Raw genomic sequence first — 58,117 nt, forward strand, 5'->3', positions numbered from 1 at the left:
TTTAGCATGGGGGGGAAAAAAAAAACATTATGTCAAGCCTATTGGTGAAGCGTGAAGAATGAAGAAATGAGATACAGCATTAGATCAAGCTTGCACCATTTGATTTCAGTAAAATGCAGTGGTACCAGACAGAATCGTCCATAGTGCAGGTTATTCTGAAATATGCACCATTAAGGATGAATAATAGAGGTAAGCGCCATATTTCAGGGTTGCGTCAGTGCTGGTTCTTGACTGCATAGTGCAAGGATGAAAGGAGAACATTTATACCCGAGATCTGAAATAAGATTTGTGAGAATTTATTCCACTTTATCAAATGCATCCGCACAGTATCCCACACGTAAATTATAGAACACGTACATTTCTTTCGACTTCACATTCTGGCACCTGTCAAACCGCAGGGAAGAATCCCAGGTAAAAAGAAAGTATGCATTCATAGACATTTCCGTGATCCGCGGTGTGTGTATGCATGCGTGTGTAGCCATGTATCAATAGGTCATTGGGCTGAGCAGTAGGTGTCACAATGTCGTTGTGTTCAAAGAGCTGAACTGAAACCGCTGTGATTCTGCTGCATGAGCAATCTGCAGATCAAGGCCTACAGAAGAAGCACCAGGGAAAGAATGTACCATTCAAGACAATCATATGGCCATCAGTGTAATGACTGCAGATTGGTCCTGAGCTCAGAAAGGAAGGGAGGCAGAACTGTGAGGAGGGATGATGGGGAAGTGAAAGCGAGAGAGCCAAAAGGTGGGAACATAATGGACGAGATGATACGGAAACCGTATACAGCAAAATTTTCACACTATAAGTCACACCAGTCAAAAAAACGCATCATGAAGAGGAAATAAAAATATGTAAGTCACTCCGGAGTATAGGGCGGTCGTGGGTTCGATCCCGGCTCCGGCCTCCCTGTGTGGGGTTGGCATGTTCTCCCCGTGCATGAGTGGGTTTTCTCCGGGCACTCCGGTTTCCTCCCACATTCCAAAAACATGCATGGTAAGTTGATTGGACTCTCTAAATTGTCCCTAGGTGTGATTGTGAGTGCGGATGTTTGTCTCTGTGTGCCCTGCGATTGGCTGGCAACCACTGCCCCCGCCCACTGCCCAAAAGACAGCTGGGATAGGCTCCAGCACGCCCCGCGACCCTTGTGAGGAGAAGCGGTACAGATAATGGATGGATGGGTGGACTCCGGAGTATAAGTCACATTTTGATAGAAATTTATTTTAGAAAAACTAAGACCAAGAACAGTATATATAGAGCTCAGACTTGCACCCAAAATCCATGTTCCCTAAATGTGGGTGCATTCAGAAAAACGTTCTAAGACCACTGCTTCACTCCGACCATTCAGAAACGTCATGGCCAAATTCACTTAAAGTGGAAGTCAACCCAAATATATATTTTTTTCAAGAACATGTTTTATACAAGCCCACTATTTGAAACAAGGCATTCTGATAAATATTGCATTTGTGGAATAAAAGTTAATCCACTTGTTTTTAGCCATCTCAGGGGGCGGCCATTTTGTCATCTCTGTCGACTGAAAATGACATCACAACTGCTCAGGGCTCAGGTAACGGCCAATCACGGCTGACCTGTTTTCTGAAGCTGAGTCGTGATTGGTTATTACCTGAGCCTTGAGTAGTTGTGATGTCATTTTCAGTCGACAGAGATGACAAAAATGGCCGCCCCCTGAGATGGCTAAAACGGGTGGATTTTGTTCATATTCCACAAAAGCAATTTTAGTCAGAATGCCGTGTTTCAACTAGTGGACCTGCATAGAACATATTCTTGAAAAATATACATTAGGGTTGATTTCCCCCTTTAAGGACTGTGTGGCGTTGCATGGAGCTAACCGGCAAAAATGCAGCAAACAGCGTTTAATTCATAAAACATGCGCAGATGGTCAAACACTTCACTAAAAGCGCTGCCAAGTACAATGTGTCTCGGTGCGCTGGTGGTGTTCGCATATTTAAATGAGGTAATATGCATATATTTGGCTGAGAAATTTCCCACTTCTATGCATGATAAACAACATCTAATTCACTTACACCAGTGTTAATAGCCACACGTAATTTGAGTGAAGCAAATGTCTTGAGAAAGCTGGTTTAAAATTGGCACTCCTCGGTGGAAGCCTGATCATGGCAGCAGTATCACGGAAAAGTCATCATGCCAAATCATTATGCCAGTGCAGAGCCGCCTCTCCCTACACGCAGATCATCCGCCATGGGGCGCCATGTTGCAGAGGCGACACATTGCAACCTGCGACATCTGACTTATGTGAGCAAACGTTACAACATGTGCAAGACATGACGTCCAAATTTCCGTCAATTTCCACACCCCACAGTCGACGAAGTTTTTCAGGGCATGAAATACAGCCGTTAGGGGAGACCCGAAATAAAAGCTTGCATGGGGTCACAATTTGCTGGTGAGTGAATATTTAGAAAGATATGTCTTGCCTGCAGTTCTGAGGAATGGGTAATGTCAGTTAAGGCAAGAAAATTACAACCATTCATTATGAAATTCACATGCACATCTCTACATATGCTCACATCATTCTCTGAAAATATCAAAATGATCACAACAAATCAGATTTTATTGACTTTAATGAATGAACCGTGCCTGCGTGGGTTTTCTCCGGATACTCCGGTTTCCTCCCACATTCCAAAAACATGCATGGTAAGTTGATTGGACTCTCTAAATTGCCCCTAGGTGTGATTGTGAGTGCGGATGTTTGTCTCTGTGTGCCCTGCGATTGGCTGGCAACCAATTCAGGGTGTCCCCCGTCTACTGCCCGAAGACAGCTGGGATAGGCTCCAGCACGACCCTTGTGAGGATAAGCGGTATCGATAATGGATGGATGGATAAATGAATGAATGAATGAATATAACATCATCTTCCTCTCCATAGGCGCTCACAACAGCTTGATGTCACTTAACCCAATAAAGCCTAAAGCACCTCGCTCAAAAGATCCCCAAAACCTAAGGTCGACTTTGGAATTACTCTTGAAAACCTGAAGTTTTCCCAGAAATTCAACACCTACAAAATAATTAATATCTCAAGCCCCTGTAGCAAATAGAAACATCATTCCAAAAGAATTTGAGACCTTAGACATATGGCTTTCACACAGGCCCGAGTTTATTATTATTTACTCTTTCAATCGAAGATGTAAAATAAAGTATCAGTGCAAGAGAAGCACTATTTTCAATTTTCAAAAATCGAGTGGTAATTACCATCCTCTATTCTGTTACAAAGACGTCGATATTGTCATTGTCTACAAACATATCCATCCATCCATCATCTATACCGCTTATCCACACGAGGCTCGCGGGCGTGCTGGAGCCTATCCTAGCTGTCTTCGGGCAGTAGGCCGGGGACACCCTGAATTGGTTGCCAGCCAATCGCAGTGCACACAGAGACAAACAAACATCCGCACTCACAATCACACCTAGGGGCAATTTAAAGATTCCAATCAACTTACCATGCATATTTTTGGAAGGTGGGAGTAAACCGGAATACCCAGAGAAAACCCACGCAGGCACGGGGAGAACATGCAAACTCCACACAGGGAGGCCGGAGCCAGGATCGAACCCATAACCTCTGAACAGTGACGCTGACGTGCTAACCAGTCGACCACCGTGCCGCTCTGCAAACATGTATCTTAACTATATACAGTATCATGTTCGACTGGTTCTAATGGTTCTACTGGTTCAAAGTCCACAAGCAAATCGTTTCTATACACCATCACATGTATATTCTGATGCATTTAATTGGTTAAGAGATCAAGAATTGGATAAAAAAAAAAAAAGAAAATGACGTCTACGCTCTCCCAGCTTTAAGGGTAGAAAGACGCAACAGCACTCCCGGCTCTAGTGATACAAACACAGTTATACGCTCCTGGCCTTGGAGGAAAATGCTTGTGCCCATTAACTCCAAATTATTGAGGTGATGGTTTTGATATTTTCTGAGACTTATGTGCGCATGAGTAGAGATGTGCATGTGAATTTTGGTGACGATTAATAACATTGTTTTGACAATCCCATGCACACCTCCTTGGTCATGACCCAAAGCTCGCGTTCTGAAAAGGTCATCTTTCGCTTCCTAACTGTTGTTCTTTGCGCAAAGCCAGAATTTATAATTTGCCATGTTTGTCTTATGGCAACCAGAGGGAAATCAGGGGCAAACTGCACTCATCTGTCAAACTCTGTGGCCGATTTTGCTCTGATATTATTAGCGCAATATCATTTGTGAAAAGGATGTGAAGATGGAGCAAGCTGCTGGTGCAAATGAAGTGCAGTTGAAGGTGCTACCATCGCCCGAAGTTCATTCTTTGTGAATTCGGCCCTCAGAGCTTTGTTCAAATGTGCTGTTTGGTTATTCAGCGTGCTCCAGCGCATCAGGCATTATAGATGGAAACAGTTTAAGCACGAACTGCAGACTGGTTTATAACATCGTCTGTGTTAGAAAATTATTGGGTGGGGAGCACGCTCTGCTTCTCCGAACACAAACACTCTCAGAGTCGTGTAAGGGCGTCAGAGTGAATTTACGAACGCACCTTGTGTTGACAGCAGCGAACGAGCTCCTGTTGGATTCGAAACTTTCGCTTCGGGATACTGAAAAGTTTTTCTTTTTGGTTAAAAATAGCTAACCTTAACTTGAATCCCACTGCACATTGAGTCCTAAGATAGAATCCTGGTCCATTATTGTGCCTTTGGCTGCTGTAAATAATCAATTTGGCTGTGGTGGAAGCTGCATGCTATACTAGCGAAACGTCAAACATGGGTTGTCATGACTATTTCTTCTTCTTCTTCCGTTCCTTTTTGTATTTTGTTTACTTTACTTTTTGTGCATTTTTGCTAGTCGCCACCTTCCTTAGCATGCTAAAGATTCTACCTTTGGTCACAATGCGACACAGGATTCTTGTTAAAGTAACCAAACCTTTCTGCAGTTAAAAGCGGAAGTTTAAAATCCAACCGGAACTTGTTCGTTGCATGATTCGTCAACACGATTAGCGGATTAGAGTGCGAACACCAGGTCTAATTTGAATATATAGAAGTTGCACCTGAGTATAAGTCACAGAACTAGCCAAACTCTGAAAAAAGTGCAACTAAAATATGGCTAATAGAGCAATAAACTGAGGATCGAGGTAAAAAACGCTTGGCACAAACATGCAATTTTTTACCACAGTGCAATGAAAGCATCAGGTGCTGAATAATAAACAGTGTTTGTCTGCTGGACACACTGAAGCAACAAGCAAGAATTTTATGATGCAGACAATTATACTGTGGGATAAACAAAGGGGGGTAATTAGCAAACAGCAATTTACCTAAATCTTCACTATTCAGCACCAGCAAAATATATTGATCAGTCATGGTGTCTCTAATGGGGGAGTGTTATTAGTTAGCAAAGTCTTGGGATTTAATTAAACTGCCATTGCCATGATTTAGTTCATTAGCAATTCACTCCCATTACGACATCAGTTTTGTCATTTCCACAGCAGTAAAAATCTGGCCTACTGTTTACATTCGAAGCAAGCGAACTTCCAAGAGGTCATTACTCATTTCTGGCATTTGTCTCAGTTCTGGAAAAGGGAGTAATAAATTATATTTCTCAAATATAATCCCAGCACCAAAACTATGTGTCACTTACTTCCTGATCATTCCCGAAACCCTTAACATCACTTCTGTCACGTCCAGCCCAGCGGATCATCTATCAGTGGGCGATCATCCATTTGGATGAGTCCCCTCTGTTATTACCCTCGCCCTCTGTGCCCGTGGCTGAATTACAACTGCAAAGTCAGAGAAGAGCCAGGAAGCTGAAAGGGCTGAGCCAGGGTAACGAGCTTTGCGGTGGGTAATTAATGGTTCCATTTACCCTTTGGCTCTGTTGAGGGGATGCGGGGTCGCATTGATCGTACGGGGTCAGGCCTCAGGGGAGTGGGCGATGGATGGATGGATGGATGGATGGATGGATGGATGGATGGATGGATGGATGGATGGATGGATGGATGGATGGATGGATGGATGGATGGATGGAAAAAGATGACCAAGCTTGTAACTTGAAAAACTTGTAAATTGTGTCAAAGCACCACTGTATTAATCAGTAACCTATGAAAATGCCAGAGCGTTTCAATTCCAAGTATCACTAAAAATATAGTTTATAGTGTACAATATATCAATTACTATAGTGCAAAAGACCAGACAAGAATAAAATCCCACACCAACAATAGTATGTCAAGTGAACAAATGTTAGTTCTCAAATAACCACCACTGAACAACAAAAATAGGAAGGTGGAAGGCCCATTGGTACTATAAAACAACAGAGAACCACAATTCAATTTTGTTTCCCCCAAGGGACTCAGTTGCCCCATTGAAGAGGTAGCAAAGCAATATAAACGAATATGGCCGGCAGTAACGCGGAAGTAAGTTGAGTGACCGTCGCGGCTACCATTGCTCTTATTGCCCTGTCGTTTCCTGACCCCGTCTTTGCTGCCCAGAAGGCAAGGCCAACAGTGCTTGACAATAAAACAAACCGACAGGCACCATTTACACAGTCAGGTGTCATGACAAGGGATAAACACCCGGCTGCCTCGGGCCTCTTGAGTCACAGTCTGCATTAATCGTATGGGCTATCGTCCTCATCCTGGCTATCACCCTCATGATCATCATCATCAAGGGCAGCGATGGCTGCGTTGAATAAAGCCTCTGAGTGCTTGCCGGAAGAACACAGAGCACTGAAACTGAGCAGAAGTCAACTGCTGGTAACTCTTTGCAGAGCAGTCTGCTTTTGTGTCACTGAATTAATCATATCCTAAAAAATGCACAACAAATGTGCACCCTTCCAGCTTGAGGAAGAAAAGAACAGTCTTGAGTGGTGAGATGGCGGCAGTGGCAAGCACGTGGCAGGAATGGCAACAGAGTGGCTGTCATCACAGGGGATGAAAAACAGCGCCTCTCAAATGAGGCGAGGTTGCGGCTGCCTCTTGCGCCAGTGAGGAAGAGGATGCACACAGGGACCACAAATGTAATTACCGGTATGTTCATGCCAGCTTTGTTGTTTGTCAGAACCGTATGCGTTTAAGGACGAGGGTGAGCTGATTAGATGACACCGAGAGAATATTCGGGGTGGACAAGAGGCAGCCAGTTGGGAGTCATTAACTTGGATAAATAGAGTTCTCATTTGTTCTTCCTTCGAGGTAAAGCATCAGTGGGAATAAACAATGGCGGCTGCATCAATCATTGTAGGTTTAAACTTTTCTCTTGGTTTCTTTTTGTGTGATCCACCAATAAATAATACAATATTAGCATTAAATAATACTGCGTGCGTGGGGGTGTGAGTGCGCGTGTGTGTATTTGGGTTGCATCAATATGTTCCTGATTGTGACCTGATTAGCAGAGATGAGCACTTACCCTTTCTTGCCGGACCGTCCTCCTTCTGAGACCTGGGTACCCTACGTCATCGTCCCTCCGCACTTATTCATAAAAATATTCGTCCTCCGACCCCTCCCGTCCTCATCCTTTTAAAGCGCTACCGTCCTTACACTACATTTCCTGCTTTTATTTGTCAATCAAAAAGCTAGTCTTTTTTCATCCCTTTTTTTCAGCTCAAGTTGTCTACAAACAATTTAATTTCTTTTTCAAGCATATGTGCTATAAATCACCGATTGAGGGAGGGTGCCATGTAAAATCTCGCATGGGGCGCCACATTGGACGGGGCCACCTCTGATCCAGCCACAAGTTTTAAGCTTAGCGGAAATGCTGATGGTGTTGATACTAGCACCATTGGCAACCTAAAATGTTGTGCGTCTAATAACTAGCTGCCCAACAATTGTGTATTTCGTTCAGCCGACTTCAGTGCAAGGCAGCGAGGGCTCAGTTTCCACACAGTGACAGTGTGATTGCGAGAGTGAATAGTCCGTCTGTCTCTATATGAGCCCACTGACTGACTGGCCACCAGTCTAGGATAAAGTCAGTTTTTCGCCCGGAGTCAGCTGGGATAGGTGCCAGCTCCCCGCAACCCTGAACAGGATATAAGGCATGGATGGGCGGATGGAGCTAGTGCTGAGATTTTTATGGTGCGTCAAGACAAAGGGAACGGCAATATTGTCCCAACCCCTACTACTTTACACCTCGCCACTATCCCTTAACTCTTGATCTTTATCTTACTCTATCTCTCCTGTCATGGGGTCTCCATGGTCTAGTCTACTCTGTCCCGTAGCACACTAGTGATATTGTTAGGTGTGCCGTGGGAAATTATCTAAATTGTGTGCCTGTGCGGTCTAGCGCTTATCAGCGTAATCATGTCTTTACTACATTGTAGTACTCTTCCATACCAGCAGGTAGTAGCAGCAGCAGCAGGTATCTAATTGTCTTTGTTTAGAGATAAGCAAATTAGTGACGCATGTTTATCCAAACAGGCCCATGTTTCACGCTGAGTAAGTATCAATATGAAACATTATAAAATACTTTTTTCTTTGTGTTTATTTCATTCCTTTTCAAGACGTTATAATATAATGTCATTCTTCAATGTTAAAAAATGCTTATATAAACAATATAACACTTATATTGTTAAAATAAGCTTTTCTTCACAATTTCAGCTGTTGGTGTGCCGTGGGATTTTTTCAATGAAAGAAATGTGCCTTGACTCAAAAATGTTTTAAAAACACTGGTCTAGGTCCTGGTCATTTTTCCCATCTCAGTCTGAGATTTGGAAAAAAATTTATTTAGATTGATGATGTAATGATGTAACAGTAGTTATGATGGTCACAGCAGAATGAATTCTGAAGTCTACAAAATCATTTTGTCTGGCAATTTACAGAAAAATGCATCCAAACTAATTGGGAGAAGCTTCATCATGCAACAAGACAAGGACCCAAAGCACAATACCAATACAACAAAGGACTTTGTTGGGGGAAAAGTGGAAGTTCTTGGACTGGCCAAGTCAATCACCGGCCAAGTGAACCTGTAGAGCATGCATTTTACCTCCTGAAGAGGAGACTTAGGGCGGCACGGTGGTCGACGGGTTAGCACGTCCACCTCACAGTTCAGAGGTCATGGTCGAGGTTGATTCCGGTCCCAACCTTCCTGTGTGGAGTTTGCATGTTCTCCCTGTGCCTGCGTGGGTGTTCTCCGGGTACTCCGGTTCCCTCCCACATTCCAACAACATGCATGGTAAGTTAATTGGACTCTCTAAATTGCCGCTAGGTGTGATTGTGAGTGTGTGAGATTGTTTGTCTCTGTGCGCCCTTCGATTGGCTGGCAACCAATTCAGGGTGTCCACCGCCTACTGCCCGAAGACAGCTGGGATAGGTTCCAGCACGCCCGCGACCCTTTTGAGGATGAGCAGTATAGATAATGGATGGATTGATGGAGGAGACTGAAGGGAGAATCCCCCAGAAACAAACAAGAACTGAAAGAGGCTGCACGAAAGGCCTGGAAAAACAGTTTAAATGAAGAAAGCAACTGTCAATGAAGTCGTTGGGTTGCAGATTTAATGCAGTTTTAGGAAGTACGGGCTAAATATTAAATGTGATACACTTTAAAGCAGAAATCAACTCAAACACGTTTTTTTTTTTCAAGAATATGTTCCCAGCAGGCCCACTAGTTGAAACACGGCATTCTGATTAATATTGTGATTGTGGAATAAGAGTTAAGCAGCAAAATCCACCCCTTTTTAGCCATCTCAGGGGGCGGCCATTTTGTCGCTTCTGTCGACTGAAAATGACATCACAACTGCTCAGGGCTCAGGTACCGACCAATCACGGCTCAGCTTCAGAAAACAGGTCAGCCGTGATTGGTTGTTATCTGAGTCCTGAGTAGTTGTGAGGTCATTTTCAGTCGACAGTAGTGACAAAATAGCACCGCCAAGAGGTGGCTAAAAACGAGTGGATTAACTCCTATTCCACAATATTTATCAGAATGCCTTGTTTCAACTAGTGGGCTTGCATAGAACATATTCTTGAAAAAATATGTTTAGGTTGACTTCATCTTTAAGTTAATTTAATAATGTCTGTTCCAATACTTTTGCTCACCTGAAAAGTGGATGGCTTCAAACAAAAGGTGCTCTGGCCTGAGTTGTTGAGCATACACAGATGTAAATACCAAATAACAAAAGCTGGAATTCAGAACTTTTGTGCGATATTCATCTCTTGATGGGAAACCCAAATTTCTTCAGTATTTAACAAAAAAAGGAGTTGAACTTGCTGTTCCAATACTGCCCATTTTCCTCCTTCGTTTCCACCAGGCAACATCAGGGTGTTCAGAGACCATTTGTGAGACGTAATGGAAGGGTAGTCTAGCTCAGGCTCAGGGTGGGAACGGTTTTACGCACATGGGCCACGAATTTTTAAAATCGACAGATGGGCCTGGTGATGAGGTAAAAAATTTAATAACACATATTAAGTATTTTTATTGTATTTTTTAGAATGGATTTCATCATGTATAACCAATTATTTGATTTTTTTTCTTTTAATGTCGCTTGTAGCCCACCCACGGACACGAGCATTGTAGCACTTTTTTGCCCCCCAGGTAAGACTAATGCCCACCCACACGTGGCATCCTGGTAACACCAATGGATAGATGGATGGATGGATGATAAAATAGTCAGCTGTGTTGGCTGTATATGGCCGGTGGGCCAGTTTGCCCACCCCTGCTCTGGATCCTGACTGTACGTACTGCTTTATTTAAAATATAGAATGAAAAGTGAAAAGTCAATTTGTAGAGTATCTTGAGATAACTTCTGTTGAATTGCCGGTTTATAAATAAAAGCGATTCGACTTTTCTTCCATGACAGAAACTTACAAATGCTTTACTTTGCACAGGCTGCAACAAATGAAATGTGAAAGGTCTGCGCGCTGCCTGAACACACTGCATCTACTTTTATTATTAGTTGGTTGAATCTAGCCCGGGTACACTGAAAACGTTTAAGATGTGCTCTCAAGAAATTGTGGGTAAAATATTAACCTTTAATACTGTCTTTCAGTTGCTTAACAGACAAGGCGGTGTTTCATAACAGGACGACATTTTGGTTAAATCACAATTATTAGGATGTACTGTCGTTTACAGTCTCGTCACCTTCTTGGGGAATATTTTCTCATTTCTTTCTTCATACAGTATCTCTGCTGCAGCTATATTGCCTATGTTCCATTTTACCTCATCTCAACCCAGTTGCGGTCTTACTGATGCTTCGTCATTCTCCCATCATTCCAGTTTACAAATCACAGATGAGCCCCCTCTCATTTCCATATATCGAAAGCCAGTTCTCATCCATCTGTTAACTAGTCACCTGTGAAACTAGTTTTTAACCATGGTTTGATAGGGTTTGGTTTTGGATTTATCTCACCCAGTTTATTCCCAGCCATAAAAATCACCGAAGGGGCACACACTGCCATTGCAGGTCGTTATATTGTAAAACAACTTGGCAGGCTGGGACGGAGTTGTGTATTCATTCTAAGTGTGTGGTGGGTGTGGAATATAAGTATACATCTCCCTTCCAATTAAAATATGTATTTGTGCAATATGAGCGGAGGAGATGAATATTATCATGGGGGGACACAACAACTGAGGGGGGCACAATTACCAAGGCCGGTGCTACGCAATTAAACCGTACTATTTAGACAGTGCAGCTTCTGCTAATAAATGCAGAACATAAAGCCGGGACATAGAAAGCGTTTGTGTACTTCGTTCGCCTAATGGCCACAGATGAGTGCAAACACAAGCAGAAAATAGATGGCACTATACATGTATGTGAACTTGCTCAGTTTACTTCCTCAGAGTCAGACTTAATATCAAGTGGGCAAAAGGTACCATATTGTTGAAAAAAATGCTATACAACTCTAAAATAGAAAGTGGTTACTTTTCATATGGATGTTTAATATCAATACATATACTCTAAACTCCCACACTACAACAAAACGTGATTGAGTCACCTGCCCATTTTTAGTCCCTACTCTATGACAGAACTCACTAGCATACTTGGAAAAGAAAAACAAGCTTTGATTTAATACCGGTAAGTCAATTCATAATTTGAAAAAAAAAAAAAAAAAAAAAAAAAGGGGAAGTCCGCAGTAAATGAGTGGGGTTTTTTTTGTTTTTATTATTATCAACCCAAATGACATGTCATAACTTTTTGAATTTTGGATACAGAAAAATGTGTTTCCCCAACACCTCAGTCCCACCCTGATTATTTAACTTGAAAAATTAAGCCTGATCCTTGTATCTGTTGTGCAGCTGTAGCACGTCATCCTGGGAGACCCTGGTCCAGCCTTCGCTATGGACATGGTAGAGGTTGACCTGCCCACCGCTGTAGGCGTCGCGGTATGTGGCCTGGTAGATCGCGTGGCGGCCTAGATCACAGGCTTCTTCCACGGTCAGATCGTGCCGAAGGCCGCTGTCCATCACACCGTAGGCGTAGCTGGAGCCAGAGCCCAGCGAAAACAGGTCTCCACAAATTCTGCTCCCGTTTGAGTCAACGTAGTAGAGCCCTAAGGAGAAAGCGGGTTGGTCAAAAAGATGTTAAAAGGCAACTTCGTAAGATGTCATCAACAGAATAACGCATTGACAGTTCGAGCTCAAGTGTTAAATTAGTCAACTTTCACTCGGAATTCTAAGTGCGCACACTGCATCCTCCAGTGCTAATATGAGCAGCTGCAACCTTTTCCAAGTAAAGACGAGCTGGCAGACAGAACAGCTGCATCCACTTCAAGTAAAATGAAGCAGACCACGGAACCTGCTGACGATGCGTGGACCACATCGTTTTCCGCCCGGGGGCCCTGCTAAGGGCTTTATTGATCCCAGCAAACCTGCCAAAAATTAGCTATCGACCAGCAGCCCAAGCTGCACAGTGAGACGCACCTTAAACCCGTGGAAGACAAACACTGCGGGCACATCCTGTAGACGTGTGACTTGTCGCTTTTTATTCACTAATATCCATTTTAGTACTTAAGGTGTAATGGTCTCCACATGTGCACTCATGTGAGTGGCATACATGCAGGGCACCACATGGTCAACCAACACTTCATGTCAGTCAAAGGTTCTGCTTTCAACTCTCAGGTTGAACGCTTCCGCTTTGAGTCCTGCTGCGAAGATAAGAAAATTGCAATTAATTGTTGAATAGACAGAAGCTACTGACAAGATGTCCTTGTCCAAGACACTGAACCTCCCCTAGTCTCAACTCGGGGTCATTGTCACTGTTGGTTTTTACACATTATTGACCAATCTAAATTGTTGAAAACAGCTTGCTCTTTTTCATGACGCAATGCTAATGGTTGAATCCATTGCCATTTTGGGGGCTTCCTGAAAAGTGACTGTTTTTGTGGTACAAGGTTTTGGCCCGGCGCCAGCAATATATAGTATGTGCATGGCAAAGTGAACAGCATTTTCGCTTTGAGGATTAACTAGTATTTTTAAAATTGTTGTCTCTCTCTAGCTAGACACAGCGGTACAAGTATTCATACACTTTGAACTTTTCACATTTTGTCACACAATTGCACACGCAAGTGTCTTTTATTGGGATTTCATTATAAAAAATCCAGTCCAATTGCTTTCAGAAATTACCCAGTTAATACAAAGAGTCCACCTATATGTAATGAAATGACAGGGTAATAACAGTTTGTTACTCAGGATATTAGTGAATCATCTGCACTCCACTAAAAAAAGTGGAAAAAAGAACACAATTGTTCATTTTATTTTTTTTTAGTTAAAGTACACCATTTGCAGTTTGCCAAAAGCCACGTTGGGGGAAACGGCACACGTGGAAGAACCTGCTCTGATAAAAGAAACCGAGTTTGAAGTTTTTCACCTAAAAGCTAATGTCGCTGTGTGTGGTGGAAAAAAAATACTGCACATGACCCTGAACACAACATTCCCGCTGTAAAACAGCTGCTTTTCTGGTCTGAGCTGAAGAGGGGATGGAGCCAAATATTATTAGGAAATCTTAAATTAAAACCTTTCAGACTCTGCAAAATACTGGACACCGAATCTGACATTCATCTTTTTCAGGACAACAATCATAAAAATTCAGCCACAATTACAATGGAAGGCTTTATGAAAGCATTATGCATGTGTTAGAATGGCCAGGTCAAGTTCAGAGTTGAATCCTATTGAGAATGTGCTGCACCTTGAGCATTGCCGTTCACAGGTGTTCTCCATCCAATCAGACTGAGCTTTAGATACGTTTCAATCAATTGCTCTATTACTGAGCAATACTAACCATTAATTCATGGATTATTGTGCTTATTAATATTTGCTAGTCTTAATGCCCAAGTAATGTAGAATGAGTTACTCTTACCTAATGCCAGCTCACCCACAAAACTGCAGATGGAAATACGAGTTTATAAAAGAGACATGTGTTTCATGACACTTTCCAAAGCAAAACCGTATGAAATTTATATTCTGCCAAATATTCATTGGTATCGCTCAAAAACAAAAAGCACTTTAAACAAAACACTCCCAGATTGCACATTCACCGCTAAACTAGTGACAGACTATTAAAGCTATGGAGGGCCACTTTTCTCAGGGAAAAAACGCTTACCATTCATTTCATCTGACAAATTGCAGCTTCCTCAGCCTGTCGTTATCTTGCCTTGATATTCATCCGCTGCCTATGCATGGGGTAAAATTGCCACTCTGACACCTGCCTGTTCCAATTGAAAACTGTTAAGGACTTGTTACAAACAATGGTGCAGGCGGACAGTTAGAATGGCATCCTCTTGTGTTGAGCACCACGCATGTTAGAGGATGAGGAGGCCCACAAATAGAATCAGAGTAGCAAAACAAACCAAAAAAAAAAAAAAAAAAAATCACTTCACAGATTCAATCCCCTGCAAACACTTCTGTGGTCTTCATTGTGGTAAAAGCAATACTATAAACTCTATTGGTAATAGAAATGCACATGGATGCATTTTTGTTTAGACTAGGAGGCCACATTAATTTTAAAAGTGGAAAGCAGTAGACGTGTGCTTCAAAGGCAGATGAGACGATCCTTCCATTCAGATTAGGCAACCTGACAGGAGACTGTTTACACAGATTGTGCAGCTGGCTGCATGATTTGGTGACTAGCGGCGTGTGTGAGCTTTAAACATCACCGGTCTCTTTCCACCGAGAAATTACGACTGTGTCAGGGAGTGAACAAGTGCCGATATAAGAGAATCGCGGAGCAACCACTCACACTCACACCTGTGGACAGTTTATAGTAGCCTTCCATTTTGTAGTGTGGTTTAGATTATAGGCAGAGTACAAGAGTCCCCACTTAATCGTGGGTGATTTAATTTACATACCATTTACATGACCCTTCAATCACTGACATTGCAAAGCTCCAATGGCAATTGGACAAATACAAGGATCATTATTTTCTCATTTGAATGCCTGGGACTTTAATGCATCTCATTTACCTCGGATGGCAAACGAGCAAATAGTATCTGTGCACACAGACACCTCTGCTTTCAAAACAAAGCCGACATGCAATCTCACAGTATGTTGCTATGCGTAACGGTTGTATCAGGCCAGGAATCAACATCTATGCTGCCTCTCTCACTGGCCAGCCGACCAAGCTGTATCGATTTGCCATCATTGTGTCACTTCAGATGACTCTCTATGTACACTTTCAGTGATGTAGAGCCTCACTCTGGCATCAAAAGCGGCAGCATTTACCACTTTTAAATGGTAAACGCTCAAAAGGGAAAAAAACAAAGGTTGTAGTGCCATCTTGTGGGTATCTCTGGCAACTACATTTATCACTGATTATTCTGAAGGATGCACGATTTAAAAATCCTATAATCATTGATTTTATAGTTGTCTGTTTGAAGATCACTATTGCACTTGATTGTAGTAATGTGGAATCTCAAGTGGACTAACCATGAAGACGTTTGATTTGTAATCCCAACAGTTTTGGTCAAGCATATGCCTATACGTCAAACAAATTTCCTAATTTAACAAGGTAGCACGATGAATTTAAAATAAGAATATACAATGGAGTCACATCTTAATTATATTCCAAAGGAGATACCAGATCAACCATACTTGTTACCGTATAAATGGGCAGAGTGTTTTGTTTTCCATGTAAGTAAAAGGTCTATTGGTGGCAACCGTATCACCTTGGATCGGATTATGACTATTCCAGCAGGGAACATTTGTTTTAAATCTGAAGAAAATTGGAGGATTATGTTCAATCTCAGAGGTTACTTTATATCAGGTTATCAGTGTCAGTTTGTTAGAAGGTCTAAAGGTCTAGATACACCAATCCGACATCATAGGTCGGGAAACGTCGTGGCGTCTGATTGGTGTAGTGACCACCATCGTAGTGTCGGGCCCCGCTCGGAGCACAAACAGGGAGTGACAAATGCGGATAAACAGTGAGCACGCCTTTGCTGCGTTAATCTTCTTACAAGTACAAGAGCGAGGGTGGACAATGGAAGTATTTCACGATACTGTGTCATGAACGCGAGGGGTTTACTTCGCGTGGGAGTTCATTGTGAGGGAAAAATATAGTTGAATGTTGAATTGTTTACGTTTTTATAAGCCAATAGCTTTCCGGTTGGATTTTTCTAACCACGAGGAATAGTGACTACCGCCGCCGATGGTATGGAAGGGCATTACATCTCACGCATGTGCAGAAGGTACTTTAATGGTCAACGTAGCTGTGTGTCGTTGTGGTGTATTTTTCCAGCGTGACGTGCAGACAGCCGGCCGGACCCCACAGGGGCTAAGCGTAGTTGGCCAACGCCGGATTGGTCTATCTAGGCCTTAACACACCATTAAAAGTAATCATAATACTAGTAACGGGCGGCACGGTGGTCGACTGGTTAGCACGTCCGCCTCACAGTTCAGAGGTCGTGGGTTCGATCCCGGCTCCGGCCTCCCTGTGTGGAGTTTGCATGTTCTCCCCGTGCCTGCGTGGGTTTCCTCCGGGTACTCCGGTTTCCTCCCACATTCCAAAAACATGCATGGTAAGTTGATTGGACTCTCTAAATTGCCCATGGGTGTGATTGTGAGTGCGGATGTTTGTCTCTGTGTGCCCTGCGATTGGCTGGCAACCAATTCAGGGTGTCCCCCGCCTACTGCCCAAAGACAGCTGGGATAGGCTCCAGCACGCCCGTGACCCTTGTGAGGATAAGTGGTATGGATAATGAATGAATGAATAATACTAGTAACATGTAAATATGGTAAATTAAAGGTAAATCACTTCACTAGCCAGATGATCTCCTATGCAAGAACAAATGACAGCCATAACAAGTCTCAAATTCTTGTTGCTGTATAAACATTTTCTTTGGATCTTAAATTCATTCAGTGCAGGTTGTTTGAAGAAAGCTTCTATTATAGGATGAGGCAAAGTCAATACCCACTGAGGTTTGAAAGCTGATGTACTGTAAGATGTTTTTACCTGGACCTCTCTTGTCCCAACCACAGACCATGGTTGCCATGCTGAGTCCCATGCCCTTGTACTGGTACACCATGTTGGCAAGTAACTTGGATGCTGCGGCCACCGAGATGCGCTCTTTGTTGCGGAGCTCGTAGACGCGGCACTGGCGAGCCAGCATACGCTCCCAGAAGCTACAGTCTGCTGCTCCTCCAGCCATGGTGCCCAGCAGGTACGGATTTATCTCAATCACCTTCTTGACTGTCTGTGAGGCGATGTAGGAGCCCGCTGTGGCCCGAGAGTCCACCGCCACAATGACACCATGCTGGAACTGAGACAACAGCAGAGGAAGACCATTTTACTGAGGCAGGTTTGACAAGGTTGAGAGTACCACCATCAACAACATGACAAAGACTGTAAAAAAAATAATCTACCTCAAAATGTCAAGTGCATTACTAATGCGTTACTAATGTAACGAGCGAAAGAGAACACCCGCTCTTTTGAGATTCTCCTTTCACACCCCTACTTTATTGCAGATTTTGAAGCAATTGTTTTTGATGGACTTTTACATTTTGAATGGCTCCTGTTTTTGACCGACAACACGCCGTCCAATTTGGAACGTAAGCAGCCGAAAAGGTACGTTCCAATGTGGCCACACTCAGTTGTGGAGTCAGCCTCGCTGGAACTTTTTGTTCGCTGAACATTGACGCTTGTTCGATGAGGGCTTACCTCACTCTCTGGCGGCTGCAAGCGGTGTCTGACAACGCACGCAACTGCTTGGGAGGCAACCCCGCGACATGAAGATCGATGCAGGCTGGACGCAGAGTAAGGAGCTAATGTTGTTGTGCTAACACCTTTTGTTTTAACGACCTGAAGCTAGTTGTTGCTATTAGCCGCCCTATTATCCTACCTTTAGCCGGGGAGGGATTGGGGGGGCATAAAGCTCCAATCTGCCTGCTGCAAGCCGCCGTCTCCCTCCTGAGAGTTGACACGAGTTTAGCGTAGCTAAATGTCCGAAATGTAACCAGTCCGGGTTCGTGTGTGCATTCATGCTCTTGTCCGCTTCAGCTTATGTAAGTCGAGGAGCAATCACCACGGTATTTTTGATTTTGTGGAGGTGATCATGATGAGATTAAGTTTTGTCAATAAATCCAAACTATTGTGCAGAACACTTTTATACTTTCACAGGTTGAAGTGGACAAGACTACTCTTGTCCACTTCAACCTGCAATGTGCATTTGCATTTTGGTGGTGATCGATCGCCGTTTTAGACAACAGAACTGACAAAGCGAACAATATTACCAGCTTGCCTCCCTCCTGTGACGTAGACCACTGAGACCGAAAACAGAACCTAAGCCACGCCCCAAAAGGGGGCGGCGCAATTGTCATACATCTAATCACAAAAAAAGACCTTAAACCACTACAGTCTTTTGGGTGGGGGCACTTTAGTACTGATGTCATTTTTACATACAAACCTATGACATAAGTGCCAATGTTAAGGTCACCCAAGTGTCCCTTAGAACTTCAAGAAGTATTAGTCATTTCCACAGAGCAGAGAAAACCAGTGACTGTCAGTAGTTGTATGCTCTTTTTGTTTGTTACTGATCAATGTGTGTTTAAATAACTGTTGTTTGAAGGTTTTTAATTACCATTTCTAATAGCCCATCTGCAATGTTTCGCATCTATGTGAGCATTATAACAGCAGACTTTCATGACATGAATTTACAGGGTTTGGTTGAGCATTTAGGTGGTTAAATGTTTTTGTTTGTTTTGTTTTATGTGCCACTTTTACACTTAACTTCAACTGTGAGTGATAAACAGCGCGAAGCAAGCATGCTTCACTTATTAGAGTAACTGAGCAAGCCGAGTGCCTTTTCGTTTCCTCAAACTAATGTTTTATGACAGTCTCACATTACTAGACAGCACGATAGTAAGAACAGGCACTATGGAAAACTTAAAAAGGTGTTTTAATATATTTAAAGAATAAAACTATTTGTTAAATGATTGTCTCTCTACATCTTATATATTTACTTATCGCAAGTGACTTGTGGAACGTATCCCCTCCAAAACAACAGAGGTTCGCTGCACTACATAATGTGCAACAGTAGTTCCAAGTTTGAAATTCTCTTCATGTTACAACCGTCTAATTAATGTCTTCCAATGGCATATTTATTGCATGAACTAGATGCCACTAACTACCTGGCATTGCAGTATGATTGTTGTGCAGTGAATAAAACTTACCACCACCACGTTAAATTGAAAGCTTTTGTCAAGAGTCAAACTATGCCGCCCAATGATAATGAATTACTTTCACTTTCACAACATTAAACATTTATTTTCAATTTACAGTCACCGCACTTGGCACATCAACTGTAATATATATTTTTGAAGTATAAGCTTCAGTGGAACATTCGTAGACATTAACGATGACAGAAGCAGTGATTAAGCGCGTATAAGCATGCTAGCATGCTAACTGAAATGTAGCGTCTGTTATACAATCTTCAATTTGCTTTATCAAACATATCAATAAGCGTGTTACCAAAAAAGACGAATCTTGTTAAAGGCGTTCTTTGTCCCTCAGATATTTCTGAATTCCGGGCCAACTACCGGAGTTGATTACTTACTTTAAACGCCAAGGTAGTGGTCCCATGCAGAAACTCTATTTTCCTCTCGACGCCATCCTCGTCCACAGGACACAGTGGATTTTTGATGGCAAATCTAACGTCATCTCCCGATGCAGTTTCGAGACCCACGCCACTCAGTCCGGGTCCACAATCAAAAGCGGCTGTTTGACGACCGCCAAAGGAAAAACCAGCACAATCACGATTCAACACACTAGCGAGGGCCATCTTTGAAACTGCGCGATGAGCAAGCAACTTCCGAGGTTTCTTATTTGTACATTTTTTTGTGACAGAATGAACTCACACAGCGCCCCCTGTAGTAGCGGGTGTCGTCGCTACTTTTATTTAAAAAATAAAATAAAAAAAATATGGTAATTCAGGAGTGGACAAACGTTTCTGCTGAGGGGGAGCGTTTATAAATTTTGAAAGGGACAGATGTGCTGGGTCATTTGTAGATTCGATTTTTTTTTAATTGTTAAAAATGTGTGTGTGAAATTGTTAGCCGTAACAATAATAACATCAATAATAACATAAAAACTTTTCATCTTATAATTATTTAATCTTAAATTAGTTAAACCATTAATAAATATAATACATATAACGTTGAATATATATGTAAATGTGTTTGGGGGTTTTCCATATTTGTAGTTACAATTAGAAGCAAGTAAATTAATACAGCACAAATGAGCACATATTGATACATAGGACTCTTGATCATGTAATTGCTCATTGGGACGGATTAAAGAACAGTGTGGCCCACCCCTGAGCTAAACGGCCATTCAAATTATGAAAAAACTTTCAACGGTCGATAATATCATAGAGTTACAGTATACCTGAATTTAATACAAAAATATAATATAAAAGCAAATGTAACAAGGCCCAACCTTTGTCAAATTGTTGAGTCGTTGTGTTATTTTGTCTGCCTACCATTTTTGCCCTCTTTCAATCCAGCCTATTATATTTCCTTTGAAGATCCTTACTGTCCTCTTATGTCATGTAGACTAGGTATATGTTGTTTGTTTGCTGAGACAGTGTCTCTAGTGGACTTAAAACTTCTGCAGCAAGGTTATGTGGCCACCAAATCAGAGTGAATTTGCAATACTCTCTGAGCAAAACAACATTCAGCAAGTCCCACCTTGAAAGATAAATCCCAAGGTAGTTGTTGCATGAGTTAGTGAAAAGTGTCTGTGGACTGTCAGAGAATAGATAGATGTTGAGACAGTTAGTGAGACTAATTTGAGGTAAGTGCTGTCATGCAAAATTTCTATAGATTTCCACCTTCCTTTCTGGTTGATTTAGTCTGCATCCAAGGTCGTAATAGTTGATCGATCCAAAGGATCTGGTTTTATCCTTCAAAGTTACAGCAAACCATTTGTGATGTACAGCGGTGTCCTCAAAGCTACAAATATACTGTACCTTCCAAAGCCAAAAGTGTAGTAGAAATAGATGTATTCCTTGTTCAAAAATGTCTAGACAGGCAGGAAAATATCCCCTCCTCAGACAAAGATTTGATTGAATCCAGGAAAATTGGGAATACTCAAAAACTTGCAAATCTCCTCCTCTGTTCAGGGAGATGCTGTCATCTGTTGTCTAGGTCAACTAATCTTGCTGTCTTTTTGTAACTCAACTAACAAACTTAGTCCCAACTCTTTTATAGCTCTTGCAAATATGCCAGCTTGCAGAAAATAATACAATATGGCAATTTCTTAGTTGACAAGAGTAATTTGATCTTGCTTGAAGTGTAAATGATATGGAGTGACTGACGCCTGTTTCTGCAAACCTTTTCACATTTATTTCTATCACTTTCTGTTTGCTAATGAGATCGTACAACGTGTATAAACTAAAATGGCTGCTTGTAAAATATGATCTGGCGGGTAGGGAAATATAAGAGATGGTGACAACTCTCTCGGCTCGAAATGATTTTTTTTTCATCTTTCATTATGATTCAATCATTATATGGCAAGGGTTTATAACTTATATATGAAAACTCCAATCGCTATAAAAGTGACTCCGTACAAATACTTTATTGTACTTTGGTATATTTTTCAGATATTGGTACTTTATTTGATATTTAATTTAAGGATGACTTTTTAATTTTACTCCGACATTGGAACATCTGTACTTTCTACTCCTTACTTTGTAAAAATAGGCTTTTTACTTTTTTCCAACCACCGTGGATGACGTCCCGAGGTATACATAAACAAACAAACAAACAAACAAACAAACAAACAAATAAATAAATAAATAAATAAATAAATAAATAAATAAATGTGGAGCTCTAGATAACGTCAACCAAGTTTGAATCTTGAGTTAATAATTCACTGAGCTCTTTGTGGCTTAATAGAAAAAAACAGGTTATTCCCCATTTGTCTTATTTAAGAGAAATGTTTGGTGTCATGCTTCATAAATTATTTGTGGTGAACACGCCGTCAAATAGCAGCCAAAAACAAACTGTTTCTGGCTTTCAAAAAAATTCTAAGATGCAAAACAAATCGATTAAAATAAGGTGTATTTTTTCAATCGTTATAATTACAGTATCTGATTTTGCATCATTCTTAGTTTTGTTTACATTAACATTAGCAACATTAGCAAAGGTATGGAAACCCATTTTGATTTGATTTGATACCTTGTACAGTGATTCAAAAAATATTTATCATTATGAGCACTATATGCAATAAAAGATGAAAATTATTTAATGTGATAAAAGAGTGTTTTTATTTTGTTTTTATTATTTTCATTTATTTTCATATACATTGTACATTAAATGACAATAAAATCAAGTTTTTACTTTTATGATGCAGTGTATTTTGAAGTCTGTAGGTATTCTTTTTTTTCTGTTTTTAGTTTTACGTAAGGAAGTCAATCAGTACAGTACTGTACTGTACTTCTTTTACCAAATTCTTTTTTTTACAGAAGTATCTGTACGTCTGCATTTTATGCCGCGATATTGCACGAGATGTGAAACTGGAATACCTCCGAAGCCATTTTGACTCTCCCTTCCCTCGGCTGACTAGCATATCACGTCACGCATAGATCCAAAATGGCGTCAATTTTCACCAAACTGGGACCAACGAGGTGGTCCTAGTTCGTACCCTGCATAGTGCATACCAAGTCATGGCCTCCGTTAGTACGGGGAGCAGGGTGTCCTGCGGGAGGGATTTGAATTGTGTGCCAGAAGTAGCCGAGACATTAACGGCGGTCGCCAAACTTGGGTAAGAAGTGCTGCTTAGTGTTGAACCTGGTGGTGGACGCGCAAATTAATGAGTACATGTCAACGATGGATGCTAAGCTAGCCGGCAAATTACCAGCACGTGCCCCATCCCAGTGTTATGTAGTCTGTTGCCAATCGTAATATTTTTATGAAATAGTTTGTCTTTGTCTCTGCTGCGCAGGTTTGACTTCGTATGCATGCCTCTGTTCCACCCGAGGTTCAGGAGGGAATTTGAGTTGGATCCCGCTAAATCTCGACCCGGTGCCCAGACGCGGTCTGACCTGCTGCTCTGTGGAAGAGGTAGAACGTTCTCGTGAAAGTTGGTCACGATTCCGTCCATAAATGTTCACGTCTGCAAAAGAATAAGGCATATATCATTGCCATTTCTGACTAACACCGGTACTTTGTCAACTAAAATCAAGGCGGTCCACTGAATGACCGCATTTGACTGAAAATTACATTTCAGTCAAATTTAAGGATCAGATCAAGCCCTCCGTGCCATTTTATAGATTGTAGGACCTCTGGTCCTTGGGAAGGATTCAGATAACGTTTCTAAATTACCTCCTATAGAAAGCTATATAGATATAATTTCGTGTTTTAAATTGGAGTTTAGAATTTCTAAGTTAATTTTGTATTCAAGTAATTAGTAGGTATATATAATACAGTGATATAAGGTAATTTTGTTGAATATGTCTGCACTAACTTTGCTCAAAAACTACTTTTCATAGATATCACACTTACATGCAATTCATGTTTTTTGTTTTTAAAAAATTCAATTGTTACATTTATTTAAAAAGAAAAACAACAACAAGTTGTTTATTTTATTGCAAGGACCTGTTATTAACAGTTTTGAAGACCAGCCGGCCTAGGCAGTGATTCACTGAAATTTTTCACCCGAAAGTGCATTTTTAGTTTTGGGCCAAAAGACTTTTGTCACTAAAACAACACGGCCAAAACAGGATGTTGTGATGACGCAAGCAAAGAAAATTAATATAAGCAATGGGGGCCGGCGAACTGGTGCAAAACCCGTCTCTTTCGCAATCCCGATGACTGAGATTTTGTAAAGTGGTGATGGAGTAGTACTTTGGGTAATATTAGACTTAGAAAGAAAAAAAGGGGAGATGGGGGCTATGGCCGGAGGTAACAGTGCGTCATCATCCAGTGGACATCCAAGGTGCACCTTGGGTATGCACCAACAGCCCGCTGAGCTGAGTGGAAATGGGTGGTGGTAAAGTGAGCCCAAAATTCACCCCTCCCCCTGCTGCTGCAGCAGCTGGCCATTGGCCCTGGGCGAGAAGGCTGACTGGCTGCCGTGGATTGTCTCTCCAGCGGCAGTGAAAGCGTGCGCACCGCTTGGAAGGAACCAGATGGCTCACACTAAAACAAATATGGCAAAACACCCAAAATTATCCAGCTGAGGATTTTTTGAGGGAAAGGGTTTTACAGTTGGCTATTATAATTTGTTCCAGTGTTTCCGTTTTTGGCCTTGGTTTCCTCATTTTGGGTTTTCGGTTTTGGCCAAGAATTTTCATTTTGGTGCATTCTGAGTCGTAGATATGCAGATCTGAGGACGAGTTGACCATCCACCCATTTTATGGGGTCTGCAAAGCCTGACACAAAGTTTTCCCTTTTCAAAACTAGCCATTAAAATTTATGCTAACCAAATGCATGGGCAATGATGGAATGTGACATGGCTACTATTACATTTCCTAAATCATTGAATGACTTTTTTTTTATTTATTTATTTTTTTAAGTTGGAGAAGTTCGGCCGTCCGGATACGACCCACGGGCCACAGTTTACCGATGCCTGGGCTAGCATGTTGTTAAAAAAGACGACATACTTTAAACTAGGGATGTGCGTGACTAGTCGTTTAACCGTCTACGATTTATTAAACGTTTAGTATTTTACTAGTCGGTTAAACGCTGCATTATCACGCATCTTGTTCCTCACGTCTCTCTGCTTCTGTAAACAAGCCAAGCACCAAGAGAGAGAATTGCTCCTCTCTCCCCCGCCCACACCCACACATAGTAGGGGGCGGGGACACTAAGTTTGGGGAAGAGAAGAGATGTCGAACCTCCCATGAAAAACGGCGTCACCGTTTGGCAGTATTTTGATGCAGTAGATGACAACAAGGTCGTCTGTAGGCTTTGTAAGCATAAACTCGCTTACAACCACTCTCCCGGAGCAATGAGAAACCACATGTGCGGCGCGCAGCCTCGGGCTCCTGCCGCAAGCTGTGTAGCAACAATAGCACGTTAGCTTGCCCCCAGTCGCGCTCAGCTCCTCGTCCCGGCTGGCAAGCGTGGGCAGCGTCGGTGGCGACTCTGGGCGGGGCGGGCCCCTTCCCACAGATCTCCACAGCTGCAGCAACCGCTGGGACACCGCAGTGGCAGCAGTCGCCCTTCGCGGGTCGGTAATCCGGGCCGGTCCGGCCGGCTCATTCGGCCGACGTGGCCTCGATGCGGCTCATGACCCAAAGTCAGAATCGGCTAAATACGTCTAATTACAATATTGAGCCAACAAGTTCAACACACAAATGCACATATCTAGCTAATATTTAGCTTATATTATGCGTAGCAGCAGCTACTATACATACAGATACATCAGGTACCATATGATTACATAAATTGCTTAGATGAGATGGACTTTCCTTGCTTGCCCTTAAAATGCAGCGTTGTTTGTCATATATATTTTCTTTCTAAAGCAAGACAAGGTAAGCCAATCAATTGGTGTTCAGTAGCATGCTTTCAGTAACAGCTGCATTATTGTATTGTCTTGAACTTCTCAAAAATAAAGCTCTTGTGAAAAATAATACAAAAACATTTATTAAAATAAATATAAATATAGAATTTAAATGAAAAAAATGTCCTGAATGTTTGGGCTAAAAAAACCCCACTGTAAATACGCAAAACATTTGCATTTTCAACTTTGAATTCAATATGTATTAAATTTCAAGTTTTCTTGCTTATATACTAGTCGTCGGCGGGCAAATTAGTCGAAATTCCCATCCCTACTTTAAACAGCCTCACCCATTCAGACAGAGCCGAAGCAGGTACAAACGACATTATCATTGTTTCTTTAGAAACATTCATGTGGTTTCACTGATATAACCATCTACCTGAGTGCAACCGTGCCTTCAATATAGCTCACAATGAAACTTTTCACAACCCTGGCGTAAATTAAGGCAAGATATTCAAACCAGAAACCACTTAATTGTGTGCAAAATTATTTATATATTTTAGATTGGAACACCCTGATTGTTGGGAAGCAGTCTCCATGGATTGACACCGATTCAGAAATGGAGACAGTGCGCAGAAGCTCAGAAACTGTAAGTTGGAATGAACAGTCACAGATGTTGATGCTGGAAACGGTCCTTTCATTCATCTCTTCCCATCTTTCCCCTTCTGGGTCTTTGCCACTTCCTACTGACGCCTTCCGTGTCCATCAATATTTTGTCGTTTTCTCCAGGCACTGGCACAGGAATTGCATTTCTCGGCCTACTTGGGTCTGCCTGTCTTCATGATGCCTTTGAATGGACCTCATAAAGCAAATCTTGCACGTGTGCTGCTTAACCATATCCAGTCTGGACACCACACCACAAATGTAAGACTACCAAAAATGAGTGAGAGAGCAAAGCAGCAAGGTTTACTAAATGAATCTCATAACACCGACTGTCCACTTTCTGTGATTAGTTCTGGATAAGAGTCCCGCTGATGGCTCCTGAAGACATGCGGGAAGACCTGATTGAGAATGAGCCAGTTACATGTATTGATGAGACTACTATAGATGAGAAGACATGGAACTGGTAGGTTTAAAGCACATATGTCAAGGCCCGCGGGCCGGATGTGGCGGAGAAGGTTTTCTACGGCCCCTGCGATGATATTGATTTATTATTAGATCTGGCCCGCAGCAAGCCGGTGTGAGTAGCAGATGTGATCGGGTCCTTCGCGCCTGCCGATGATGTCACGCTTTAAAATATATTGTAGCGTCTTCCAAGAACACTGACGTAGTTTAATTATCATGTTTTTATTAGTCCAACCGGCTACTGTGGGCCGCAGCCGACGCCAATACAGTACGACAACCATTCGTCAAAAAAGAGCCACGGCTCTCCTCTTCGTCCTCGGCTCCTCTCGCTCGCATGCCCTCCCATCCAGCGAGCCGCTCGATGCATTAATGAACCTCGGAAACAACACAACTTGGCAAGACACACATTCGACCACAACACAGATAACCCAATTCGTTACACTATTTCTGTCATATATTTATTTGCATCTATGTTTGCCACCCCCTGGTTGTTGTTATAACGAACTTTACCGCAACTTTTGCGAGGATTGTCGCAACAGTCTACGTGCCGACTGAAGACTTCATGTCACTTTTCGTGGCTTTCAGAATCGGATTGTGGTGAAAGGTTATTAAATAAACACGCTTCATTAAGAATTAATTCATGTTAGAAATCCCACGTTCTTTTAGTATTCGTAATTGTTGGCATTTGATAATAAATTCATTGAGTTTCGATGTAGTTCTGAGATGTCCCACACTCTGAGCAGGCATTGAACGCTCCTCAAGCGCTGAGTGTTGATAGCGAGAGACGTGGTTTCTTTTCATTTTCCTCCTTCGACACAGCTAGCTAGTAGTTTGCTTGTACCAGCAAACTCAGTAGTTGCAGATTTTCCCGTGTTTCACCACGTTTGTTGTTGTGTGTAAGTGTTAAAAGGTGAGTTTAATAATTTAGGTTCGGGTCAGGTAACTGCTGTACATAATAACCTTGATATGTTCTCGTGAGTGATGTCACGTTGATGAACACTAGTTAGTTATTTCGGCTAGTATGCTTACTATTCTAGTGATGAAACGTGTGAATGTGTATTGTATGTATTGTTTGGTTGTTTAATTTCTTAATACAGTGAATTGTAATGTTTAGGCATATTGTTAACTAATGGATATGCATTGGATGATGTTGCTAGGTTATTCTTTGTCTGTGTTGTTGCAGACCACAATAAATAGACGTGCCAAGTGGAATACGGGCCTGTGTTCTCTGACAGGAGCACCCACATCCATACCTTGCCACTCTAAAATAGGGTCAGCTGGAGACATCATACCAATCATATGATCCTCTCCGTTTTACTTCACATTATGTACAGTTCATACAATCTTCCAGCCCGAGTCAACCAGAAAATTGTTTCCAGTTTGGCAGGAGAAACGCAAACGTTCCATTGATCTTGTTTCACAAGACGGGCAGCGGCTTCTTCTTGGGTCATAAGCGGAAGTGACGTACGAGCTGCCTCGCAAAAGTAGCAGTAATGTACTTTATTTTATTTTTCATTTAGTAACTCGGAACATAAAAACACAACAGCCAGGGGGGTGACAAACATAGAAGCAAAGAAATAGATTACAGAAATATAAAGTGTGACATCATCAGCAGGCGCGAAGGACCCGATCCAATCTGGACATTTAAAAAAATTTCAATGAACACTCTATCAGTCCGGCCCTCGTCTTGTCGCAAAATGTTTTATTTGGCTCTCCGTCAATTTGACTTTGACTGTTTAAAGCGACTGCATGCCATCAATCTGCAGTTTTTTGTTTGCTGTTTTTCATTACCTTTATTATTAGTTCCTTCAAAAATCTTTTCTTACCTGTACATTTAGGTGGCACTCATTTAGGACCCTTTGTGATTACAACAAGAGGGTCTATCTTGGTAAGGACATCATGCCGTGATGCTGCGACTTAAGGTCATTTCAGTTTCTTCCGACAGAAAAATGAACTTTTAATCAAATTTCCCTGTTTTGTACTCATGAAGCCATTGAAGTTGGGGCCGACATGCCCTCAGAAGCTGTGATTGATAAGTGGCTTGGGGAGCCAATCAAAGCCGCCATACTTCCCACCAGCATCTTCCTAACCAATAAGAAGGGGTTTCCTGTTTTATCTAAAGCGCACCAGCGAATAATTGTCCGTCTTTTCAAGGTAGGGAAAAGTTATTGGATGATTATATGAAATTGAATTTTTCAATTTAGTAGCTGTATGAAGACCAGATTATGTTTTGTCTTCTGGCATTCCAGAGCAAAACAAAGGTCTGTAATTAGATTGAAAGACTTTTCAAGTGTAATGTTAATAAAAATGTGTGTTCTTTTACAGTTGGAAGCACAATTCATCTTTACAGGTACTAGTCGCCACACTGAGAAGGACTTTCGTTCATACCTGCAGTACCTGGAATACCTCAGTCAGAACCGGCCTGCCCCCAATTCCTATGAGCTCTTTGCTAAGGGTTATGAAGACTACCTACAGTCTCCTCTACAGGTACCAAAATATTTCCTACAAATTGTATTATACAAGGAAAGCGATGGGGGGGTGTCTTTACATACACAAATAACAGGTTTTGCTTGTAGTTTCAGGGTCCATTTGCGATGAACAATAATACTTACTTAAAAGGGATTTACTTTTCTCTGCATTTTTGTAAAAGTTCTGTACACAGACAACAACATCTTTAAAATGTTCCTCATCCCATGTGACATAAGTACCAGGTTCGCATACCAGTTCTGGGTCCTCCCAGTCTTATCTAAAAGTGTATAATTTACTTCATTGTGAGTTATGGGAATACATTTTCTGCTGCCATCTGTTGGTCACATTAAATGAACACTTCACTGCAGAAATGTTATTCAGATAATCTTGATATGCTCATGTGGCCACAGACCTGTATTTCAGCATTCATGAATGAGACTTACTTGGACTTGCACATATCCTCCATTTTAGAAAACATACCGCTTTTTCTTTTGAGACAGGAAGCAGGCATTCCAGAGTGTCCACTTTGAGGCCTAATTTTCTCCAAAGTACTGTTGTCATGAAAATGGCAGACCAAAATGACATGGTAATTTAAAAAAAAAAAGGGAGAGGGACAACCTATTGAGTGCCATCCAATTTAAAGCAATCTGACAGATCTTTTAAGGCTCACAGAATATTGTTTTATGACTATGTAAACACAGAAACTACCAAATTAAAGAATAGACACTCTTCTTTTATCACGCACAATTTTTTTTCTACCTTCTTCCATTTTTAGTAATCCGCAGTAGAATGTGGGTTGGTTTCATCCAAATCACCTATTTAGGACAAAAACAAGCTTTTTGTATGCACAACAGTGACTTTTATGCTAATTTGGCTTTGGGGACACCTCAAACGTATGAACAGTCTTTTCTTGTATAAAATACCAACAGCAACAATGAAAATGTGGTAAAACAATATATTTGACAAACAATTTGCATCCTGTTTAGCAGTAGTAGTATTTAATAGTGTGTGTGTACATTACATTGTTGCTTGTACTTCTAAATTAAAAAAAATCTCCATCTTTCCTCTCTTTCGCGACACTCTTTGTAGTAGATTTAACATGACAACCACTTAAATCAATTACAAACCGCTTGTAACAGAGATCCACCATGTTCACAATCGTCTACATTATTTTGATACCCAGGGATCACACCCAAGAGACCAATACTGCCATCTGCTGGCCATAGTTTTTTTTTTTTTTTACTTTTCCGAGCTTGATGATCCAACCAAAGTTGGCCAAGACTTTTCTCTGGCCATTGCCTTAAAAAAAACATAGTTGACAGTGCTCCTTGTTAGGATTCCCTTGATGGAAATTGCTGTTGACACAAAATGCTCTTGTGTAAACTTTTACTTAGTTCACGTTGTCCTCTTCCATTTAGCCTCTCATGGATAACCTGGAGTCACAGACATATGAAGTCTTTGAGAAGGATCCCATTAAATATTCGCAGTACCAACAGGTAAGACCCACAGTGCTCAGTGGTGCTATGTATGACATTTTTTGTATAGTATAACCTCAGATTACAGTTTATCTATTACTGACTATTGTCTTCTGTCGTCAGGCTGTGTATAAATGCCTTCTCGATCGAGTCCCGGAGGAGCAGAAAGACACCAATGTTCAGTGAGTAGCATCACTAATACAAGTGCTTATTCAAGTCAGGTACTTTATTCAAACATGACAGATGAAAAGGAAACAAATTGCACTTATTTTATGGTCATGGACCTCCACATATTTGCGTTTCAGCATTCACAAATTCACCTACAGTATCCCACAAGTGTTAAAAGAAATTAACCGATAAAAACATGAAATGAATAAAAAAAATTAATTTGCCGAGCGAGTCTTCGTTTTTACAGTTACTGAGAGCCCCGCTGTGTGGGCTGCATGTTGTCCATTAACCGATTAAGGATGGGAGTGCATAACCATCTTTCTACCCTTAAAGCCTGGAGCGCTGTTGCGTCTTTCTACCCTTAAAGCCTGGAGAGCATATACGTCATTTTCTTTTTTTATCCAATTTTTGTTCTCTTAACCAATGAAATGCATCAGAATATACACGTGACGGTGTCGTGAGCCCGCAAAGGATGTTCTGGAATTCTATTGAGTATGGCAGACGCCATCGATTGCGGGAGCTTTGAAATGAGCAATGGCAGTGATATGGACGATGCGCTTATGGACTTTGAACCGGTGGAACCAGTCGAACGTGATATATGGTTAAGATATATGTGTGTATGACAATACCAAACGTCTTTGTAACAAAATAGAGGATGGTAATTATGAGGGGTGTAGCGGTACGCTAAATCACATTTTGGTTCGGTTCGGTTTTTTGGAAACTTGGTTCGGTATATTTTCGGTACAAAAAAAACAGATTTTTGTTTTTTAAGTATGTTTATTTTGAAAAGATGACAAGGAAATGGTACATTTTTAAAAAAAAAAAAAAGAAAAGCGAACCATTCGGGTGATATTCTAAGGAATTACACCAGAATAAAAAATACACTAACAATAAAGATCTCTTCATTTTGTAAATTATTAAGACACTAAAATCTTTAAATACTCAGCAGCAACAGCCTATGCATATGGAGCCATAAAATGTATAATGAAGTAGAAAAAAAACATATGTCGCACTGTAGTATAAGTCGCATTTTTTAAGGAAATGTATTTGAAAAAATCCAACTCCAAGACCAGACATGTCATTCAAAATTTAAATAACAAACAATTTAAAATAAAAATACAATAGAGACAACAGGCTGAACGGATAATGATATGTTCTATGCAGGCCCACTAGTTGAAACACGGCATTCTGATTAATATTGCGTTTGTGGAATATGAGCTAAGCAGCAAAATGCAACCGCTTTAACCATCTCAGTGGGCGGCCATTTTGTCTCTTTTGTCGACTGAAAATGACATCACAGTTTCTCAGGGCTCAGCTAACGACCAGTCACAGCTCACCTGTTTTCTGAAGCCATGATTGGTTGTTATCTGAGCTCTGAGCAGCTGTGAGGCCATTTTCAGTCGACAGAAGTGACAAAATGGCCGCCCCCTGAGATAGCTAAAAACGAGCGGATTACTCATATTCCACAAACACAATATTAATCACAATGCCTTGTTTCAACTTAGTGGTCCTCCATAGAACATATTCTTGAAAATAAATGTTTTGGTTGACTTCCCCCTTTAAGTTTCAAATTCCTCCCTTGCTACTCCTGCTACACTGCTGGAACGTTTCAGAAGTTTGTCTACTTCCAGTCACTGTGCCGGGCAATTGCTAGTGGACTCTGCGAGTCTACAGCTTCCTGTATGAATTGTCACTTTGTTCTTTTTTTTCCTTAACACCCTAATTTGATTTTAATTTCAATGCTGGCTAAATTGGCATAGTGAGGTTACGCTGTTGTCTTAGGTGCCTTCATGCATATTGACAGCTCATCTCGAAGGCTTGTGTGAGGCCCTACAGCATTTTTCCCTTAACTTTTGTTGACTTTTGTACAATGCATATTAAAAAGAGAAACTAACTTGTCAAGACAGTTAGAAAACTGGTTGAATTAGTCGTACGTAACTCCTTCCCACAGAGTGTTGATGGTGTTGGGGGCTGGCAGGGGTCCCTTGGTCAATGCGTCTCTGAGTGCTGCCAAACAAGCAGACCGGAAGCTGAAAGTGTACGCTGTTGAAAAAAATCCCAACGCTGTCATCACGTGAGTGGCTCCTACAAGGACATGCTTCTGCCCGACTTTATGGTCAAAGATATTGAATGATAATATATTTTGTCTGGGCTCATAAACTTGTTTGTATGAATTGCTTCTTACTTATGTTTTCCACAGGCTGGAAAACTGGCGCTTTGAGGAGTGGGGGGATCAGGTGACAGTGGTGTCATCTGACATGCGAGACTGGACCTCGCCTGAGAAGGCTGACATCATTGTCAGCGAACTGCTTGGATCATTTGGTGATAATGAACTTTCTCCGGAGTGCTTGGATGGAGCACAGCACTTTCTCAAAGGTGCTTACTTGCACTCATCTGTTTTCTCGTGACTTGCCCAGTTTAATACAGTATACACTCACTTGCCGCAATGTTAGTTACACCTGCATTGTGACATACAAATCCATTGGTGTTTCAGTCTGCCTTCATGTGACTCAATATTCAGTTTTGAGTGAATCTGCCAAGAGGTATTCATTTAATAGTGTGCTTATTCTAACATATGGTTGTATTTTGCAGTCATGTAGACATTACATTACTCTACATTATACTGAGAGGTGTTAGAGGTGCTATGTTGTCCTTGTCTCCTATAACAGAAAAAGAATAACAAATATTTTATGTGACACCTCTTGGAATGATGCGCTGCAGTACTGCATCACAACAGTTAATTGTTAAATACCATCACTCTCAGTGCCGAAACTGTTAATTTCTTGGCAAACAGATTTTGGGGGTTGAAGCCTTATTACTGAATATCATTTGATTGTGATGCAGGGGTACCTAATGATTTGTCCAGTGAATGTTGTGTGTTTGCTATGAGAAGAAAATTGCTATTGGTTTGTTTACTGCCTTGTTGTCGCTTCTGACATTAGCTTATTTTTCCTCTTCTCACATCCCATTATGCCAGATGACGGTGTGAGCATTCCCTGCTCCTACACATCCTTCTTGGCACCGCTGTCCTCCTCCAAGCTGTATAACGAAGTCCGAGGCTGCCGGGAGCGCGACAAGGACCCCGAGTGCCATTTCGAAATGCCGTATGTAGTACGCCTCCACAACTTCCACCAGCTGGCTGACCCCAAACCTTGCTTCACCTTCACACACCCCACAAAAGGTAGACAAAACGCAAAAACATTTTGCACCACTTTTTGTAACGTAGTATCTTTTAAGGCACTGACCTTGTTGACTTTTTCCTCCCACTAGACATGAACAATAATCGTTACCAGTGCCTCAAATTCTCAGTGGGTTGTAACTCTGTACTCCATGGCTTTGCTGGGTACTTTGAGACCACACTCTACAAAGATGTTACACTCAGTACGTATACTTTTAAAAGTAACATCACGGTGTGACGCTCAGGTCATAATAAAACTCTTTGTCTGTGCTTAATAGGTATAAAACCTGATACACATTCACCTGGAATGTTTTCTTGGTTCCCCATTCTCTTCCCTCTCAAAGTAAGTACTTTTGTTAAGTTGGTGTATTAACCTCATAGACATTATGAACAAAATTAAATCCATGCACTTCCTCGAACAGCAACCCATCTCCATATCGCGTGATGATGTTGTCACGGTGCGATTCTGGCGCTGCAACAATGGGAAGAAAGTGTGGTACGAATGGGCTGTGACAGAGCCAGCGTGCTCTGCAATTCACAACCCCGCTGGACGCTCCTATACAATCGGGCTGTAAACATGACACAATGTTGGCCACACGTTCCTACTTTGGGGTTTTTGGAACACTTGTGGCAATGGTGTGTGCCTCCTTGTCTATTCAGTTATACTAGAAGTCAGATTATCCTAACACAATGTAAAACAACAACAAAAAACATGAGCGGTGTCCTTGTTTGTTCATTTTTCAGTAAAGCTCCACAAGCACCACAGACAAACATTAAATCCAGCACAAAATATGCCTTATTGAAGACATTCCATAAAAATAGGGATGAAACACCTGTCTACTCAATTGAAGAATATAGGACTCCTATGGCACTGAGATTACATACTGTATGTTGCCCCATTGTTTTGTATTTGAATGTTTAAACCATGTCAATAAAGACATTGTAATGTTCTATTTTTGAACTTGTTTTTGAATGTTTGTGTATATTTTAACTCATTTTGTTTATATAGATGTGCATGGAGTAAGAAAGCTTAGCATAATTAAAATTATTTGCCACAAAGGGAATGTCTGATGTAGCAATGTGAATGCGCTGAGAAGTGGAAGTGACAGTCGGTCATTTTCAAGCTTGGCATCTTTATAATTGTAATTGCTGTCCTGTTTACACTCTTGAGTTCTTGCAAGAGCTCAGTGCACATGGAAGTGACCCACCATCTGGCTTTGCTCTTGGGACTAATGCTGCATTCGTGACAGCTGGGAAGTTGGAAAATCCCCTTGCATGGAGGATATAAGTTATAACATTACCAATGGCCAATGACAACTCCATGCCGATCATCCACCACATACACCCACCCAACCCCGTCGACAAAAATGTGTTTGGGGCATAATCTTGCAAATCATATCTTCAACATAAAAACATTTACGTGATAAGTTTTATCATATAAACATTAGGCCATGTTCCCTCTTTTACCAAATATATTCAGGAAAAGTCACTCATCTGTGCCAAAAGATCTGTTTTGTAATGTTGTACCCACTACCCTACAGTGGAGGACAACCAGGAGCCCCATGGGCATAAAAAGCAAAATGACAAACTGAAACACAAAAATGGGAAAGGCTCTCATGCTGTACCAACAATATCAGAAAACAAAAAGTGAGATGATAACTGCTTGTGCTTAAGTGGATATTAAGGCAGCTACTAATCCAAGTTGGATGTATCACTTCTTTTTGTCTTTTATTGCATTTAGTATTTTCCACGTTGTACTCTATGACTCCATGATTCTAGCATGTTATTTGTTAGTATTATCATAACACTGTTGTTAATCTTGAATAACCAATTGCAAATAATGCTCATAGATTCTGAACTGGCCTACTGTTTCTTAATAGGATTTGCTTATGACTATTTTGTTCCTGCCTAGGAAGTACAACTCCAATGAAGTTGGAATGTTGTGTAAAATGTTAAAACAAGAAAATTATTTGAAATCATGTTCAACCTATATTTAATTGAATAGACTGCAAAGACAAGATATTTAATGTCCAAACAAATTAGCTTTATTGTTTTTGCAAATAATCATAAACTTAAACTTTTATGGCTGCAACACGTTCCAAAAAAGATGGGACAGGGTCACGTTTACCACTGTGTTACGTCAATTGTTGTTTTAACAACATTCACAAACGTTTGGGAACTGAGGACACCAATTGTTGAAGCTTTGTAGGTGGATTTTCTTTCCCATTCTTGCTTAATGTACAGCTGCGGTTGTTCTACAGTCCGGGATCCCTGTTGTCATATTTTACACTTCATAATGCACTTCACATTTTCAATGGGAGACAGGTCTGGACTGCAGGCAGGCCAGTTTTTAGTACCCCCACTCTTTGCACCGAACAAAATTTACTGACGTTGGTTTTCTGAAGTGTTCCTGAGCTCGTGTGGTGATATCCTTGACACATTGATGTTGTTTTTTGATACAGTGCTGCCTGAGGCCTTGCCGCTTACATGCATTGATTTCTCCAGATTCTCAAAAACGTTTGATGATATAATGGACCGTAGCTGATGAAATCCCTAAATTCCTCACAATTGTTCATTGAGGAACATTATCCATAAACTGTTGGGCAATTGTTCTACGCATTGGCCACAAAGAGGCCCATCTTTGCTTGTGAGTGACTCAGTAATTCAGGGAAGCTCCTTTTATACCCAACCATGGCAACTACCAGCCCCCAATTAGCCTGTTCACTTGGACTGGATGTTCCAATCAGGTTTTTGATGAGTATTCCTCAACTTTCTCAGTCTTTTTTGCCAACTGTCCCAGTTTTTTGTTTTTTCAACATGTCATAGCCATAGAATTCTAAGTAAACGATTATTTGTTAAAAACAATCAAGTTTATCAATTTGAATACTAAACATATTGTCTTTATAGTGTATTAAATTAAATATAGGTTGAACATGATTTGCAAATTATTGTTTTCTGTTTTTATTCACATTTTACACAACGTACCAACTTCAATGGAAAGGTAGGTCTACTGTAAAATGTTGTTGTTATTCTTTCGGCTTTTCCCCTCAGGTCGCCACAGCGAATCAAGTGCACCCACGATTCGCATCATTGATTTGGCAAGCATTTTTACGCCGGATGCCCTTCCTGACGCAAAATACCTTTTCGAATTTTTACTTCTCCAGAATGCCCTGTACAGTTACGTAGTTGAGAATGTAGAAGATATGTGTTTGTCTTGATGGAGACATATGGTGGTGCTGTCCAAGAAGAAGGCAGCACTCATCAGTTTTTCATCCACCTGCTTGCCACCTGGAGAGACACACAGCGAGGAATTGCGGAAGTTATGCGAGAAGCTTTTCAAGTTGCGGTAGTTGGCATTAATCCGGAAACTGAATATATATTTATCATAATAACAGCTTATACAGTATATCTATAACGTTATTTCGATCATGTTTTGATTAAATAAACTCAGTTGTTCTACTTGTCTAATTATTACTTCTGCTACAATGTGAAAACGCATTAATACCAATCAAAGAATAAAGAACCGAGCAACACTTATTTAAAATCTAAATTTATTTTGAAAGGTCATACAAGGAAATGACTCACTACTGATGTTCGTTGATGGTTATTCACGCGAACAGCGCCGTGTCAAGCAGAGAGGCTACGGACGTGTATGATGTGTTTATGTTGTTATTTTTGTTTTGTTTTGTTTTTGGTAATAAGCGGTTAAGTCTACGCTTTGTTGAATATGATATTTGTAATTTCAACAGTTACCTTCCATACAAGTTGACTGTCATGCTAATTTGCCTCGCGCTTTAGCTTGACACCATCTCCCACGGTTAGCACGGCGCTATTTAAAGGTTAGCCACTGACTACACTACCTGGGTGACCTCTTAAATGAAAATAACTTTTGTTGTTGTTGTTGTTGTTGTTGTTATTAACATCAAAATGTTAATATCTTGTTCCACATTGAAAAGTGACGTAATTGGTCGTTGTTATTACAAACTTGAATACGCTTGTATTGCGACCTATCAGCATAATTTAGCACTAGACTGAGTTCTGTTTAAAATGGGCGATGTCCTGTAAAATCGTATGCATGGTTCGAGTTAGTATTGGTAGCAGAATCCACGTTGTTATGGACCTTTAAATGGAATGTTTCAGATTCAGAAGTAAACGGACACCATTTTAATCTATTTTAACATGTTTCTATTGCTCACTCACTCTCTCACTCACACACAAACACACCCACACACACACACGCACGCACGCATACACCCCCACACACACACACACACACACACCCACACACACACACACATACACACGCACACAGCCATGTCTCCATCAATCCCACTGCAGGAGATGATCCGGGCCATTAGGTCAGCCAGGACTCAGTGCGAGGAGCGTGGTGTCATCCAGAGGGAATGTGCTGCCATCCGGGCACAATTCAGACAATCTGACAACGATGGTCGATCTCACAACCTGGCCAAGCTTCTCTATGTACACATGCTTGGCTACCCCGCACACTTTGGTCAGGTGAGAGATTTTGTGATTTCAGTGTGATGAGAACCAAACCATCGTGGCAGATGTCGCATTTGAGTATTTTCACCATGGGGGTAAAAGAAGTTTGAAATACTTGATGTACAAAATGGAATGGGTCGCACGTCAGCAAAGTTATACAGTAAGATTGCATTACATCCTCCGAGGGTACCTCTAGCCAGTTGAATAAGTACATCACCCGCCAATGCACATTCAAATCTTGCGATTTTTATTGTGTTTTGGGGGACTTTCTCCCCGTTCATTCTCCTCATAATTTTCACTCATGCAGGCAGCACTTCATCACCAAGCCACTTAATTATGCTTGTCAATTTAGTGTGTGAATCCGTGTCTGTCTCATGCTGCATACATCGGCAAACACAAATACAAAGTAATTGTGTAAAATTTTATTTTGCATTAAATCATATTCCCAATTACTGTTTATGAGCCAATTATTCTGATTTGGTATTGTTTAGTAATTTAAAAAAAACTAAACAACAATTAAGCAACATCACACAAGAGATTTTGATGTTGTACTGTGCTTTCATGAAGGACTACTGAAATCAGAGAACAATTACTGTTGAGAGGCAGAACTCAGAGGATGTGGACCATTTTAAGTTAAACAATGTCTCAAAATGATTACTTTTGATTGAAATAGTTCATTGATTAATTTAATCATTGATTAATTGTCAATTAATAGATTAATTTTGACACCTCGACATGATTTCGTTTTCCATAATATGTTCATCATTCAATTTATCAATCATCATGGTTAAATCCCTGTGGACTCTAGTGCACGACTCATGTCTCAGGCTGTAAGGAAAACCCACTAAGTGGGCCACCGAGTCCTCCCTGGTTCAAGCTTGGCTATTTTGCTATGCCTGATTTATACTTTAGACTGTGCAAAGAGATGAGGATTCCCCTTGAGGCACTTCATCTTTCATATAATTTTCATTGAGCGTTGTGGTTATTCTCCCTGTCAGATGGAGTGTGTTCGGATGATAGCCAGCCCTCGCTACAGTGAAAAGCGTGTAGGATACCTTGGAGCCATGATGCTGCTGGATGAGAAGCAAGATGCCAGTTTGCTCATCACCAATTCCATAAAAAAGTAAGTCGCCCAATCCAATCACATAGCTCATTGAGGAACTGAAAAAGAACTTTACCAGAATAGTTTAGTTGTTTGCGTTTACGATTCATTTCTTAGCTATTGTTGTCAAATGAGATTAAATTCAAGGTCCACAGTTATGATGTTATATGCGTCAAAACTGAATATTATTTTTAGAGATTATTAGCATTAGATTGTGCATATGTCTAACTGGTGATTAACCTTTTGTACCAAATGTACGCAAGAGTTATTCCAGGGGAAAAGTTTGGCGCAACATATAAGGAGAAAGTACAAATGAGAAATTCCAAAACTTTGAGGATTCCATTAATCATATAATACAGTAGTAGTCATGTGCTTGTTCTTGCCTTTCAGTGACCTGTCCCACAGTAGCCAGTATGTGCAGTCACTGGCTCTGTGCACACTCGCCTGTATCGGCTCAGCTGAGATGTGCAAAGATCTTGCCCCTGAGATTGACAGGCTGCTTCGGGCCTCCAATTCTTACATTAAGAAGAAGGTAAGGGTGGTCTCATTTTGTAGGCTGGTATCAAAAAGCAATTTTTGGCGGGTGGGGATTGGGATATGGGAGCACGAAAAAGGGTGATCTGATAATGCTGAGCTGGGTTGTGTTGTTTCATCGTTATTTATGATCTGTATTCTTTTTTTCCGCTAAGAGTTGCTTGATTACCAAACCATTCCTGGGATCCATGTGTTTATAGTGTGATAGCCATGACTTAAGGGGGAAAGATGAAAATTGTGCTCTTTATGGTGAGGAACTTGATGACATTCACTAACCAGGGTTCGTGAGGAAATCAATAACGTTCATATAGCGAGGTTCTGGGTTAAACAAGCAATTGATCATTATTCTCGGTTTATTGTTGCTGATGCTCTTCTCTTGTTTACCCAGGCTGCACTGTGTGCCATCCACATTGTTAGAAAGGTTCCAGATCTTGGGGAGCTCTTTGCCCCTACAGCTCGCTCGCTCCTGGCAGAGAAGCACCACGGTCAGTTTACCTTGGGCACCCATCGGAGGCAAACATTTACTGGACTGTTTTTGTTCAAGGTGCTGTCTGTGTTTGTCTCAAGGTGTGCTCCATGGTGCTGTAGTGCTCATCACTGTGCTGTGTGAGTGCAATCCAGAGACACTGGAGCGCTTCAGAAAGGTGCAAAGATAACACACACACACAAACACACATGCACGCATTTGAGCTGATAAAGTAAGTTCACTTGAGGAACTAACTAAAAACCATGGAACATCCACAAGAACTTGTCATTACAGTATTTACCCACTGGCCTGCAGCACTCTTCATTCTCCTATTTTTACATAGTGAAATGCTCTAAAAACATCTTCAGGGACTGTACCTCTTCTGCATTCTGGTTCACAGTGCAGGTCCTTGACTACCTGAGTTTAGCATGTCTACTTACACAGTGCCTGTGTGTATTGCAGGCAGTCCCAGATCTGGTTCGCATTATGAAAAGCTTAGTAACTTCCGGTTACTCTCCAGAGCATGACGTGGCAGGGATCAGTGATCCTTTCCTACAGGTTTGTCTACACTGTAAGACTGCAAATTTTGCACACCAGGTCAACACAGCTGAATGCGACTGAACACGACAAATGAGAACAAATTATAGTCGGCGACTCACACCCGCTCACCGCAATGGAAAAACTACGACCACTGGTGTTATTTCTGTCACCAGCTAATAATGAGATGAGCCAACGCAACATAGAGCACTTAGGCCGGGTAAGCACATAGACAATCGGGCTGTGTTTGTCTCAATGTTGCCCCTTCCTGGCTGAAGTCGTCCTGACAACCTTAATTCTAATTAGGTTGTCCTATAAGCTTAGCATTTTGTCTGAGGTCTTTTAAAAGTGGATTTGTCCCAATAATAGGGTCCAAAACCAGTCTTAAAATGGAAGTCAACCCAAGCATATTTTTTTCAAGAACATGTTCTATGCAAAAACAACTAGTTGAAACAAGGCATTCTGATAAATATTGCATTTGTGCAAAATCTTTATGCGTTTGGTGTTCTGTGATGAGATTATCAAAGCAGACCACACACTCAGTACTAGCAAAACTGTTGAATGCCGGATGATCCTTATGCGTGGAGTCTGTCACGGATAAAAAATGTTTTAAGAAAAATCTTTATGCGTGTACCAGGCCTGAGAGAGCGCAGACCTCAATCTATTTATATTAACTAAAAGGAGCTGAAGTTTCAATCCATATCCAGAATTGCTTCTAATTTGGTCTCATTGGATCTTGGAGCTGTACGAATCCTTTTAGCTATTAAGAGCATCCAACCTGATATGATGAAATTTGAGAGCTCTATGTATCTATGTTGAAAGTTATTTTCTGTGAAGATTCAAGCTTCTGGCCACGTATACACCCAAAAAATATTGTACAGTATTTAGTTACCACTGCCTGCCTAGCAATCATAAAAAATAGATCAAATATAATAAAAAATAGAAAATATCACAAACTGTCAAGATATTAAACACAAATAAAGCCCTGCCGATTTCAAAACACAAGCGCCTTCCATTCACAGGTCCGCATCTTGAGACTGCTGCGAATCCTGGGTCGCAACAACGAGGCAGCAAGCGACACCATGAATGATCTACTCGCTCAGGTTTCATTCATGCTGACAGTGCATGTATCATTGTCTCATGCTAGCTGCTAGCTGTTTAACTTCATTGTTTGCAACAGGTAACCTAATGGTTGACTTTTGTGTGCGTGTTCTGCTCTATAGGTAGCGACTAACACAGATAGCACTAAGACTGTGGGCAATGCTGTTCTATATGAGACTGTTCTCACGGTGCTGGACATCAAGTCCGAAAGTGGCCTCAGGGTGAGAGACACGTTTTAATTCACAATGCTTCCTAGTTACTATTACATGGAATAACATGGATTCATAAATGCACACTTCCTTAGATCCTGGCTGTGAACATCCTGGGCCGCTTCCTCCTGAATAACGACAGGAACATTCGGTCAGTGCAGCGGAACGGCGTTCGACCACAAATTCCTATTCCTTCGTCTCATCTCTTCCCCCATCCTCTACTTCTTTCTCTGTGCATTTTTGTTCCTCGAGGCCACTGGCAACTTCTTGACAGGTTGTCATCAGTCTGAGCTATCTCATCGCCGTGCCCTGGTATATTATCTCCGGAGCCACACTAGAAGGTCACTTTCTATCTGCTAGGCAGGGTGAAGGCTCATCAATTGTTCCTCTGGGGTTTGTTATAGTAATATTTTCCCAGCTCTTATCTTTAAGGGACATGAGGTCCCTTTACAGGGTCGTCTGGTTTTTACCTGCAGGGGCCTTTATCACTTTGTGACAAAGATGGGACAGTTTGTTTTGTTTTTAGCGTATGAGTGACAGTCCAGATGAGAAGGTGTCAAGCTTAGGGATTAACATTCTTTTATCAGAATGAAAGAAGATAGATAAATACCTGTTAATCCGCAAGGTAAATTCACAAGATTGCTATTATTATAATATTCATCATTACTATTATTAATTATTCACTAAATATTCACCTAAGATCTGGAGAGAATCATTTTCAAAAGTTTTTATCAAGGTTGTGCTTTTAACCGTTTTTAGTCAACATTAACCTGTTCCACATATTGTGTGTTTTGCTTCTCAAAATATAGAATTTATCCAACATGTTTTGGTGTCAAACTATGAAAATGCAATTGTGCGTAATAGGTTGACCCAAAAAAAAAAAAAAAAATCATGCACAGTCATAAATTGCAATTTGGGTCACGGATGAGCTGAAGCCTATCCCAGCAGACTTTGGGAAGGTCTCGACCGGCGTCGTCAATTGAGTTTATATGCATGTTTTTGGAGTGGGGGTGAAAAAACTTGGAAGCAGGGGCAGAATGTGCAAACGCCACACAAGAAGGCCGGAGCTGAGAGTTGAACTCTGAACCTCAGAACTCTGTGGCAGTCATGCTGGCCGCTACTTGCAACCACTGTGCTACCTTAGATTGAAAAATGTTACACGAAAACTAAATTTTAAAGATTTCTTTCTGTTGAATGGTGTCAATGAGTGTATACACTTTATTTCCACAATTCTGTATATCTCAGCAAAAATAGGCAAAATGTGATTTTTCAGCTTCCCCTGACTGTTTTGCAGAATTTTTGTTCTTGTGTGTTTGTTCAGATACATTGCCATGACTTCCCTGCAAAAGATTGTTGGGACAGACAACATCGCAGTGCAACGTCACAGAGGAACCATTGTGGACTGCTTGAAGGACCCGGATGCTTCTGTCAAACGGTAACTTTCCACCTGCGCATTCTTTTTTTTTTTTTTTTCTTGAAATGAACCCGTTTCAAACATGAGCTAATATGCAGATGATAATAATATTTGTTCAGCCGCGCATTGGACCTCTCCTTAGCATTGGTGTCTGCCAGCAACATCCGCTCCATGATGAAAGAGCTGCTCGTGTTCCTCCCCTCCTGCCCCGCTGAACTCAGAGCTGAAGCTACCAGCGGCATATTCCATGCTGCAGAGAGGTGAGTGAATTATGCATGCGTTACATGCACATGCTGTTTGCTTTGTAAGCTGGCATGCAAACATTCACAATTGCATGTGATTCATTAGCACTCTCTTTGCCCCAAGCAGGGATCGTTTTACTACCATTTTGTGGCACACGCCTCACTGTGTGACATTTTCTACTCTCAAAAACATTACTGTATTGTATGCTCCACTGGCAGTGTGACAATGTCGCCACGGTTTCACTATCACTTCTGTGTGTGTGTGTGTCCACGGCCATGAAGAGACAGAGGGAATTCACTGTGTTTCTGCTCTGGTCTAAAACACCATTGTGTGTGTCTGTCAGGTACGCACCCTCCCAGCGCTGGCACATTGACACCATCCTGCATGTCCTCACCACGGTAAATACTGACGCAACGTCACCCGTGTGTTGCCTTTGACAATTGTCCTGGCTTCAGTTGTGATCGCTTACTCTGATAATCAATAAAACTGACAAAATAACGCAGTATGCAATGTATTTATTATTGCTGATTTTGCCTAAACGAGCTTAGAGTTGATCACCAAAGAGGCAGTGCTCCACACTGTGTGGTCAACAATCAACAATGTTGGGCAGTTAATTTCCAAATTGTACTAGACTGTTTTTAGTTACTGTCACTTATATTGCAATATTACTGTGCATCTACTTCTGCGTTCATTTTAAATTGCTTTTATCAAAACTGCAGAACTCTTCAGACACTAAGTATGACATTTCATTTCGGTGCACTGATAGCTTTTAACAAGTCAACAACATTGCCAATTAAGACAACAGATCACAAATATTAATCTTTAAAAGTCTACTTCCCATTGAACGCCTGTTTTTTCACCAAAGTAGGCATTTCTGACCAGATTGTTTTTACAGCCACAGGCTAAGATTAGGGCACGGCCCATATGGATTTTGTGAGGTCGATGCAGGGGGTGCAACTGTGAATATATAATTAATTAAATAAAAAATAAAAAAACCTTCCTTTTATTTGCTGGAATGCGTTGCGTGGTGCAATGGATTTAATTAATGAAGTTATAAGGCCATTAATCTTTGTCATATGTGTGTTTGTGTTACAAATAGTTGAATGTGTGTCATAATTTACTATGTTTTTCTTTTATTCCCATTTTTTTTTTTTCAACAAATTTTGTGACATGGGGTTGTTTATAAGATAGTGACATGGTGAGTGTATTGACTTTGAGGCCTCTGTCTGTCTTTATGAATCGTTGGGTGGAAACCCTCATAAATGTTCCACTGCGTCAACAAGTCAAAAAAAGACCGTTTTTGTTATGTGTTGGAGGCGCATTCATTGAGTTTCTGAGGAATGGATGAAAGGACGGCATTGTTTGTGGGGGATAGGTGGTATCGTAAGGCACCTCCACCTACCTTCACGTGGATGGCCTCTATCACTCCACTTTCAAAACATCTGTCTTTTCTGTTGAGAATATATACAGTACATTTCTGTCCTCAAGATTGCTTTAACAACAAGGATAACTGTTTCTTTTTTATGTGACGCAATGTCATATAGAGCAAGCTCTATTCTTGCATCAGCAGTCATGTGTTTGAAAGTGTATTCCTACACTCCTAGGCTGGAGGTGATGTAAGAGATGAAACTGTCCCCAACCTCATCCTGCTCATCACCAACGCTTCTGAGCTTCACTGTTACACCGTCCACAAGCTTTACCGAGCGCTGCTCACTGACATCTCTCAGGTGTGTGTGTTTGTGCAGTTCTCTACTTCTGCAAAGTACCGCTAGAATGCAAGGGGTCCTCATTTTAATGACGGAGTTCAGTTCTTATGGTGGCAACGTAACACAAATTCACGGACGTCTGAATGCACCAAAGCTTGTCAATAACCTATGCTAACCCATAATTAAAGTCATAATCAAAATAAATGTTTGAAAAGGGAAACAAAAACGTATTGCCATTAAATATAATACAATCAAATGAAAAACGGTAAATATGGCAGTAAGTGTGTGCCATGTGTCGCATGATTTTGATTTCTTACTTCGCTGTGCAAGCAATTGCATTGTATGACATTTGTAACCTTGGGTCATTGTAAACCAAGGACAGCCTGTAATAACATACACTTAAATGTTTGATTATCCTCAGGCCTTGTTCAATTGCGTTACCTTTTCATCTTGTTCATGGTCATTTACAGGGTTCCCGTGGATCCTGAAAGTCTTAAAAGGCTTTTGAGTCCATGAATCTAAAAGAGGCCTTAACTCGTTCACTGCCATTGACGTATTTATTTGTCTTTTCACAGTCCAGCCATTCAATCCCAGAAACTTTATATATTTTTTAAATATTTTTTTCAAATGTTAGGGTCAAAGGGGATCTGAAAATGTCTGGCAGTGAATGAGTTAATTGGCATCAAAATGGTTTAAATTAATCTTTCAGATGTCTTAAAAAATGTTAACACATGAGAAGTAGGATGTTACGATGTTAAATAGTCTCAAATCTCAAAAGAAATAAACATTCTTAAATTTAGATTTATTGAATGACTTTGAGTAGCGTAATCATGACAACGGAACCAACAAAACAATGGTGTGGTTTTCTTTTAAGAGCGGATACACATCATGTATGCACAGTACAGTAGCGACTTTGGACAACGTGGGAGATTGAAAACAGTGTAGTTGGTCTTGAATTTCATTTCAAAAAGAATTTAAAAAATATAAAATTCTTGAATTTTTCATTCTTTAAGCTGTAGTGGGAACCTTGTTTTAGTTACATATACATTTTTATGGGGTGTTTTTGCTTCTTGTACTGCATCATTGTTTTAACTAATATTAGTTTTGTCATTAGCAACAGATATCCAATCAATTTTTTGAACCCTTCAAATTCCCAGTCCGTTGCATCACGCACAGCTTTAAAACAAACTCTAAAATATTTGTTTACATATTCTCAGTACCACCTTTTTTTCTCATATTGCTAATGTAGTAGTACGTATTCTTATATTAAAATGTAATTCTTCTTAATGGTCAGTAGAGCGTGTCGCCACTTCTTAAAATCAAAATTGTTATGTGTTTGCTCCATTGAAGTGCAGTAAGCCATTAAATGCGCCTTTTGGAAGCTGAGACAATGGTTTGAAATAGCTAAAGCTAGAATTTTTGTCACAGCTCTTCTATTGGCTCTCATTAGATGTGACATACATACGGTAACAAATTGCCCAGTGATCGGTTTTGAACCTGTTACAATAATTGCTATTGGCCACTATCTCTACACCTTTGTCAAAACACAATCGTGTACATACGTTTTTATGGATGTCTGCAGCAACCACTGGTTCAGGTGGCATGCTGGTGCGTTGGAGAGTATGGGGACCTGCTACTCAGAGGAGAGTGTCAGGAGATGGAACCCGTTGAGGTCAATGGAGCACCCGGTTTTATGATTAATCTGTTGTTTGTGGATAACACTTTTTTTAATTCACTATTGTTAATTATTCCAATTAGGTGACAGCGGACAGTGTCCTGCATGCCTTGGAAACAGTTCTGCAGTCTCACATGTCCACTCCAACGACAAGGGGCTTTGCTCTCACTGCCACCATGAAACTGAGCACCCGTATCAATGACAATGTCGAGTAAGACACACTTGTTTTGTTTTTTTAATCACTTTGTGTCATTGATTGTATTATAGGATTGCATCGCATATTTTTATATTCATTTTTAAATTGGGGAAAATCTAATAAACCCTGCCATCCCATTTCCATATTCCCATGTCTCACTTTTTTTTTTTTTTTTTAGTCGAATAAGAAGCATCGTAAGCATTTACGGCAGCTGTATTGATGTGGAGCTCCAGCAGAGGGCAGTGGAATACAACGCGCTCTTCAAAAAATATGACCACATGAGGTTTGTGAGGATTTTAATGTTGGAAGGGGGAAAGTCTACTGTAATCCCAGGAGGACCAGCGTAGATCTTCTCCTGGAAGTGTTGAAATGTTCACTGTGTCCACAGGGCAGCAGTGCTGGAGAGAATGCCTGTGATTGAGAGGAACTCTCCAGGCCATACCAATGGAGACTCGATGGGGGATGTCATCAAAGTGGTGGAGGTGGACAAGGTGAAGCAGAGAGAGGCCCCACTGCCACAACAACCTGCAAAACAGGTGACGTTCGCAGGCTTTTAGAGCACATGCATGATACCACGTTCAATGCACTTCTCATTATAAAGAATATGAGTGCACCTCACAAATGTGAGTTGTCTGTGCTATCTTAATTGTGAGTTTGTGCTTGTGTATTTAAGTATGCAACATGGATGGCGTTTATTTATGTAAAGCATCTCTCCGGGCTGAACATGATTTCATCTTTGTGTGTTATGCTAACTCAATGGAAATTAAACTCAGCTAACCAACCAGTTTATATGTCATGTTCTGCCATCTGTCAGATCTCCTGGTGAGTCAGAACTTGTGAATTTAGTCCGCCAACATGGCTGCCATTGTTTTGTATCAGTCTTTTCCCATTTGCATATCTGTAAAAAGAACTGAGTTCCATCACAGTTTATTTAATATTCTATATTCTTAGGAATGTGGCTTAGGAATGAGCAATGATGCATGGACTTTTTCTTTCCTCTTGACTTTTCTCAAGGTATGCGATCTTTTGGACCTGCTCGGGGACTCTGAGGAGTCCGCTCAGGCCAGTCCAGCTCAGGGAAGCACCGTACCCATCCAGTCCACAAACACTGCCAAGCCTGCTGGAGGGGACCTTCTGGATCTGTTGGGCGGCTTTGAGCCCACCCCAACGGCGCCAGGTTTGGGTCCTACACACACTTGATTACACAGATGGACGGAAATCCACTTCTGTCAGTGCTTAGTCTGTCTTCTTTTTTTTAAGTTTCCCGTCTGACGCAGCGATCGCGGACCGGTTCATACTAGTCTATAACCTTCGCGAACCGGCACCTTTTCACCGCCCGGTTGGGGTGCAGGGTTGGAAATGCAATGCTACATTAAACTAGAATCCACAGTTGTTGTTTTTTCACCAGTATTGTATTACTTTTTAGCCTTAGCAATGCAGTTAGCCACCCAAGTAGGCCTCTCTCAAGGCACTTACTTTTGTTGATGAATCACTTTTGATTCACCTGTCGCCGTAAATCCATATTTCAAGTAGATCTTCTGATGTTGTCTGTAAAATTCCCCTTTCTTTTTCTTCTTGGGCATAGGCTCTTGTGTTGCGTTCTCAATGGGTCTTTTACCCATTGCAAAGACATTTTTAAAACATCTGTTCATTTTACTCATTTTGCTACCTTGTGTATTTAATATTAGCGTTATGCGACCGAGACCACTTGGCATGCGTCAAGGGTCAGTCATCATGTAAAACGGAGAGAATCTAGTCACCTTTCAAAATAGACTATTTTTCAGCATTGGATAATAAATAAACCGGAAGTACTGTAAGGTTTTTGTTTCTGTGTTTCATCTGTGCAGCCTGCCACGGCCCGGTCCAAAATGGCCCATGGCCCGGTACCGGTCCGCGGCCTGGTGGTTGGGGGCCCCTGGTCTAATGTCAGCAAAACAGGCGTCCGTCAGCGACTGACACACAGACCGCTCTGTCGGAATGCCCCCCTCCGGCAATTAGCATGACCTTTGCGTATTTTCTCATCATCCCTTTGTGAGAATGATACTTGTCAGAAATGTAGCTTATTCGCTGCCACGGAGACGGTGATTACTGACTGAGGAGCGACGCCGCAATGTGTTTAGCCAAACTTAGACCTCCCACTAAGCTCAGTAGGTATTATAAGCTTTTTGTGATTGTCTCGGCGGTTGATTCTCAGCTTTTTTTTATTTACTGCGTTTTGACGAGGTGCAAAATGCAAATTTGGTGCAAATATGCTCAAGGAGTAATGTTTTTTGGGGGTCTGTACCACATTATCATGTTGCTTTTGTTTCATAGCCCCTGCAGTGACAGTGTATGAGAAGAACGGTGTAACTTTGACGCTCAGCTGTGAGAAACAGTCCGACTCCAGCGTGACGGTAACCCTGAAAGGCTGCAACAACTCAGACTCGGACATCACAAGCTTTGCTCTCCAGGCAGCTGTGCCAAAGGTTTGTTGCCTTTTCATCATATTTTCAAGAAACTGAGCGCTTGAGACACAATTGTGATGTATTAGTGTCCTAAATAAAAATAATTTATGGTTATTTTTTATGTTTCGTCATTTGACTCAGAGTTGTGAGCTTTCAAAAATGATGAGCAAACAGTTGCTTCAAGCTGTTGTTTACAGCCTAGGTGCGTTTCAAACATTTTGTGACTTATCGGAACCCATTTGAGCATTTATTTAATAACCATTTAATTCACTCTTTGTCATAACTAGAGAGTTCAGCTCACTGAGTAGAAACACTTCATTTGGCATACAGTACTAGTAGGACAACTACGTTAGTTGTAAGGCAAAACTATACTAGTTGGCATCTGCGCACCACTAGTATATGGAGAATTTTCCAAGAACCTCACACTACTTCAACATACATAACCAGTTTCCGATTTTAGAGTGACATGGTGTGTTGGGCATGTAAATGACAGCGGCGGGCAGTCCGTCAGCACCGACGGAAGGTGGACGGACTGACGATTGACCGAAACTTTGAAACACTGACGGAAGCGATTTTTGGCCCTCACCCGAACGAACCATCACGGGTAGACTTCAAGTATAGACTTCATCAGGTACAACACCTCCCTGCATAGCCCCGCTGCCCTGCAGATGTTCTCCACAGCCGGTGACATCCTCAGGCCAAAGAGGGGCGCCCATGTCCCTTGTTGGGGAGGATGAGCAATAATAATCTTTTTTTTTTTTGGTGTGTAAAATGATCCAAACTCTTTCTAAATGGATAACATTGTCTGCGGTTACCCTTGTAAATGTGTTTTTTTGTTTTTTTACAGACTGTCCTAAAATAGCGGTGGCTAACTAATTTACCGGTGACAGAAGCACGGTTAAAATAACGGCGACGGACTGACGACTTATCAACTGGGCCGACCTGAAATAACAACAGACTGATGAGGACTGGCGGGCCGGCCGCTGGCGAATGACGAATGTTTACTGACATGCCCACCACTGATGACATAAGCGAACACAATGCATGTTTAAGGTGTCCACATCCGTGTATTTGATGGTTTCAGAGTGTCCACTTGCACATGAAGGCCCCAAGTGGAGACACTCTTCCTGCAAGAGGCTTAGCTCATGTGACCCAGTTGGTACTTCTCAACAATCTAAACAAGGTGAGACACATGGCTACCTTTTATCATCTTTTCACATTCTAATGGTAGAATTTCTTCAACTCAACCGTGGAGGGAATATGTCATGCAAGTGTCATCTCACCCACTTCCTCCAGGTCAACCTTAAAATGAGGATACGGATATCTTACTCAAGTCGAGGATCTTCCATTCAGGACACGGTTCAGATTGATTCCTTTCCTGGGCTTTCCTGATTGACACCTGTCAGTCTACCATTGGACCTCCACACTACCATTCCTCAGATTCCTGATTTGGTTGTTTACACTAATGTTGAACTGATCATAGAGAACACATCATCTATTTGATAATGAATTCTCTACTTTGGAATACATAAAAACACTCAAGTATTGGTGGTTTCCAATATCGACTGGCTACAATGTCACCCTTGCTGTAATATTCAGGGGGTTCACCGATACTGTTGTTGATTTAACCTGTAATGATTTTGACGTTTCTTTTACTTTACTAGATATTGAATGTCTTGTAGCACTCCCATGTAATTTTTCAATGAATTGGTAAACGGCTCACAAATGAACTATCACTACTCCACCATATCGTCACTCACAGCTCCCCTCTTTTCCTGTGCCTTCCATCTTTTTTGTGCTCAAAGGTTTTTCCTATTTTAGTAATCAATTACATTGCAATCAGCATTTCAATTACTTGATAAATCATGTAAAACCTCTTGAAAAATAGACATTTGTTGATTATTAAATATGTTACAAGTACTGTATTGTATAAATTGCTCTCAATATTTTCTTTTAAAGCCCAATGCACTTCCGATTTTCTAAGAGAAGACGGCTGGAGTACTTTCAGAAGTCCTTAAAAAACTGGAAATCCTGAGTGTCTGCAGTGGTGTTCTAAATGGATGTTCAAACTGTTGCAGATCTAAGAACGTTTTTCAAGTGTTCGGATTCACGCTCATCATTTTCTAATAAAGACAGGACAGTTTCAGCACGTTAAGCAGCAATGTGTATTGGTTCTCTTATTTGACCAGTGTGTGCATTGGAGGAAGGTGCAAAACTCAACTTGAGCATTTATTCACAAGCAATAATTACCACAGCATTGTTAAAACTCTGCATGAGTGCCTATATGAATGGGGCAAACTCAGAATGCCAATGTGGGTTACAAAAACATTCACAAGGAGAACACAACCTTTTTTTTTGTCTGGGGGGGTTGATTTTGTTTTTGTCATAACGGTTAAATGATGTCAGGACACCTAAAGCATTGGCACACAGCTGGCATCGCGTTGAGCACCGTTCATGACGAGATGAGTTGTACGTTAGGTGTGTGGTACGCCTTCCCTCCCCTTAGTGCCAACACCAGATGGAGAACCGAGCCTCCCTGGATTTTGTAGTCTGCTGCCGTCTTCTCATCGTTCCTGAAAATATGACAATGTGCTTCATATGATTGCAGTTCAGGAAAACATTCTTCACCGTGAAAGAGCTCACATTTGTTTTCCACTGTAGATGAGTCTTTGTTGCTGAGGGGGTATGCCTTCCTTTTCTTCAACCCTTTCTTTAATTCGCTCCACCTAGAAAGCCAAGCAACATTTTGAGACATGCTTAGGTATTTTCAATTTCATTTATGACACGTTTTTTCAAATGCCATTCATTACCTTGTCTGTGGGCTCAATGTCAATTTCTATTTCTTTCCCAGTCAGAGTCTGAAATAGAATGAACACATACTGTAAGACCTGGCATGATCAAGTTGCACAAATCAAATTGGCATCTTTTGAGTTTGTGCCAGAAATCTCGTTATCTATGATTGTGATTGCTATGTAGAACAAGATCTCTTATTTTAACGCCATGGCGGCAGAACTGGGGGGGCCTTCACGTCCACCCAACGGGAAGTTTCTCACTTTTCAGTTTTAAACTCTACAAAGTACAGCATACAGAATACTACGTCACAGCAACATTTGAGATGCCAATTGTAACTTACTTCACCGATGGGTAACGAATCCACACAACAAACGTATTGTTTATAACAAATACCGCCGCCAAAGTGGAAGCTACATAACATAAGCTACAAAATGAAACGGTGATCTTGTTTGAAAGGATCCCTCCAAAGAGGAACCCTTCGTGTTTTACTTAAAATGACAAACGACTTACCTTCACTTTGATCAGCATTATGAAAGAGGAATATGACACAAGTTTAAATTATGTGAACATGGAATGAATAAAGCGATTTAGTAGTGTGAGTACTTCCAAACTGGTCGCCGGGATAATTCAGGACTACTTCCTGTGTAACACACTAAACGTTCCGGGAGTGACGTCACAAACTCTTCTTCCTTACTTTCCGCTTTTTAGGATTATTTTACGTTACCGAATGATGATTTAACGTGACTTCACATTATTGGAACAGTTTACCACTCAAAACAAAGTAGGTCCTATTGAATGGTAGATGCACAAGCTAAGTCCAGGTAATTAAAAAAAAAAAACACGCACAGAAATAATAATATCATCATCGTAATAATAATAAAAGAAATAAGATACAGTAAAATAACGTAGCCTACTGTACAGAACTAAAAACATTTAATAGGATTCAGCCTATTAAAACAAAAAAATACATGAAATAAAAAAATTAAAATGCTTGGACAGCCCAATCACAATATTTATTGGGATTTTTTTTAAATACACAGATAAATATTATTGATGAACAATGTATTTAGTATGTAGCATTTACATTGTCAAGAGTCCTCTAATATTTGTTGCATTCATTTTGTCGTTTTCCCCTAAAATTGTTTAATTAATAAATTAATTTACTTTTTACATTTTATTCGTGCATGTAATGTTATTCATGTATCAGAAATTAAAATATGAATAAATCAAGATATTTTACATATGCATTCGTTTTGAATATTGTATCAAATGACTGGTTAATAGATTTTTTTTAATTATAGTTTGTAGTAATAAGAAACAATTTTACATGTTTTTTCACCCTTCTACACTTACTTCAAATGACCTGAGCCCCCTGTGTGGTTGGCAAATCAAGTGAACACAAAGGTTTCTCCACTTGCTAGGAAGTGTGTACACAGGCGTTCTAAAAGCCTTTACTTGCTCCCCCACAGATGTTTGTCATTGGTATGATTAGACAGGAAGTGTGTATATAATTCCACTTGCAAAGTGCATTGGCTCATTTAGCCATGCTTCTCCATCTCTTCTTAGGTGTGGCCCTCTTGGCTGTTTTTGCAACAGCTGACGATGAAGGTATTGAACACATGTGCTTTGTTTGTGATCATGGTGTACAACTTTTCCCATCGGACTCCTTTCTTTACAGCTATCAAAATAGACTGTTGGGAAGACTCTGTAAACATCACATGGAGGGTCACTCAGGAGCTGATGCCATACTCAACCCGTCTTTTCCTTGGAAACTGCATACGGTCGAGTGTTACTAGTTTGCCGACAGGAGATTGGGAACTGCGTTTTGATTACAAATTCAAAGACTGTAAATTTAAAAAAAAGGTAAGAGTGTAATGAAAGATCTGAATCATCAGAAGCATTTTGACGAGTCTGTCTTTCATAGATAAAAGGAAAACATCTTATCTATCAAAATACATTGACCTACAAGCCTGGAGCAAAGTCAGAACCGCCAGCTTATGAGTATTTCTTTGAATGTGTCCAGAAAAGGTCTAGTATGCAGTAGTTTGATGTCCAGTGTTTTTCAGATATGATTTGAAATATATCCCCTGCATGTTTTAGGCCAGAAGGGTGGATTCCTTCATTCCTGAACCCAGGTGCCAGTGTTTCTACAGGGCGGGGTGGCCTCGTCTTCCATATGGCGCTCCTCAATGGTGATTCCTCACCTCTATATGAAACTTCTCATAAAACGTGCATATACTGAGTCCTAACATCCTCCCATACAGAACAACTGTCAGGCATAGCAAAATCCAATGTAATCCCGCTGGGCTCGTTCATGCCTATCTGGGCGGCTGTGGAGCAGAAAGCCCATCAACCGTTACGTCTGTTCATGGAGGAATGTGTCGCAGCACCAACTGCAGAGCTGCAGCCACAACATCAGATATACCCCATTATTCTCAACAAAGGGTAGGTTTTGCGTTGCTTTCACAGTTATTTATCTAAAAGCTGGATTTGGATTATCTTTCTACAGATGTCTTTCACAAAGTGTCAAAGGAAATTCAGCGTTCATTCCTCGATACCATTCATCTGCACTTGTCCTTTCCCTGCAGTCGTTCATGCTTGGCGTAGGAAAGGTGAGCTGTTAAACTACCACTAAGCAGTGATTTAATTTTAAAAAAACTCACTCTCACTTCAGGTGTACATCCACTGCAAACTTGTTGCGTGGGATCCTGAAGTCCTTGACGAAAGCAAGAAAGCTTGTCAATATTCAAAGGAGAAGGGCGGGCAAGTGTTGCGCTGAGCATTTTTTGGTTTTAAATGAATCCCCCATGCATGTATTTTTAGACTTAAACCTCATCCAAATGTCATATTTGTAGATGGGAATTGCTAGATGACCCATCCCAGAACAACCTGTGTAGCTGCTGTGAGAATACCTGCAGAACCCGGCTCAAGAGAGGAAGTGAATGGAGTATGTGGGGGGGGGAAACAAAACACTTGACTAATTTGAGTTGAACCTCCACTTTAATTTTTTTTTTCCACCTCTCCTTAGAATCCCATGGGCTGAGTCAACTTTCTGTGTTGGGACCTTTGGTTATCGTGGATACGTCTGCCCGAAGAAGTCTGGTCGCCTAAAAAGGAGATGGGGTTCTTTATGTACTTCTGATAAGCATGTAGATAAGAGAATAAAATACTCTTGGACCCAATGTGACTGTTTCAATGAATTTGATCCAATTTGTAATGTCTCACGTTAATTTTTGTGGTAGCTTCACTGAGTCTCCTCCCCAACCACAAGGCTGTAGGGCGAAGATTGACCTGTAAGGCAGCAGACTGCCAGAAAACTACAAATGGTGGTAACAGATGAAATTTAAGCTTGGATATGCAATGGCTTATCTGGTAGTGCCAGTATGACTTGGGAGATGTTATATAAATACACAACACTGACATAATTTGGACATTCAAGGACAAAGGGTCAAAACGTCAAATGCATTGACATTAAGCTTGACAGAATGTGAAACTATAAACTGCCAAACTCAAACCTTTGAGCCGCGATTGGTCGTTACCAATTACCTTGAGCTCTGACCAATTGATGTCATTTTCAGTAGGGTTGGGCGATACCAGTGATTTTGTATTCAATCCGACACAAAGTAATACTGGACCAAATATCGTGAAATAAATCTGATATTGATACTAGAAGTGACACCCTGATCATTCTTCATCCAATCAAATTTGTAGACAAAGTTCTGGTGGGCGGGACCAGAGCCAGCAGGCTGTTTCAGGCGGAAAGGCAGAAAGCTCTTTGCCCTTGGCGACATAGCGAAAATTCTGATTGGATGACAATACAACCTTATATATGAATTAAATGCAATTATCGATACTGTATCTTGAGGATCGATACTTAAAATTGAGCACTGTGGATCAAAATATCGCTATTTTGGTATCGATCCGCCCATCCTTAATTTTCAGTCAACAGCAGGTGGCAAAATCCCTGCCCTCGAGATGTATAAAAAATGTGTGGATAGCATAGAACTTAAAGAAAACCTTTGAGTTGACTTCCAATTCAAAATTTGCCATTAATATGAAAGTAATATTCATTGAGCAGCACAACAATTATCCACCAATTCCTCTATTTTCTATTCCACTTAATCGTGTTCAGGGCTGCATGGAGCTGGAGCCTGTCCCATGGCCAAAAAGATACAACATCCTGGACCCCAGTTATTCATACTGTACTGAGACAGACAACTATTCACTCTATTCACACAGTCACCCAGTGGGAACTGAACTCATGCTGCCTGCACCAAAGTCAGGCGAATGTACCACTAATCACTATCATAGACATTTAACTACCAAACAAATATTTAATAATATATATTCATGAAAAAAAACTACACATTAATGGTGTATAGCGGTACACACGGCTGACTTGGGTGCAGGCAGCGTGGGTTCAGTTCCAAGTCAGTGGTGCTGTGCATGTGAGTGTAAATGGTTGTCTCTATATGGATGGACTATCAGGGGCGGAGCGAGAACATGGCTAACGGTTGGGGCTGGAAAAATCAGGGCGGGCCTGAATATTTCTCTGACTGAGCACAATCCTCCTGTCCCGACACATCGTACATTCAAATAAAATGACAAACTGAATAAAATGAAGTTCAGATCTTCCTTAGGAAACCACAATCATACCACTCTTGATATTCAATAAAATAAAAAACACAACGAAACGCAAATTCAAAAATGATTTAATAATAATTTACAAAAAATTTAAAAGCATATATTTTTTCATGAATCTCACTGGGGGGGCAGACTGTCAATCTGGCTGGGCCTGTGCACACCCAGACCCACCCATGGCTCCGCCCCTGTGGACTATACTGTGTTTATCATTTACAACAAATACATAAATTAAGTGAAGTAATACAAAATAATGGGGAAACAACAAAATAATTGTGACATCTATG

General features: G+C 41.0%; 5 protein-coding genes across 6 annotated transcripts; 3 read left to right on the forward strand and 2 right to left on the reverse strand.

The window, feature by feature from the left end:
• Nucleotides 1–12,064: 12,064 nt before the first annotated feature.
• Nucleotides 12,065–20,246, reverse strand: psmb5 (proteasome 20S subunit beta 5). The gene is made up of 3 exons (XM_086043425.1): nt 19,967–20,246; nt 17,368–17,674; nt 12,065–12,472 (listed from the first exon to the last, which is right to left on the reverse strand). Exons 1-3 carry the CDS (start codon nt 20,189–20,191, stop codon nt 12,189–12,191), a joined length of 816 nt encoding a protein of 271 aa, XP_085899551.1. The 5' UTR covers nt 20,192–20,246; the 3' UTR covers nt 12,065–12,188.
• Nucleotides 20,247–22,951: 2,705 nt separating this feature from the next.
• On the forward strand, nt 22,952–35,220 carry prmt5 (protein arginine methyltransferase 5). The gene is made up of 16 exons (XM_086043802.1): nt 22,952–23,175; nt 23,356–23,474; nt 26,418–26,503; nt 26,644–26,778; nt 26,868–26,980; nt 28,818–28,867; nt 28,970–29,133; nt 29,305–29,466; nt 30,867–30,944; nt 31,047–31,105; nt 33,043–33,165; nt 33,292–33,467; nt 34,069–34,272; nt 34,362–34,472; nt 34,548–34,612; nt 34,692–35,220. The coding sequence occupies exons 1-16, from the start codon at nt 23,078–23,080 to the stop codon at nt 34,842–34,844; spliced, it is 1,896 nt and encodes a 631-aa protein (XP_085899928.1). The 5' UTR covers nt 22,952–23,077; the 3' UTR covers nt 34,845–35,220.
• A 2,626-nt stretch (nt 35,221–37,846) lies between these two features.
• Nucleotides 37,847–52,558, forward strand: ap1g2 (adaptor related protein complex 1 subunit gamma 2). Of its 2 annotated transcripts, none has more exons than XM_086042804.1 (22): nt 37,847–37,919; nt 38,582–38,784; nt 39,768–39,892; nt 40,262–40,403; nt 40,794–40,890; nt 40,973–41,049; nt 41,334–41,429; nt 42,431–42,511; nt 42,632–42,730; nt 42,814–42,869; nt 44,040–44,153; nt 44,252–44,392; nt 44,719–44,773; nt 45,980–46,102; nt 47,664–47,753; nt 47,840–47,967; nt 48,131–48,235; nt 48,341–48,488; nt 48,967–49,129; nt 50,266–50,417; nt 51,481–51,579; nt 51,693–52,558. In XM_086042804.1, the coding sequence occupies exons 2-22, from the start codon at nt 38,584–38,586 to the stop codon at nt 51,786–51,788; spliced, it is 2,388 nt and encodes a 795-aa protein (XP_085898930.1). In that variant the 5' UTR covers nt 37,847–37,919; nt 38,582–38,583; the 3' UTR covers nt 51,789–52,558. The 2 variants fall into 2 exon arrangements, with proteins under 2 accessions (XP_085898930.1, XP_085898929.1); XM_086042803.1 differs by having other exon boundaries at nt 37,867–38,108.
• A 54-nt stretch (nt 52,559–52,612) lies between these two features.
• Nucleotides 52,613–53,862, reverse strand: nedd8l (NEDD8 ubiquitin like modifier, like). Its single transcript, XM_086042806.1, has 4 exons — nt 53,700–53,862; nt 53,207–53,254; nt 53,040–53,122; nt 52,613–52,969 (listed from the first exon to the last, which is right to left on the reverse strand). Exons 1-4 carry the CDS (start codon nt 53,715–53,717, stop codon nt 52,849–52,851), a joined length of 270 nt encoding a protein of 89 aa, XP_085898932.1. The 5' UTR covers nt 53,718–53,862; the 3' UTR covers nt 52,613–52,848.
• A 769-nt stretch (nt 53,863–54,631) lies between these two features.
• On the forward strand, nt 54,632–56,371 carry zp3f.2 (zona pellucida glycoprotein 3f, tandem duplicate 2). The gene is made up of 9 exons (XM_086042805.1): nt 54,632–54,797; nt 54,868–55,052; nt 55,114–55,217; nt 55,290–55,381; nt 55,454–55,634; nt 55,699–55,801; nt 55,864–55,952; nt 56,045–56,136; nt 56,218–56,371. Exons 1-9 carry the CDS (start codon nt 54,734–54,736, stop codon nt 56,298–56,300), a joined length of 993 nt encoding a protein of 330 aa, XP_085898931.1. The 5' UTR covers nt 54,632–54,733; the 3' UTR covers nt 56,301–56,371.
• The last annotated feature ends 1,746 nt before the right edge of the window (nt 56,372–58,117 follow it).

Source organism: Filicampus tigris, chromosome 10 (assembly GCF_054856515.1).
Source record: "Filicampus tigris isolate MCC_2025a chromosome 10, RoL_Ftig_1.0, whole genome shotgun sequence".
In the NCBI taxonomy this organism is placed as follows: domain Eukaryota; kingdom Metazoa; phylum Chordata; class Actinopteri; order Syngnathiformes; family Syngnathidae; genus Filicampus; species Filicampus tigris.

Bases quoted from the DNA above. Each gene is read 5' to 3' on its own strand.
- zp3f.2 (XM_086042805.1), top strand. From the start codon at position 54,734: ATGCTTCTCCATCTCTTCTTAGGTGTGGCCCTCTTGGCTGTTTTTGCA. The intron at 55,053-55,113 runs GTAAGAGTGTAA...TGTCTTTCATAG, and splicing joins ACTGTAAATTTAAAAAAAAG to ATAAAAGGAAAACATCTTAT. The intron at 55,218-55,289 runs GTCTAGTATGCA...TGCATGTTTTAG, and splicing joins TTTGAATGTGTCCAGAAAAG to GCCAGAAGGGTGGATTCCTT.
- nedd8l (XM_086042806.1), bottom strand. The intron at 53,123-53,206 runs GTAATGAATGGC...TTGGCTTTCTAG, and splicing joins ACATTGAGCCCACAGACAAG to GTGGAGCGAATTAAAGAAAG. The intron at 52,970-53,039 runs GTGAGCTCTTTC...TCATATTTTCAG, and splicing joins ATCTACAGTGGAAAACAAAT to GAACGATGAGAAGACGGCAG.
- ap1g2 (XM_086042804.1), top strand. From the start codon at position 38,584: ATGTCTCCATCAATCCCACTGCAGGAGATGATCCGGGCCATTAGGTCA. The intron at 41,050-41,333 runs GTGCAAAGATAA...TGTGTATTGCAG, and splicing joins CACTGGAGCGCTTCAGAAAG to GCAGTCCCAGATCTGGTTCG. The intron at 44,154-44,251 runs GTAACTTTCCAC...ATATTTGTTCAG, and splicing joins CCGGATGCTTCTGTCAAACG to CCGCGCATTGGACCTCTCCT.
- prmt5 (XM_086043802.1), top strand. From the start codon at position 23,078: ATGGCCTCCGTTAGTACGGGGAGCAGGGTGTCCTGCGGGAGGGATTTG. The intron at 26,504-26,643 runs GTAAGTTGGAAT...CGTTTTCTCCAG, and splicing joins TGCGCAGAAGCTCAGAAACT to GCACTGGCACAGGAATTGCA. The intron at 28,868-28,969 runs GTAAGGACATCA...GTACTCATGAAG, and splicing joins CAACAAGAGGGTCTATCTTG to CCATTGAAGTTGGGGCCGAC.
- psmb5 (XM_086043425.1), bottom strand. From the start codon at position 20,191: ATGGCCCTCGCTAGTGTGTTGAATCGTGATTGTGCTGGTTTTTCCTTT. The intron at 17,675-19,966 runs GTAAGTAATCAA...CTGTTGTCTCAG, and splicing joins CCACTACCTTGGCGTTTAAA to TTCCAGCATGGTGTCATTGT. The intron at 12,473-17,367 runs GTAAAAACATCT...CTTTCTCCTTAG, and splicing joins TTGGGACAAGAGAGGTCCAG to GGCTCTACTACGTTGACTCA.